Genomic DNA, 72089 nt, shown 5'->3' with positions numbered 1-72089 from the left:
ATGGGAAATTTTCAGGTAAGGTTGGTACAAGGTCCTCTAATCTAGATTTGTTCTAACTTTAACATGCATACAGACCACCTAGGGATCATGTTAAAGAGCAGAGTGCAATTTAGTACATCTGGAGTGGTACCCAAGAGTCTGTATTCCTAACAAGTTCTCAGATGATCTTCATGTTGATGGCCTGAGGGCATTTCTAGCCTGTGGGCAATGTGAGCGTGCATCACATCTCACACCCTAATGGGCCGGCTCATGGATGATGTCACACCTCTAAAAAATTCTTCTGTAATTGGTCTATGGCAAACGCCGGGCATTTAAACTTTTAAAACTACTTCATGGATAATGAACCTAATGGGTTGAGGAACAGTGCTGAAGAGTAAAGCAGTGATTTAGAACGTTTTATAAAACTTTTGATGACTAAAATTATAAAGTTCATCTATTTCAGGGCTCTGAAGCCCTGGATCCTATATACCTCTAATGGTTGCCATGCAAGCAAGAATAGTTCTAAAGCCCTAGTACAGTCTTGAAATAAAAGCACATTTTGGGCAAATAATACTTTTAATTGAGACAAACTGACCCTAGGAACAAGTTATTAATGCTCATTGTCCCTTCTCCATCATTAGCAGACATCAGTGGGTGGATCGGTATAAGAGGAGCAAATTAATACTTTGTGTGGTAATAACTGTACTGAATCTGAATTTTTCTTAAACCTATTTCCACAACTTTAATGTACCTGTGTTTTAGTCATCTCCTTGGAGTGCAGTTTTAAACTGTTGGCTCCCTTGGTTTGGAAACCTGTATGTGGTTTATAATCTGGTTAATTTAAATGGATTCTTTCCCTATGTACCCAATCAACAATTATGGTTTTCAGAGTCCAAAGGGAGAAGATGTGTGTTGGTTGTGGAGAATCAATGTCTTTAAGTATAAAAATACAAACACAAAGACAAAAACAAAATGAAAATAAAACCAACTTATCACTAGTCACCTCAGAAAACAGACTGTAGCACTGTTGGTTACATTATTCTAAGTTTTTGGTGTTATATAGCAAGTGCACCTCTGTTTACAAATGCTATACTTGACAATGTCAGTTGACAGTGAAATGTTTCATTCTGTCCTTAATAATAAAACACCTTCCTTTCCCTTTCCCTTCTCTTAGCTAAGTGATCTTTTTTATTTCCTCTCTCCATGAAAGTGAAAATTTATCATGCTTTATAATTTACTTGAAATAGAGTTTGTTTATTTAATTTGTATGCAGAGTACATCATGAGAAATGCTGGGCTGGATGAAGCACAAGCTGGAATCAAGATTCTGGGAGAAATATCAATAACCTCAGATATGCAGATGACACCACCCTTATGGCAGAAAGTGAAGAAGAACTAAAGGGTCTCTTGATGAAAGTGAAAGAGGAGAGTGAAAAAGTTAGCTTAAAGCTCAACATTCAGAAAACGAAGATCATGGTATCTGGTCCCATCACTTCATGGGAAATAGATGGGGAAACAGTGGAAACAGTGTCAGACTTTATTTTTTGGGGCTCCAGATTCACTGCAGATGGTGATTGCAGCCATGAAATGAAAAGACGGTTACTCCTTGGAAGGAAAGTTATGACCAACCTAGATAGCATATTCAAAAGCAGAGACATTACTTTCCAACAAAGGTCCATCTAGTCAAGGCTATGGTTTTTCCAGTGGTCATGTATGGATGTGAGATTTGGAAACTATAAAGAAAGCTGAGTGCCAAATAATTGATGCTTTTGAACTGTGGTGTTGGAGAAGACTCTTGAGAGTCCCTTGGACTGCAAGGAGATCCAACCAGTCCATCCTAAAGGAAATCCATCCTGAATATTCATTGGAAGGACTGATCCTGAAGCTGAAACTCCAATACTTTGGCCACCTGATGCAAAGAACTGACTCATTGGAAAAGACCTTAATGCTGGAAAAGATTGAAGGCAGGAGGAGAAGGGGATGATAGAGGATGAGATGTATGGCATCTCATACATGCCATTGTATGGCATCACCGAGTCAATGAACATGAGTTTGAGTAAACTCTGGGAATTGTTGCTGGACAGGGAGGCCCTGGCATGCTGCAGTCAATGGGGTCGCAAAGAGTCAGACACGACTGAGCAACTGAACTGAGGGTTTGTTACCTATTTCAAGCTAATTTTTAAACTTCTGCATATAAAATATTCCATTTAGAGATTGCTATACCTTCTCAAGGAGAAGGCAATGGCACCCCACTCCAGTACTCTTTGCCTGAAAAGTCCCATGGACGGAGGAGCCTGTTAGGCTGCAATCCATGGGGTCGCTAAGAGTCGGACATGACTGAGAGACTTCACTTTCATTTTTCACTTTCATGCATTGGAGAAGGAAATGGCAACCCACTCTACTGTTCTTGCCTGGAGAATCCCAGGGACGGGGGAGCCTGGTGGGCTGCCGTCTATGGGGTCACACAGAGTCGGACACGACTGAAGTGACTTAGCATAGCATACCTCCTCATGATAGAATCCAATACCTTTTGAATTCAAGCCAAACAAATTATTTTAAAGACTATAAACTAAGGCTTCACTAAGGGCATTGAGAAGTATCTAGTATAGAGTGAATTTTTAGCATTATTAATCTCATACTGAATCTGTACACTTTAGCTGGACTCAGCTGTGTTATTTGGGGGAAAAAATGTGCATACTACCATTCCAACTGAACCCTCCATTTCTCAGTCTCAGGTTTTGCTCTTTTTCCCAAAATAGAAATGTATAACTGAGCAGCCTCTGTCTCAGGGTAGGTGGAGCAGACTGTAGAAAATGAACAGTAAAAGAAATAGGGTAACAAGGTATATTGGTTTGTTGTGGCTGTTGTAACAAAGTACTACAGATTAGATGACTAAAACAGAAATTTTCTCCCAGTTCTGGAGGCTAGAAGTCCAAGACCAAACAGTTGGCAGGGATGAATTCTTTTGAAAGCTCTGAGGAAATGTCTGCTCCATGCCTCTCCTAGTTTTTCATAGTTTGCCAGCCCTCTTTGGTGTTCCTTGGTGTGTAGATGCATGTGCATGCGTCTCCAAATGTTTTCCTTTCATGAAGACAGCAGTCATTTTGGATTAGGGCCCACCCAGATGATCTCATTTTAACTTGATTATCTCTATAAAAACCCCATTTCCAACGATAGTCACATTCTGGGGTACTAGAGGGTAGGACTTCAAGATACAAATTTTGAGGGGACACATTTCAAGCCATGCATGAATAAGTGCTCAGTTGTGTCTGACTCTTTATGACACCACAGACTGTAGCCCACCTGGCTCCTCTGTCCATGAGATTCTCCAGGCAAGAATACTGGAGTGAGTTACCATGCCCTTCTCCAGGGATTCTTCGCAACCCAAAGACTTAACCCATGTCTCTTAAATCTCCTACATTGTGGGCAGATTCTTTATCACTGAGCCACCAGGAAAGCCCCATTTCAAGCCATAACACAAAGAGAAGTATTTAAGGTCTTCTGTTCCTAAGGATTAGCTGGTTGAAAATTCAGTTACGACAGCAAGAGGAGACCAAGAGTCCTTGGTTTTATGAGGGAAATTCTACATACCTGACTTCCACTAGCACCTTGGTTGAAAAGATTTACTATTAACACACAACAGATATGGGTACTGTATGGTTAGCATTCTTCTACGTACTTCATCGTCTTTTCCACACAATCACACTAGGAGCTCATTGTGAAGAGGAGGAAACAGATACAGAGAAGTTAAATAATTTGCTTAGGGTCACAGAGTAGGAGGCAGGGCCAAAGTTCAAATCCAGAGAATCTGATGCTAGAGGCTTCATTCTTATCCACAATGTCAGACTGTGGTGACCTGACTTGTATCCACTGAGAGGAGGAGACTCAGTGTTGATTGAGCAACGACTGGTTTCAAAGGTTTCCTACTAGAGCTCATGGTCTATTGCTTGTGTTATGTTTAAAAGGAATTATTTCCTACCGTTTGACAAGGACTATATATTAAACACTAATGACATCCTCTTTTAAGTTAAATATACATGACGTAGATTTTGTTTGACTTATTTTGGACCCTTAATTATGTCCATTCATTGAATTGAAAGAAAAATGTGAATAACTTGAAGAGTGCAGCAAAATTCAGTAAGTAAAAAAGTCCTTAAAAAAGCATCTTGTTGTTTTGAATTAAAAAATGCATTAAAGTCAAAAACAAAGATGTTTAGTCTCTTTACAGAATATAGGTAATTGTGAAATTAGTGAAAGGGTAATTTAAACTTTTTTTTTTTTTTTTTAATGCAATGAGGGCAGCAAACTCAAGGCAAGAGCACAATACCCAGAAGGATATTTACTGGTTATGAGAAAAATTATTCTCCTTGCTACACTGGCACTATTTTCTTCCTGAACATCTGTAATTCTCTTGGAATCAGTCATGTAAAAATCAGTGAAGGGGGTACTGCACATATGATAAAGAGAGATTTGAAGATGTTTCCTCAGAGGCAGGGAATTTGAAGACAGAATAACAGAAGAGTTTTTAACAAAAGGAGCTGAGAATTACCTAATTAGTGCTTTTCCACAGAGGTGGCAAATGTGACACTAGAGCCCTTTGGGAGTCTGGACTGCAAAGAAGGGAAAACACGCAGCTCTTTAAGCAGGCCTAGTAAGAAATATGAAAAACAAAATAGCACAAGTAGCAAAATAAGTGAATCCATAGAGTAATATTTCTTTATCTTGTCCCAAGAGATACAGTCTTTTCTCTGTCTCTTAAACAACATTCATCATATTTTTGTTAATTCTGGCATGGTGGTGGTGGTCATCTGTTTTTCACTTAGGCCAGAGAGCTTGTATTAGAACCTAGGTTCATGGAATCACTAGCATTGATGAGGAAAGGTCAGAAACACGGTGTGGAAAAGGAAAAAAAAAAAAAAGGATGAAGTATGGGGATCAGAAGAGGAAGACAGCTAAGTCTTAGGTAGACAAGTTGATATGAACTACAAAAAGAAAGGTTCAGGTTAGGCTGGAGGTCACAGATCAAATGCATTAAAACTATGTGTTTGAAAACCCTGCAAATAGAACAAATGACTTTGTCACATATTCAGGCAAAGAGAAACCTGAAGATCTGTCAGTAATAAAGGACCAAGGAAACCAGCAGTAGAAAACAGGGACTCACCATTAGCAAGCACAACCTTGCTAAGTGAGGCAAAGGCTTGCTCTAGCCCAATACTTGGGTTTGTTTCTGTGGATCAGGAGCTAATCTAAAGAATAGCTAGCATAAGGCTTGTAGGTGGAGAGAATTAAAAACATTTCATTAGCAAAACACTTGAAAAAAAGTAACTGTTTGCAAACTTAAAAAAGAAAAAAAGGATGAATGGATAAGAAAGCTGTGGTACATATACACAATGGAGTATTATTCAGCCATTAAAAAGAATACATTTGAATCAGTTCTAATGAGGTGGATGAAACTGGAGCCTATTATACAGAGTGAAGTAAGCCAGAAAGAAAAACACCAATACAGTATACTAACGCATATATATGGAATTTAGAAAGATGGTAACAATAACCCTGTGTACGAGACAGCAAAAGAGACACTGATGTATAGAACAGTCTTATGGACTCGGTGGGAGAGGGAGAAGGTGGGAAGATTTGGGAGAATGGCATTGAAACATGTAAAATATGTATGAAATGAGTTGCCAGTCCAGGTTCGATGCACGATACTGGATGCTTGGGGCTGGTGCACTGGGACGACCCAGAGGGATGGAATGGGGAGGGAGGAGGGAGGAGGGTTCAGGATGGGGAACACATGTATACCTGTGGCGGATTCATTTTGATATTTGGCAAATCTAATACAGTTATGTAAAGTTTAAAAATAAAATAAAATTTAAAAAAAAAAAAAAAAAAAAAGAACACATTCTTTCTCATGTATGTATTGCGGTCATTTGTGCCCCACTCTTTGGGACCCCATGGACTCTGTCCATGGGATTTCCCAGGCAAGAATACTGGAGTGGCTCCAGTTTCATCCACCTCATTAGAACTGATTTAAATGTATTCTTTTTAATGGCTGAGTAATACTCCATTGTGTTTATGTACCAAACTGGAGCCTATTATACAGAGTGAAGTAAGCCAGAAAGAAAAACACCAATACAGTATACTAATGCATATATGTGGAATTTAGAAAGATGGCAACAATAACCCTGTGTACGAGACAGCAAAAGAGACACTGATGTATAGAACAGTCTTATGGACTCTGTGGGAGAGGGAGAGGGTGGGAAGATTTGGGAGAATGGCATTGAAACATGTAAAATATCATGTATGAAACCAGTTGCCAGTCCAGGTTCGATGCACGATACTGGATGCTTAGGGCTGGTGCACTGGGACGACCCAGAGGGATGGTGTGGGGAGGGAGGAGGGAGGAGGGTTCAGGATGGGGAACACATGGATACCTGTGGTGGATTCATTTTGATATTTGGCAAAACTAATACAATTATGTAAAGTTTAAAAATAAAATAAAATTAAAAAAAAAAAAAAAAAAGAATACTGCAGTGGGTTGCCATTTCCTCCTCCAGGGAATCTTCCTGAGCCAGGGGTTGAACCCACATCTCTTGTGCCTCCTGCATTGGCATGTGGATTCTTTACCACTGTGACACCTGAGAAGCCCTCTCTCTCATATATTAGGCTCTTAAACTTTATCCAAAGATATGACTGAGTGTTGGTGGGGGGTGAGGGGGCAGTGAGAAGACTGCATAATTTCAGAAGGCAACATGTAGGCATTTGTTTTATAGGAAATATATTCTCAACCAAAAGAATTGAAATGTAAGATGAATAAGACTCTCTTCTTTTCATTTAGGCTATTTCTGCTAGTGGATCCTGGAAGCATCAAGTTACCTGTTGGTTAGCTCTTTTCAGTCTAAACCATCCTGTGGTACTCAGGTCAGGGTTCACTGGAGCTATGTAAATGTTTCTATCAGTTCTCTTCAGTCACCAAGATGTCCTACTAAAGGATGTGCATGCTGAATTGCTTCAGTCATGTCCAACTCTTTGCAACCCTATATACCTAGCCCACCAGGTTTCTCTGTCCATGGGATTTCCCAGACAAGAATACTGGAGTGGAGTGCCATTTCCACCTCCAGGAGATCTTCCCCTCCCAGGGATCGAACGAGCATCTCTTACATCTCCTGCTTTAGCGGGAAGGTTATTTTCCACTAGTGCCACCTACAAGAAGTACAGAAACCTGAGAGTAATTTTGTAAAACCAAAGTGTCTACAGATTCTGATTCTAATAATAGAATTGTAAGGCACTCTGAGAAAGGGAATATTAAGTTAATTTTTTTTTTCACAGCCTGGTATCAACATACCTCTCCAATCTAATCATTGGTTATTTATTTAATTAATTCAGCAATAGCCTCTGCTCTTGCAGAAACAAAACTCATGTCTTGTCCTGTTGCTATTAAGGTTGAGCATACACATCATATCCTACAGTTAGGAAGATAATGCACTTTTTTCCCTGAAATAACAAAATTCAAAGTCACTGTTACTCTCACTCCAAAAGAAGGGACACCTTGGCATCTGTGGGTTTCTAACAAAACACATATATCCCTGACTTTCCAGTTATTAGTATTTAAGACAGAGAATGATCTTTGTCAATATAATAATCATGGGAGAAAATTCTTGTGTTCACACATGAACTGGCAACCTATAGACTGAAATATTTATGATATTGTGGGTTTTTTGTCCTTTAAACAACTAATGCATTTAAAAGTTATTTGGCAAGTCAATTTCTTATTGCTCTTTTCTTTTATGAATGCTTTGTTTTTTGACTAATACTGAGATTTTCTTGAATACTCTTCTTTCTCCTGGATTCTCTGACACATACTTTCTTACTTCTGTGTTTGGTTTATACTGTTAACTTTCCCTGAATTTTTCTTTTTCTGCTTTTCAGTTAAGCAAACGCCTATCCATTCTTCATGGTCCAGATTAAATCTTGCCACTTCTGAGAAAATTTCAGATTTTTCCTCCTTCAACAATGTTCCACTACTGCTTTGTTAAACCTACATTGTCTTATGACTACTCAGTTATAAATTTTTATTGTTTCTTTTTTTGATTTGACATTTTGTTTATTATGAAATAATCACCATGATAAGTCCAGTGACTATCTGTCCCCATACAAAATTATTATTGTATTACTGACCATACTCTTTATAATGCATATCATATCCCCATGGCTTCTTTTATAACTGGAGGTTTGTACCTTTTAATCCCTTTCCCCTATTCTCTGCCCCACACACCAGTACACCAAATATTAATTTGTTCTCTGTATCTATGAATCAGTTTTCACTTTCCTTTTTGTTAGTTTGTTTTCTACGTTCCACATATCAGTAAGTTAGTCAGTCAATTCAGTCGCTCAGTTGTGTCTGACTCTTTGTGACCCCATGAATTGCAGCATGCCAGGCCTCCCTGTCCATCACCATCTCCCGGAGTTCACTCAAACTCAAGCCCATCGAGTTGGTGATGCCATCCAGCCATCTCATCCTCTGTCGTCCCCTTCTCCTCCTTCCCAGAATCAGAGTCTTTTCCAATGAGTCAACTCTTCTCATGAGGTGGCCAAAGTACTGGAGTTTCAACTTTAGCATCATTCCTTCCAAAGAACACCCAGGACTGATCTCCTTTAGGATGGTCTGGTTGGATCTCCTTGCAGTCCATGGGACTCTCAAGAATCTTCTCCAACACAACAGTTCAAAAGCATCAATTCTCCAGTGCTCAGCTTTCTTCACAGTCCAACTCTCACATCCACATGACCACTGGAAAAACCATAGCCTTGACTAGATGAACCTTTGTTGGCAAAGTAATGTCTCTGCTTTTGAATATGCTATCTGGGTTGGTCATAACTTTCCTTCCAAGGAGTAAGCATCTTTTAATTTCATGGCTGCAATCACCATCTGCAGTGATTTTGGAGCCCCCAAAAATAAAGTCCGACACTGTTCCCACTGTTTCCCCATCTATTTCCCATGAAGTGATGGGACCAGATGCCATGATCTAAGTGGCATCAAATGGTATTTATATTTCTGTCTGAGTTATGTCATTCAGAATAATACCCTCAAGAAACACCCATGTTTTTCAAATGACATGATTTTTTTTAATGCTGAGTGACATCCCATTGTATGTATATCCCACATTTTATCCCTTCATCTGTCAGTGGCACTTAGTTTACTTCCATATCTTGTCTATTGTAAACAATGCTAACATTGGATTACATATATCTTTTAAAATCAGTGCTTTTGTTTTCTTTGATCTAATACTCAGAAGTGAAATTGCTCAACCATACTGTAGTTTGCTTTTAATTTCGCGTCTAACCTTCATATAACTTTTCACAGTAGCTGCAACCATTTGCAGTTCTACCAATAATGTTATTGTTCTTGTTGTTCAGTTGCTGAGTCATGTCCTACTCTTTGTGACCCCATGGACTGCAGCACATCAGGCTTCCCTGTCCCTCACCATCTCCCAGAGTTTGCCCAAGTTCAGGTCCACTGAGTTGGTGATGCCATCCAACTACGTTATCCTCTTTCACCCCCTTCTCCTTTTACCCTCAGTCTTTCCTACCATCAGGGTCTTTTCCAATGAGTCAGCTTTCATATCAAGTGGCCAAAGTATTGGAGCTTTAGCTTCAGCATCAGTCCTTCCAATGAATATTCAAGGTTGATTTCCTTTAGGATTGACTGGTTTGATCTCCTTGCTGTCCAAGGGACTCTCAAAAGTCTTCACCAGCACCAAAGTTCAAATGCATCAATTCTTCAGCATTCAGCCTTCGTTATGGGCCAACTCTCACATCATCTGTACATGACTACTGGAAAAACTATATTTATCTGTGTCAGTCTGGTCTGTCTCAAATCTATATAATTGACAAAGATTATCCTTAAATTATAATCAGTGTTAGTTGTTCAGTTGTGTCCAACTCTTTGTGACCCATGGACTGTAGCCTACCAGGCTCCTCTGTCCATGGGATTCTCCAGGCAAGAATACTGGAGTGGGTAGGCATTCCCTTCTCCAGGGAATCTTCCTGACCCAGGGATTAAAACTGGTCTTCTGTATTGTAGGCAGATCCTTTGCCAGCTGAGCCACTTAAGATATAATATAGAGGGCTACAATAAATATGTTTAGGGGCTTCCCTGGTGGCTCAGAGGATAAAGCGTATGCCTGCAATGCAGGAGACCTGGGTTCGATCCCTGGGTTGGGAAGATCCCCTGGAGAAGGAAATGGCAACCCACTCCAGTATTCTTATCTGGAGAATCCCATGGACAGAGAAGCCTGGTGGGCTACAGTCCATGGGGTCACAAAGAGTCAGACAATAAATATGTTTAACATATTAATATTTTCTTTGCTTAGCCTAAAATATCAACTTTTAAAAATATTATAATATCCTAAATATGTTATCTTCTCTTCCTTAGACAGATTCCTGCTTTTTAGTTATAAGCCTCACTAGTAGTACAATTAAATTGGATATAATCACTTTCTGCTTCATTGTACTTGAGTGTGTAAGAGGGAGTGGGACCATTGTAAAGACCACTAAGGACCTTGAGGATAAATTTATTTTTAATGAGAGACAAATTTGGGATGCATGGTTAATATTCATATAAAATATAAACGTCCATTCATATAAAATAAACAACTAACACACATTCCATAATTTGCTTGGTGGTAAACACTGTGTTTCTATTTTTTACAGATAAAGAAATAATGCTATCCAAGTCAGAATATAAATTCAGCAATTAGGTAATACTTTACGTTGGCTCAAGGAAGTGCTAAGTGGTTAAGTATGTGAGTGCTAGTGTTAGACTGTTTGCTTCCCAATTCCAACTTTATTTCTTCCAAGTTACATGACCTTAGTCAGTGATTTTACAAAGAACTTAGAGAAGTATATGACAAAAAGAAAGCCCTAAGTGTTAGCTATTTTTATTTCAAGCTATTATTATTTCAATCACAGAATGTTTAAAACAGAATGTCCCCAGAGAAATTCTCTGATTTGTTGGTTATGGCATTATTTGTACATTCTCCACATTTTGAATCCAAAGCCAATTCATGAATCTTCAGAATTGGTAGAATTCCAGGAAAGATATTCCTATCTATCTATCTAACTATTTTATTTTAGTATAATGGTTTCCCAAAGCTTCCCTTTAGCCATTGATTGTTGAAATAGTCATAACATTCCAGTTTTGCTATATTTGGTATTTTTGTTATAGTTTTAATTTAGAATTTTCTATAACATTAATAGGTAATTGAATTTGTTTCAATTTGTGTTTGAGTTTCACTGAGCAAATAGTCCAGACAACATTACAGATTGCATCTGTAATTCTGTGTAGAAAAGTTTAGATTCAGTCTCCAGATGAATTGATGTATGTGCTTTATTTTAATCTTGCTATAGAAAATGCATCTGATATCGGTTCACAAGAAGCTAATAAGTATGACCATTTACGATTTTCAAAGTTTATCATTTAGAAAATAAAACATATTGAAACACACTAACTTCAGTTGTATCTATCACAAAATAGCACATAATCAACTAGAAAGTCAATATCAATGCTTCATGCTACCCACTTTCTCTCTCTCACACTCTTTTTTTTTTTTTATCCTTTATCAGGAGTTGGAAAGAAACAAATTTGGGGAGAAAAGCACAAACAAAAATTAACACTAGTGAAACCGGTAGGAGGTTAGCACAGCAAAGTGAAGGTCATTCATTGTATGGACTGCTACTGCTGCTGCTAAGTCACTTCAGTCGTGTCCGACTCTGTGACCCCATAGATGGCAGCCCACCAGGCTCCCCCGTCCCTGGGATTCTCCAGGCAAGATCACTGGAGTGGGTTGCCACTTCCTTCTCCAATGCATGAAAGACATGCCATAAAAGCTGACAATGGGCAGCCTCTGCGTCTACCCTCTAGGCCCATCTAGTTAGAAACACAACTTTGGTCATATGACTTATTGATATAATTTTGAATTGCCTGGGGCACTATTTGTTGCCATAATGTTTCAACTACAAAAACAATTGACCACGAAAGCATGAGTATACCTACTAGTGTACATATGTGTGTGTGTGCACACACACAAACACTCCCTCTCTCTGCCTGTCTGTCTCCATAAGCAATTTCCATGGCTTTAGTTATTCTTCACACACGATACTGGCCAAGTTGTTGAGCTTTTCATGTCCTTTGCTGGATTATGATGTCTGTTTACAAGGAAAGTCACTTTTTCTAGTTTCAGTTTAATGAAGTACTACTCATATTAACGTTGTTGGGATATGTCATCTTGGAATTTCAGCGAATCCAACTAATTTGATTTATTAAACTTAGCCTGAGGTTATGGTGATCCCAGTCATGCCAAAAAAGGATTGCCTATAACAATGTAAATGTTGTTTTCAAATTTGAGGTTACTTTACAAGTGATTTAGAAGCTATCAGAAAATTTGTCTCTACACTAAAGAAAGTGAAGTCGCTCAGTCGTGTCCGACTCTTAGCGACCCCATGGACTGTAGCCTACTACACTCCTCCGTCCATGGGATTTTCCAGGCAAGAGTACTGGAGTGGGGTGCTATTTCCTTCTCCAGGGGATCTTCCTGACCAAGAGATCGAACTCGAGTCTCCAGCATTGTAGGTAGACGCTTTACCATCTGAGCCACCAGGGAAGTCCTACACTGGGACCCAGAAAAACAAAAGGACTCTAAAAAATACTTAAGAAGTTGGCCAGAGATACAAAGCATCAAAGAACAATAATTTTAAGTGAAAATGAGGTAGAAGCTACATCCAAATTAGTGCTTTGGCATACAGAATGGACTAGAACATTCACTGGAATATAAAATGGTCTATGCAGACAATGTATTAAACTCTGGAAAAATAATGGTGACTGTAAAGCATCTACTAAGGAAGCAAAATTACAAAAAATGTAGATTTTAAAACTCCAACTTCCATATAATTTAAGAAAGTATTTATTCTGAGACAGGAATATATTTCAGAATTCAGTGAATCTTGCATTTTAATTTATTTTTAGAGGAGAAAAACCTATTTTTTTTTTCTGAGAGTTTTTCTTGTTTAATTTATCCCCAAATGAGCCTATTCTTGAAGTCATGTCTACAAACAAGGTTGACTTAATGCAAATCTAGACTGTAGTCTAAAATTTGGTTTTAAAAATGCAAAACATATGCTTCAAGCTGAACTATAACCCCACCCCATTCCAGATCCCCAATCTAGTCATAATATTTTTTAGAAAAGATATAATTTGAATAAAATACTTATATTTGATTCAGTATCATGATACTGGAGTTTTAATAATTTACCTATTAGGGTGATGAGAATATAGAATAGAAAATGTAGAAAAGGCAAGGAAACAAACAATATCAGTGTAGGATATATACAGAAAATTATGCTCTCCAAATATAGCAAACTGTAATGCAACACAATTGTTAGCAATTGGTAGAATATTAAAGAGGAAGATAGTATCAGAATTAAGATATGAGAACCATGGAGAAACAAATGAAGCCAATTGTAGCAGTAATTTTCAGAAGCCTTGTTTTGTGAAATTAGCATCATGTATGTATATACTGTTTATATCAAAATAAGTGCATATTAAAAAATTTGTACAATGTGGCAAAAAAATTAAATCACTTAAAATTTCACATCTTAATGATTATCAGCCACATATTACTTATTTCATATATCTCACTATGTTTGTGTACATTTTATAAACATACACACACTATCATACACACAAATGACTACATACACCCCTCTGCAAATGGAACAGAGAATCTATGTTGTTTCTTACTGTGGGCATTTTTTATCAATCCTTTCGTATCCTCCCACATTTTCTGCTCTCACTCCTTGATCTCCAACAGGTATTCTATATTGTACATTTGTTATGGATCTCTTTCCTTTGTCTTCAACAATAATGTGATTATATATAAATTATACATTTTTTAAAATTATTTGTTTTATAAACATAGGATCAGTATCATATATATCGTTCTCTTTTATCATGCTTTGTCATGCTTTTTTGGTGGGGAGGACTTGAAAATTAATTATAGAAATCACTCCTTTCAACTGGCATAAATTTCTTTTATTTTGTGGCTGCACAATAATTTATTAAGTTTATTACTTATCACTTCAAGTGATCTTTATAGGAAAGTATTTTTATTTAATCTTCCCTTTCTTATGTGAATGTTTCTGTAAGGTATTTACCCAATAGGAAGATTTTCCATTTAATTTCAATACGTATTGCTAGATTAACTTTCAAAAAATTATTTTCAAAAAGCTATTTTTCCAAGCAATGTAATCAGAATATCACTTTCCCTGAATATCATCTAACAATGGCTGTTATCCTTTTATTTATTTATTTATTTATTTTTGTAAGAAACGATACCACATCTTTACCTTGTGTGAAATTAAGCATCTTTTACTATGCTTTGAACTGTTGGGTTACTGTTTCTTTAAATTGCCTACTAATAGGATTTTTCACTTTTGCTAATAAGTTCTTTGTCTTTTAATCTTTGAAGGAGATTTTTAAATATTACAGATATTATTTTGATCTGTTCTTTGTGCTGAAAATATTTTTTCTTAACCTGTCATTTATTTTTGCCTTTGCTTATTTTTTCACTATTATTTAAGAGTATGTATCTTTGCCCCTATAGTTTTGGGTTTCCTTATTTGCATTAAAACTCTCCAGACATCTAAAATATATATTTATTGTTCTTCTAAAGTATGTTCCTGTATATGTTTTATTGTATACATGTTTATAAATTGCTATAGGTATCCACATTATATTGGTTATACATTCTTCTAAAATACAAGGTACTATTTTATTATTTGATTATTAAATGTATATAAATTAAGGTTCAACTTTATAATATTTTAGCAAAAAATGACCATTATTGTCATAAATTAACTATCTATATAAATAGTAAGATATATTGTTAGATTCTGTTTTAACCTATGTATCTACTTGTCTATTCCCAAACTAATACCATGTACAACCACAAACATACACACTTTTTCCTGGCATGGCATATAATTAAGGAAGCTGGCATAGGGTTAAAATCCTGGCTGGGTAAGTTATGACATATATGACATTTGATAAATCATGTAACCAACTGTGCTTCAAATTCCTTTTAATGTCTAATATTAACATATAGCTTTAAACATGCATATATGCATGCGTGTTAAATTGCTTCAGTCATACCCCACTCTTTGCAACTCTGTGGACTGTAGCCCACCAGGCTTCTCTGTCCATGGGGATTCTCCAGGCAAGAATACTGGAGTGGGTTGCCATGCCCTCCTCCAGGGGAGCTTCCCAACCTAGGGATGGAACCGTGTCTCTTATGTCTCCTTCATTGGCAGGCAGGTTCTTTACCACTAGTGCCACCTGCGAAGCTCAGCTTTAAACATACAATTTATTATAATGACATAACAATACTTAAGCCTATATGGTGATCACCTGAGCTAATTTATTTACTTATACATTTACACACTGCATACACTCTATACATTATATACATTGTCAAAGCTTCTGTTCATCTGCAGTTTTGACTTTTTGCCTATGTCACGTGTTTCTCTCCTGACTCTTTTGGTCTCTAGGTAGTATAGTGGATGCTGTTTCACCCTGATGTCCTTTCTGGTTATAGCAGCTCTCATTTCCCCAAATATTGGAGATGTTGGCAGTCAGTGTCTTTCAGCTAAGTACCTCACAAGTACTTTCTCACCTGAAGCATTTCCTCATTCAAGGCCATGCTTCCTCCAAGTGAAGGAGTATTAAGAAGGGTGTTCATTAAGCAGAGTCATGCAGAAGGAGATGTGATGTAGTCATAAACAGAAAGGTTCTGGTCTGCCTCACAATGGGCTCTGGTGCTTGGATATCCCCGTAGTGTTGTGCTAAGCTGGCATGTGGGAATCAGACTTTCACACCCATTTGTCGATTATTCATTAGCTATGGACTGCTCCTGGAAAGAGAAGTGACATTAGGCTAGGCAGACATCTCCAGTTACAGCAATTTCTGAAGAGGGCTGACAGCTGAGAGCAATATTCTGGAAAAACTTCCAACACCTGAGGCAATGTCTTTCTGAAGGAGAATCTGACTGACACATCACCACAGTCCATGCTTTGTGTGGTTCAGAACCACTGCCTTACATAGGTTATTCAGGCAGCAACTTCAGGCTTCTGGTGAGCGTCATTTCCAGGGTGAAACTTTTTAAAGAATAAGCTTAGTGGGTTCAACAACAGCCCTTACCACTAAAGCTGGTCTCAGGGATGCAAGTAAAGCTCTCTCCCCTTCTAGCCTTTCTAAGCTTCCCTCACCCTCAGCTAGTACTCTGCCCATCTTAGTGTCATCCAGGGCCCTAATCCATATCCTCTTTCCTCAAATTTCTGAACCACACCAGGCTCTAATCAGGTCTAGGCTGCTGCCATTGTCCATATACAGTGAAAATTGGAAAAAGGAGAACCGGTGTATTGTACAGATCAACAGGGTGCTAAACAGATTCCTCCGTACCCTCATCTGTAATAACAATCTTACCTCCTACTAATGATAGGGGCAGTTATTCCTACCAGGATGGTTCTTCTCTTCCTGCCTTCTGGTCTTTTGGCATGAGATCTCTAAAGCACTCAGGTGTCTTCCAGTTTAATAGTACTTGTGTTAGTTCTCCTAGTAAAAGTGTTTCTGCTGTAGGAGCCAGTCTCTCTCACCACAGAGCCCAGAGTTGCAAGAACAGAAACACTAATTTTCCAAGTAGGTCACTGGTTGTGTTGGTAAGCAGACTCACTCTTGTTCTCACTATTTGATTCCTATTGGGAATCAAATTCCTATTTTCTACCTATTGCTGCTGCTGCTAAGTCACTTCAGTCGTGTCCGACTCTGTGCGACCCCAGAGACGGCAGCCTACCAGACTCCCCCATCCCTGGGATTCTCCAGGCAAGAACACTGGAGTGGGTTGCCATGTCCTTCTCCAATGCATGCAAGTGAAAAGTGAAAGTGAAGTCGCTCAGCTGTGTCCGACCCTCAGCAACCCCATGGACTGCAGCCTTCCAGGCTCCTCCATCCATGGGATTTTCCAGGCAAGAGTACTGGAATGGGGTGCCATTGCCTTCTACCTACTGGGGACATACAAATATAGAAAATTCTTTAAGAGGTGTACTTCTGTGTCCTAGAGGATGGTTTTCCCTTCAACAGTCTGATCCATAACTTTATAAAGCCACTTATGGTGTCATATGTGATTTGAAAGTAGGTCTCATGTCTTATTCAATGTTATATGGATCTCTATGTTAAACACTCTATGGTGGATGCCCTCTGGTTGGTATTAACATGTGACTCAAAGATTTTCATACTCTGTACTAATTCCCCATGGCTACTTACATATAATTACCTCAGATTTTCTTATTTCTATTCTTGCAACCTTTTTTTCCAGCTTTCTGACCAAACCAACAGTTCTGGTCCACGATTGTGTATATGGTCTAACCACTTCTCGTTCCATTCAAGGTAGATCACCTCATTAAATGTTTCAAGCTCTGTTCATTAGAAGTTTTCTTCACTATTCTTTTTCAAAGTCAGCCTGAGTAGGGATATAGGGCTGTTATTATCAATTTTGGGCTTGCATTCACAAACAGAGTCAGCCTCTTTGTGAATGAGGCTGAGAGTTTCCATCTCTCATCTGGTCATATGTGTTCTTCCACCTGTGTCTATGGCTGTGAACCTCCATGAGAGTGAGGTTCTGGTGCAAAGATGGTAGAGGACATGGGATCTGGGTTGCAAGCTTTTGGGAATTGCTTTCTCTCTCTTAGCCTTGATCTATACAAACAATGAAAAGTCTGTAAAAAAAAAAGGTATTATTTACTCAAAATTGGAACCAATTGACTGAAAAAGAGCTTCAATCCTCAGGTGGAAGGACTCTGTTTACCCACATATGTTAGCTTGGTAAAATTAGGTTGTATTAAATGCATAAAAAATAAAATGAAAACATGATGGCAATATGGAATAGAAAATGAAGACTAGCTGGGTCTCAAACCTGGAACTAAGATGTATATAGTAAGAAAGAAAATACTCAAATTGTTTCTCTTGGGGGCCATGTGGTCATTTGTGTATCTTATTGGAAATCTTGTCTCCTCTCATGTGTCTCCTGTTCACTTAAATCATTTTTTTCTTTCAAATCTCCTGTCAACCCTAGATGGTATGTGAGACAAGTAGACTTTTTTTTTATATTTTCAAACACCTAGGTCCTTTCAAGTGCTAGAAAGAGCATGAACAAACCAGTTACATGACACTTTGCTTTTCTTAGACCACTAAAGACAGATAAACAGAGTTTATATCAATTGTATTATTGTTCTGACCTGAAAAAGAATCAGAAAAGGCAGAAGAGTATTACTATGGAATATTCATCTTTGTTCTTTTAAAATTCTTTAGAGACTAAATACAACTTTCTTTTCTTACCAAAGAAAAGCAGTGGGATAATGTAACATCACTTTCAGATGATAGAAATTGGCAAATTTTACAAGATTTTATCATGAGTATTAAATGCATTGGTGAAAAGGCAATACTTTTTTATGATTTAAGAGGTTTTAAGACTGGGGTAGGGGGTGGTGAAGAAGTTGGGTGTGATTGGAAGGTAAAAGTATTGCAATTTGGTGGGAAAACTAATACAAATGATTCCTCAATTTCTAACTGGGGATGGGACATGTTATATCAAATGTGAAAAACAAATGAAATATTCAGTAAGGATTTTTTCTTATAATACTCACTTAGAAAATACTTAATATTCTTCAAGCTGTGAGCTACTGTTTTATCAATAGTAATAGTCATTTCAAATAGTTAACATATTGTATAGATATAAATATTTTGCCTTTATGGGTAGTTACAATGGAGTGGGGCATTTTTAAGTGTGCATGTACCACAGTTTATCTCAGAAGTGCTTACTAGTCAGACAAAGTTCAAATAATCCTACCATACAAAGATACCGGAGCGCTTTGTACTCACCAAGAGACATGCAAAGTATTTTTAGAATTATCTGTGTCTTGCAGATGCTCTTAAGCCACAGAGAAAATTATTTAATGGGGAATTTATATCCCATAAAGGATTGTGCAGCTGAAACTGGACTGCATGACTGACCACTGATTTAGGTAAAATCCAAGCGAAACCACATCTACATGAGATCATCTGCCGGTTCTCAGGGAACAAGTGCATGTCACTCAATACCCCCTTGCTGTTGACTGTGTGTTTCGTCTGACAGACATATGTAGGGGCCTGATCCTAGGGCCCTGGCTGGAGGGAAAGATAAAGACAAATGAATATTTAAGTTGGGAGCATTCTTGATGAATCAGATCTCTGGCATATTGGATTAAATGGCTTAACGATTGATAGAACAAAGCATTTCTTAGAGAAGCAGCCCTTACATATTTTTCAGGGGTCGCTCAAGAAACGAAAACAAGGTAACTACTTCCATCAGAGTACACAGAAAGAGAACAGAAAATATTTCGTAAAACTGTACCAGATCAATGTTTTCTCAACTATGGTCTATAGTTATAATTAGAGTCTACAGAGGTTTTTCCAAATAATAAAATAATTGCTTTCTTTAAAATATGTACAAATATATTTGAAGAATTGAAAACATAAAATAACAACAAAAATCATTGGTGTATTTAGGTTAAGATAATCTTGGGAACATTATTCATATATTTAAAATATATAAAATTCAAATGCTAGGAATTACAGTGATTTATTTTGTGGTGCTAGAAAGCAAAAGCCATGAGATGAGGAGGAGAAATAATAAAATAACACTGAGTGCATTTACTGTAACATAATTAAGTACTTGACAAGTTATAGTGCATGAACCATCACTTATTCATTAATTTTCAGTATAGTCATTTTTATGATTTTATGTAATTATCTAAAAAATGTTTTACCAGCCTTAAAAAGAACTCAAGCATAGATAAAAATAAGCTACACAGCATATTTAAGATCTCTTATCGCTTGGTGTCAGTAACTTGTGGAAGAAAGGTTGGAAGGTGAGGGAATGACAGCATATGGCACATATATGATACAAATTGGACATTAAATCTTATTCTAATAAACCAATTAAGCAAGGCAATCTATTGAAGAGAGAAGCTGATGATTTCCTTTGTAAAGGGTGATCACATGTTTCTGATTCACACATTCCTTCTTATACAGATTTTGTTTCCTTATACTCTTAGATCCAGAGAAAGCGATGGCACCCCACTCCAGCACTCTTGCCTGACAAATCCCATAGACAGAGAAGCCTGGTAGGCTGCAGTCGGTGGGGTCGTGAAGAGTCGGACACGACTGAGCAACTTCCCTTTCACTTTTCACTTTCATGCATTGGAGAAGGAAATGGCAACCCACTCCAATGTTTTTGCCTGGAGAATCCCAGGGACGGGGGAGCCTGGTGGGCTGCCGTCTATGGGGTCACACAGAGTCGGACACAACTGAAGTGACTTAGCAGCAGCAGACTCTTAGATCCTTTGTCAGCACAATCTTATCTCAAACAAGATTTTTTTATTTTAACTTGTTTTTCCATTTTATTTCAATTAACTTTGTTAGCTTATTTTCACTTTCTTAGTGGTACAAAATTAAATAACACTCTGTCAACATTTCTGCTACTGTTAAACACATTATTATTGCCACATAATTATGTAATATTTTTCCTAGTCTTCCCAGGAAGACTGATACATGTATCAGCCAAGGTCCCAAAATAAAACAGTTCACTAAGAATCAGTAGATGAGAATTATTAGATGATTCTTTAATAACAAAGGATCATTTTCAGAGGTCATTCTGTTGAGGACAAAGTCAGCTCATGGTGACACCACAGAAAAGGAACAGGATAAATGCCCTGACTTTAGTGTCTCTTTAGTATTTCTTCATTCTTTCAATCATCTTCCTGATCTTTCTCTTAGCTTCTTGGGAAAAAAACCCAAAACTTAGAAATAAAGCAAGAGGAAGAATGCAGGTCTTTTCAGTATCAAATTGGGATATTATTTAACAAAGCTTATAAAGAGTTATTTATTTCTCTAAGAACATACAGCAGTGTTTGAGCTTAATTCTTTATCATACATTTGAGGCTGATACTGTGAACCTGAAAGTTAGGTTCAAGATTTTTTTTGTCTGGTATAGAATAAATTATTTCAGTCTGTTGGAAAATATAATCTATATTGCATCCTCCTGTAAGACATTCATATTGATTTTCACTTTAATTGAGGAATTGAAAAATATCATGGACACCTTTCATTCTTCTTTGTGTGAGGCTAATTTTTAACTGAACCTGGTTAGAAATCAGAGGACACTGGAGCCCTGTTCACATAATCCGTACAGGTTGGCCTTGGGGCAGAGAATAAAGTAGAGAAGGAGAGATCATAAATCTAAAAGAACAAATGAAACATGTAAAATATCATGTATGAAACGAGTTGCCAGTCCAGGTTCGATGCACGATACTGGATGCTTGGGGCTGGTGCACTGGGACGACCCAGAGGGATGGTGTGGGGAGGGAGGTGGGAGGAGGGTTCAGGATGGGGAACACATGTATACCTGTGGCGGATTCATTTTGATGTTTGGCAAAACTAATACAATTATGTAAAGTTTAAAAATAAAATAAAATTAAAATAAAATAAAAGAACAAATGGAAGATATTCACCCCAATTACAATCTTTAACCTTATATGCTATCTTATTTCTTTCCCAATATGAATAGTCAAATCATGACCACGTTTTAAATTACTGTGAGTATACCTGCAGTATTTTTTACCAATAAGGATTCTTTTGTGCAAAGAAGTCACATCCAAGCCACAAAAAACATCCAAAACAGATATAAATAGGGTATACTAGGTGAAAACCATATAAATTAGATAGTAGAATCTCTAGAATAGTGATTATATCATGTAATAATTAATATAATACATATAATTAGAGATATTTAATGTAATAAATAACCCTCTTAACTTCAATTATCTCTCTGCTCATGCTGGATATGGATAAATACATGCAACATGGCCAATATTTCAAAAGAGAGGAACCCTCACCCTATGTATTCTATACATGTTTCACAGAAGGAGGTGAGTAGAAAACATCTTTGTGACTATGCAGCTATAGAGGTTCCTTGATTGGAAAGGTGACCTCATTAGAAGGAGAAGTTTCCAGAGTCTCATGGCTGTTATCAGCTGGTCCTGATGAACTAACTATGACCTACTGAGCTCTATTTTTGTTTAGCTACTGAAATAAGGAGTGGTGATGGTAGTGAATGAACTTCTAGAGGCAGCCACATTTCTCTTTCACTAAACAGAAGAGTCTCCATCATCTCTGATTAATTACACATCTTGAAATGGAGCATCATTAAGATTTCTTTCTACTGGGTCAGTTGGAAAGACACATGTCCAAATGTGAGGAATTTGCATTATGAGCCTCTTTCCAGGACAGCTGAAGAGTCCCCTTGCATGATCTCTCCATAACACAGTGGTGAGTGATGAGTTCCACAAGGACCCTAGAGTGTTAGTTACTCAGTCGTGTCTGACTCTTTGTGACCCCATGGACTGTAGCCTGCCAGGCTCCTCTGTCAATGGGATTTTCCAGGCAAGAATACTGGAGTGGGTTGCCATGCCAATCTCCAGGGAACCTTCCTAACCCAGAGATGGAACTCAGGTCTCCTGCATTGCAGGCAGATTCTTTGTCATTCGAGGTATCTGGGAAACCCCCATAAGGACCCTAGGACCACCATTTTCTAATTAAAACTAACATCTCTGGAAGGAAAGGGTAGATCATCAGTATCTAATTTCACTTCTCTCAGTGTGTCCTCTTCTGAATGACATGTTCATCCATCTGCTGAGGTCCTATGAACTGTTCATGAGCCAACTGTAGTCAAAGCAGGCATTAAATGAACTGTTCATTCATGATACCTAGGCAGACAAGAAATACAGTAGACAAATATACAGTTACTCTTTGCAAAAAAAGGGAGCAGGAAAAGGTTTCTTAAATTTTTCCAACTCTGTGACCTTAGGTAAGTGTTATCTAGAACCTCAACCTAGGCAGAGGTGGGTATGGCCAGGTAATTCTTTTTATTTTTGAATTTTGTTTTTTACGTTAACTTTCAATAGATTCCAGAGTTTCCATTAGAGTTAATCAGTCAGATTTTGCCAATGCTAATGTTGTCTAGGTGGTAAGACAGCTTTCTGATGCTTTCTATATTGCTGTCTACTCAGAATCCTCTCCATGTCATAAGATTTTGTGTTAAAAAAAGGCTCCATTTTAGAATAAGGATGTCAGGTTGAAGGTCACAAATTCTTTTTTAGTGAAACAATCTTTTTTAGGATCTAGCAGTAGTTAGCATCAACTTCCAGCAGAAGCCTTCAAGTCCCCATCTAAAGACAAATGGAATCCTGTTAAGTCTTTATCCCGTATTCTTGATCACCTGTGGGTTTTACCATATACATCTGTAATTTCTTGTGATTTGAAGGAGAGAAGGTACTGTAGTATTTGGACTTCTCTTAACTCTTCTTGCTCTCATGTCAATGATGGCTCTCTCCAAAGTCATTGATTATAGTGGCTGTTGCAGAATTCCCAAGTACTGGATATTCTCCCTAAAATAACCAAAAGGCCAATAAAATGTTGTGACTCTTTTTGTGAGTCATTTTCTCACAAGTAAATAGGACCAGCTGTTTATTTGTGAAATCTAATGGTACATAGTTAATTTGTGATAAAATTATTACTTGGATGTCACAGAATATGTCTTTTTTGTTTCTCTATCATTCAAGGCTAATCTAGTCTCAGATATGCTTGGTGGCATGCAATACAGCAATACCAATTATCAAAAAGTCATCACTGTATATCTATCTGCCACTGTGATAATATTGGTCCAGCTGATTGATAATATATTGATAATATGGGTAGCTAGGTGAAGGCAAACCAATTTTATATTTCTTCTCAGAGTTAATATAAAATCTAAAATGTTAGTAATACAAAACTTTGTAAACTAAATCCAACTATTGACAGCACTTTTATTCATTGTTACAAAGTTGTGAACTCAGAGAAAAGGCAGTTATCACCTTTTTCCTGAACCTTTATCATCCACTGTATGTTTCCAAGTAGCAGTACATTTTGCTGGGCAAACAGGCTGTTAAACTTGTTCTAATTCTTCTGAGAGAAACTGTAATACTTTTTTAATTTTCTTAGTGGAAAAATTGTGTCATTTACACAATTGAAATAAGCTTTGGTGGCTCTGATAGTAAAGAATCCGCCGGAAGTGCGGGAGACCTGGGCTCAATCCCTGGGTTGAAAAGATCCCCTGAATGAAGGCATGGCAACCCACTCCAGTATTCTTGTCTGGAGAATCCCCATAGACAGAGGAGCCAGGTGGGCTAGAGTCCATGGGGACGCAAAAAGTTGGACACGACTAAGCACAGCACAGGTTGCTTATAAAACATCATACATTATGCTGACCTTGCTCCAAAGCACAGAGAGTGGGCACAATGGTTGCATTCAATAAAAATACAATAAGACTTAGATAAGCCTTGTCCTTCATTATCTGATGCCAATCTTTTTCTGAAGCCCAGTCTCAGTTTTGTCATTAGCTTTTTCATCATTTTTATTATGTCTTTAAGCAATTACTAGAGGCCACAACTTGGTCAAATTTCTCTCTTCAGTTTTATCAGTTCATTAATTTTGTGTACTTTGAATGTGTCCCCAAGAACTTGGGCTCCTTTAATTTTGTATGAGCAATCTCATCTTTGAGGGTTCTTACACTGTAGTCAATCTAATCTTCTCTCTAATTGTTTGCTTTAGCAATTTAGCAGCTGGCAGATTTCCTGTTTTTGAATGACCATTATTTTTCATTCTGATGGCTGATAGACTCCTATGCTGTCTACCCCTCCACACTCTGGGGCTTGAAGAAAAAAATTCTGAGGATCTGTTAGAATCTGTCCTCTTGGTCTTCATAATTCTTCCTCAAATACATGGGCTTGAAAGAAACACTCAAGAACCCCTCTGTTAGAAACTGAGCTAGCAGTCACTAAAACCACATTGCTACTTTTTGTGTTAATGTCTTTGTCATTTTGTCTCTGACTTACTCGTGCCCTGCTTCTGCCCTTACTAGTGAGGTTTATTACTCCCACAATAGACAAATTAAACATTGTCACTACAGTGAAAAATAGAAAACAAGATAGGATTGAAGTGAGTGAAGTAATTACATTTATTGAAACTAATTGTCATGTAATGAGTTAGTGCCATGTGGAGAAGTATAAAGTAGGAATTATTAAGAAAACCTATAAACAAAAAAGTAGTAAAGCTCACTCAACCCTTCAGAATTTCATAAGCCCACAAGAAATGCTGGGCATGTTATGTGTGTTCAATGGCCAAAATTCCAATAAATAGAAATCTCATCTGTAATCATTTAGATTATTCTAACATTGGCCATAGATACTTCACTCCTGGCTAAAATAAGATTTATAGCCATGTTTTTGTTACATAGAAGTTTTTAAAGTCACCATTTGCACTGTAATTAGCTTGAGTAATATAGATGTACTCCTAACTTGTTTCAAATAATTAGCCAATATTAAGTCAAAATAGCATTGACAGTATGTTTAAAGTTTGCTTATTTCCATAATGGTTGCAAACATATATGAATTACTAAAGTACATTTTAATTTTTGGAGAACTTTATAAGCAAAATGATAAAATGAGTGAAAATTCTAAAAAGGAAGAACACTCCATTTAAAAAAATATTTTAGATACTCAGTGAAAATCAAAGCAAGATAGATAAAATAAAAACCACACCTAGTCAATGATAGTCAAAATACTGAAATCCAAACACAAAGAAAAAAGCAGCAGCTTCAGAAGCACACACATAAGATGGATGGCTGAATTTACAATAGACTATGGAAGACAGATGCAAATTACATGACATTTTAAAACTATGGGAAAATCATTTTGAAGCTCTACTAAACATAATATTCCCCACTCAGAAATCACCTTCAACAATGAAGGTGAAATAAAGATTTCAGAAATGCAGAAGCTCAGAGAATTAGTTGCCAATAAACAGGAACCACAAGGAATACTAGATATGATTTTTTCAGCCTGAATGAGAATGATTCCAGATAGAAACGCTGGAATGAGTAGTATGTCAGTTCAGTTCAGTTCAGTTCAGTCGCTTAGTTGTGTCCGACTCTTTGCGACCCCATGAATCGCAGCATGCCAGTAACCTAAAACTACTGGTGTTTAATGTAAAAGCATTAAAAATGTATTGAGGGATTTTATTTTATTTTTTAATATAAATTTATTTATTTTAATTGGAGGCTAATTACTTTAAAATATTGTATTGGTTTTGCCATACATCAACATGAACCCACCATGGGTGTACACATGCTCCCCATCCTGAACCCCCCTCCCTCTTCCCTCCCCATACCATCCCTCTGGGTCATCCCAGTGCACCAGCCCTAAGCATCCTGTATCATGCATTGAACCTGGACTGGCGATTCGTTTCATATATGATATTATACATGTTTCAATGCCATTCTCCCAAATCATCCCACCCTCTCTCTCTCCTGCAGAGTCCAAAAGACTGTTCTATACATCTGTGTCTCTTTTGCTGTCTCGCATACAGGGTTATCGTTACCATCTTTCTAAATTCCATATATATGCGTTAGTATACTGTATTGGTGTTTTTCTTTCTGGCTTACTTCACTCTGTATAATAGGCTCCAGTTTCATCCACCTCATTAGAACTGATTCAAATGTATTCTTTTTAATGGCTGAGTAATACTCCATTGTGTATATGCACCACAGGTTTCTTATCCATTCATCTGCTGATGGACATCTAGGTTGCTTCCATGTCTTGGTCATTATAAACAGTGCTGCAATGAACATTGGGGTACATGTGTCTCTTTCAATTCTGGTTTCCTTGGTGTGTATGCCCAGTAGTGGGATTGCTGGGTCATAAGGCAGGAATTTTATATCTACATAGATGCACCATTTTTTTCTCATTTCCCATCCCCTGTTCCCTTTCCTATCATGTATCAATTATCTGAATATTCTGTAGCATTCAGTTTTAATTCATCTATTTGCCTTTTAGGTATATCTCTGTGCATTATCTTTAAATGCTTGCTTTAAAATTTCTATATACATCCTCAGAATTACTTTGTACTATTTCATATAAAAAGGGCTTCCTGGGTTGCTCATTAGTAAAGAATCCACCTGCGATGCAGAAGATGCAGAAAATGCTACGGCTTAAATCCCTGCATTGGGAAGATCACTTGGAGGAGGACATGTCAACCTCTCCAGTATTCTTGCCTTGGAGAATCCCAGGGACAGAGGAGCCTGGAGGGCTACAGTCTGTAGGGTTGCACAGAGTCGGATGCAACTGAAGTGACTGAGCATGCATGCACATTTCATTTAAAATATAGAATCTTATTGTTAACTGATCCCTTTTATATTATGGTTATCATACACCATTTTCGCTCTTAATAGTCATGTACATTTCAAAGAAATTTGCTCAGTGGTACGGAGAAGGCAATGGTACCCCACTCCAGTACTCTTGCCTGGAAAATCCCATGGATGGAGGAACCTGGAAGGCTGTAGTCCATGGGGTCGCTGAGAGTCGACACGACTGAGCGACTTTACTTTCACTTTTCACTTTCATGCATTGGAGAAGGAAATGGCAACCCACTCCAGTGTTCTTGCCTGGAGAATCCCAGGGACGGGGGAGCCTGGTGGGCTGCCATCTATGGGGTCGCACAGAGTCGGACACGACTGAAGTGACTTAGCAGCAGCAGCTCAGTGGTAAAGAATACACCTGCCAAAGTGGTAGATGTGTGTTGGACCTCTGGGTAAGAAAGATCTCCTGAAGTAGGAATGGCTACCCACACCAGTATTCTTGCTTGGAAAAGTCCATGGACAGAGGAGCCTGGTGGGCTACAGTCCATGGGGTTGTAAAGAGTCAGACATGACTGAGTGACGGAGCACACATGCATACATAAGAAAAATAGTACAGTTGTTAAACTTCACCTAGGTATTTATCATTTCTGAAGTTCTTCATTTCTCTGAATATCATTTTGGATCTGTTATTTCAGATTATATAAATTAATATTGTATGTTTATATTATTTACCTCTTCTTCAAACCAGTCATGTCCAACCCTTTGCAACTTCATGAAATGTAGCATGCCAGGCTCCTCTGTCCATGGGATTCTCCAGGAAAGAATCCTGGAACAGGTTGCCATTTCCTCCTCCAGAGGATCTTCCCAACCCAGGGATTGAACCCAGGTCTCCCAATTGCAGGTCTGAGGTACCAGGGAAGCCCATATATATTACTTAACTCATCTTCAAATTAGTATAAATCTACTTTTAGTTGACTGATTCTTTTCTCTGTCATTTATATTCTGCTATTAACACATCCAATAATTTTATTGAAGACATTTTATTTTTGATTTTCTACTTCTCTGCTAAAATTCCTTAAATAATCTTTACCCATTTTGATAATGTCTTTCCTTACTTCCTTAGAAATAATTACGACAATAATTTATTCCCACCTGATAATCCAACATCTAGATTATGTTGATCTTTGTTGAAGGTCAGGTTTTATTCTTTGAGTGTTGTGTTATTTAAATTTCAAGTGTTCTAAATATTATTAATAGTATGTTGGGGAAACAAAACTGAATTCTTTTTTAAAATTAGTTTATTTTAATTTAAGGATAATTACTTTACAATATTGTGATGGTTTTGCCATACATCAACAGGAACCAGCCATAGGTATATATGTGTCCCCCCGATCTTGAACCCCCCCTCCCACCTCCCTCCCCACCCTATCCCTCTATGTTGTCCCAGAGTACTGGCTTTGGGTGCCCTGCTTCATGCCATCCAACTCACACTGATCATCTGTTTTACATATGGTAATGTGTATGTTTCAATGCTATTCTCTCAAATCATCCCACTCTCTCCTTGTGCTACTGAGTCCAAAAGATTATTCTTTACATCTGTTTTTCCTTTGCTGTCCTGCATGTAGGATCATCAGTACCACCATTTTAAATTCCATATGTATGCATTAATAGACAGTATTTGTCTTTCTCTTTCTGACTTATTTCACTCTGTATAATAGGCTCTAGTTTCATCCACCTCATTAAAACCGAGTCAAATGCATTCCTTTTTATACCTGAGTAATATTCCATTGTGTATATGTACCATAATTTCCTTATCCATTCCCCTGCCAATGGACATCTAGGTTGCTTCAATAGCCTAGCTATTGTAAATACTGCTGCAATGAACATTGGGGTACATGCCTCTCTTTCAGTTCTGATTTCTTCACGGTATATGCCCAGCAGTGGGATTACTGGGTAGTATGGCAGGTATATTCCTAGTTTTTAAAGGAATCTCCACCCTGTTCTCCATAGTTGCTGTACCAGTTTACCTTCCTACCAACAGTATGAGCATTCTATTTTCTCCACACTATCTCCAGCATTTATTGTTTGTAGCCTTTTTGATGATGGCCATTCCAACTGATATGAGATGATACCTCATTGTGGTTTTGATTTGCATTTCTCTAATAATGATGTTGAGCATCTTTTTATGTGTTTATTAGTCATATGTATGTCTTTTTTAGAGAAATGTCTGCTTAGGTCTATTGTCTACTTTTTGATTGGGTTGTTCATTTTTCTGGTATAGAGTTGAATGAGCTGCTTGTATGTTTTGGAGATTAATTCTTCATCAGTTGTTTCATTTACTATTATTTCCTCCAATTCTGAGGGCTGTCTTTTCACCTTGCTTATAGTTTCCTTTGTTTTACAAAAGCTTTTAAGTTTAATTAGATCCCATTTGTTCATTTTTTTTTTTTTAATTTCCATCACTGTGGGAAGTGTGTCACAGAGGATTTTGCTGTGATTTATGTCAGTGAGTGTTCTACCTATGGTTTACTCTAAGAATTGTATAGTTTCTGGTCTTACATTTAGATCTTTAAGCTGTTTCAAGTTTATTTTTGTGTATGATGTTAGAAAGTGTTCTAGTTTCATTCTTTTATACATAGTTGACTGGTTTCCCCAGCACTACTTGTTGAAAGAGACTGTCTTTTCTCCAATGTATATTTTTGCCTCCTTTGTCAGAGATAAGGTGTCCATAGGTGTGTGGATTTATCTCTGAACTTTCTATTTTTTTCCACTAAATAGTTCTGTCTTTGTGCCAGGACCATACTGTCTTGATGACTGTCGCTCTGTAGTATAGGCTGAAGTTAAGAAGTTTGATTCCTCCAGTTCCATTCTTTCTCAAGATTGCTTTGGTTATTTGGGGTCTTTTGTATTTCCATAAAAATTGTGGGATTATTTGTTCTAGTTCTGTGAAAAATACCATTGATAGTTTGATAGGGATTGCATTGAATCTACAGATTGCTTTGGGTAGTATACTCATTTTTCACTATATTGAGTCAGGAAACTGAATTAACAGAAATACTGCTTAAAAGTGTGTATTCTACAAAATTGCCTTTTAAAAACAGTTTATTTTTAATTCCATTTTGATAGCCTATACTACTTGCTGATGCAGGTACCATGTTGAATCTGTTATGCTTTCCAGATTCAGGGTACAATTAAGCTGATAAATATGCCTTTTACTCTGGATGGATACAAATGTCTCAAACTTCAGAATGATGCTAAGTTGCTTCAGTCGTGTCCGACTCTGTGCAACCCCAGAGACGATAGCCCACCACACTCCATCCCTGAGATTCTCCAGGCAAGAACACTGGAATGGGTTGCCATTTCCTTCTCCAAATCTTCAGAATAGCATTCATTAAAAATTTTTGTTTTAATCTTTGTGTATGGAGAGGCATTTATTCATTTTGCATAAATAATTAAATGTGATAATATAAATAATATATTTGAATAAAACTTACCTAATAGGGCTAGGTATTTATAAATTATGTAAAAAATAATTATAGATTCAAGTTCAGTTCTTTCTTTTTCATACCAGACTAGATCTATTCGAAACCACTTCAAAGTTTTTCAGTAGTCTTTATTTTATCATAATAAAGATATGAATTTGTGTTGACTTAAATATGAAATCAATCATTGTCTATGGTGTCTTGTTAACTCTTTTTAAGGCAAAACAGTTAGAAACCAATATGTGAGCTTTAGACTTACATAATGAAATATACTATTAATCTTTTCCAATGAACACACACTTGAAATTTAATAGATTTTAAAATGCAATTTGACCTACTTTATGCATTTTTCTGAAGTATTTTGCCTAAGTTGTAGTATATTATCAATATCTAGGAAAAGTACTGAAAAAATAAAGGAAACTGAAACTGTCATATTTCACATATAAACATTCTACTTCTAGTGTCCTATCATGTCATTTGAACAATTTAATAATGAAGTAAGAAGTATAATGCCTATCTGCATTTTGCACAGTATGATTTCTATTCACTGCAAACATATTCTGAAAGTTACATTTTTTAAATCTCTATTTTTACATTTTTATTAGAGTATATTAGACTTACAAGTTTGTGTTACTTTCAGGTGTAAAGTAAAATGAATCAGCTGTATATGTGTGTGTGTGCATGTCCATTCTTTTCAGATAAGAGTTGTTACATTTTGCAGTTTTCTTTGTATCCAAAAATCAATTCCCTGAAAATGCTTAATTTACAAAACTCATTTTTCTTGATATGCCTAATCTTCCTTACCAAGATTTTTATGATAGAGATATTAAGAAAAATATAATTAGGATTTTTATATAAAAAATGTAATGTATATGCACATAAAATATTTTGATGTACTTGGAAGTAATTGAATGGAGGTACACATAGTTTTATAGGTGGATATTTGAGTATGATGATGTTTTATAATAGTATTAAAAGCCATGAAAATCTGAAAATCTAACAGAATATATAAAGAGCTCTAAAGATTAACCAAATAAAAAAAATTACTGAAACAAATAGGTATATACCATATTCAAAGATTGAAAATAATAATAAAAATATTAATTAATGCTAATGTTAAAGAAGGAAAGAATTCCAAAGAATGTTCATAACAAAGTGAAAATAGCCCAATGTCTATAAATGTTAGACTGGGCAAATGTATTCAGTATAGCCATAAAATTTTGTATGTGTGCAATTTTTTTGGTAAATATACATATATACATTTATGGTATAAATGAATAATCTTATATAATATTATGTATGTGCATATATGTTACAATGAAAATGAATACCTGTTACTCAATGGACATGAGTTTGAGCAAGCTCTGAGAGCTGATGATGGACAGGGAAGCCTGGCATGCTGCAGTTCATAGGGTTTGCAAGGAGTTGGACATTACTGAGTGACTGAACTGAACTGATTACTATATCTCACAAAATAAGTATTAGGTTGGCTGAAAAGTTCTTCCAGTTTTATTCATGTTACTCATTTTGCCCAACCCAATAGATACCACAAACAAAATTTTTAGTGAAAGTTTATACACAGATGAATATTTATTGTAAAAATCCCCAAAACAAGAATACATGCAGTTGTTATAGAAATGTTAACATTTGGGGAAGGGCTCATAATTAGGAAATTTGAAGTTGGTTTCTGGAGAGTTGCAATACCCTCTTTCTTCATCCTCATGCTGGTTATACAGTAAGTTTATTTTGACAAATTTCATCAAGTTTTCCACTTATGTTCCATCTATGTTGTATGTACTTTTATAAAGGTATAAGTTCAGTTCAGTCGCTCAGTTGTGTCAGACTCTGTGACCCCATGGACTGCTGCATGCCAGGCTTCCCTGTCCATCACCAACACCCAGAACTTGCTCGAACTCATATGCATCGAGTTGGTGATGCCATCCAACCATCTCATCCTCTGTCGTCCCCTTCTCCTACTGCCTTCAATCTTTCCCAGCATCAGGGTCTTTTCCAGTGAGTCAGTTCTTCACATAAGGTGGCAAAAGTAGTGGAGTTTCATTTTCAGCATCAGTCCTTCCAATGAATATTCAGGATTTATTTCCTTTAGGATTGACTGGTTTGATTTCCTTGCAGTCCAAAGGACTCTAAAGAGTCTTCTCCAATACCACGTTCAAAAGTTTCAATTCTTTGGCTCTCGGCTTTCTTTATGATCCAGCTCTCACATCCTTACATGAATACTGGAAAAACTGTAGCTTTGACTAGATGGAACTTTGTTGACAGCTTTTTAATATGCTGTCTAGGTTGGTTATAAAGGTATACTGCACTTAAATTAAAAAAAAAAAGTTTATGTAAAAGCAATGGTTTGAAAATTAGAACTCCTGTGCAGTCCTTTTGGAAATATAAAATGATGCAGCTTCTGTGAAAAAAATGTATAGTTGGTTCTTAAAAAAGGTACACAAAGAATTACCATATTATTCAGAAATTCTACTTGTGGTTATAAACCCAAAAGGCTGTGGATATAGGAACTTGAACAGATATCTCTATACTCAAGTTCACAGAAGCATTATTCACAATAGGCAAAAGATGTAACCAACTCAAGTGCCCATGGACAGATGAATGGATAAACAAAATGTGGTATATACACACAATGGAATATTATTCAGCCTTTAAAATAATGTTCTGACATATTCTATAACGTGGATTAACATTGAGCACATTAAATTAACTATATCAATCATAAAAGGACAAATATTGTATGATTCTACTTATGAAAAGTTAAGAGTAGTCAAATTCACAGAGATGTAAAGTGGAACAGTGGTTGTCAGGGCCTGGAGGGTGGTGGGGTTGGGGAAATAGTATTTAACAGGAACAGAATTTCAGTGTGGGAAGATGAAAAAGTTTTGGAGATGGATACTGGTGATGGCTATACAATGTGAATGTACCTAATGCCACAGATCTGTATACTTAAAAATAGTTATGGATTTTTTCCATAATAAAAATCTTGGGATAAAACTAAAAGTATGATTAGGGATAAAAGTAAGAAACATAAGGAGGTATGTACTACAATGTACTTTTAAAATTATATGCATGAGAACATATCCCCAAATTTGTAAGAACACATGAAAAATGGATTTGTGAATATGAATATCTTTCTATGGAAAGGGTAAAGAGAAACGAGGCTGGGTATGGGGTTAAAGGGGAAAATATGATAACTGTAATTCAAACAAGAGAAGACAATGTTGTGAATGATAATAATGGGACATGAACTGAAGAGGCTGATTAAACCCTCTATGCTTGAAGACAAAAGGAGCAATGATTATGTTAGTAGCAGTTTTGTCAAGTTTAAAGGGATCTTGGAATAAACAATATAGTATACAAATATTAGTCATGATAATCTTCACTAGCACACCCCTGCTATTTGGTAAGGATTGGATTAGAGAGACATTATATTGTTTCTGCCTTAGAGAACCTCTGAAACATTAGTATCAAAGTAAATAGAACAGAGAAATAGTTGAGCTTTATTTAATAAGTTAATTTAAATTAGTTGAGTAATTTAGTGTTTCCCTAAGAATGTAAGGGCTTCCCGGGTAGCTCAAATGGCAAGGAATCTGCCTGCAATGTGAGAGACATGGGTTCCATCCCTGGGTTAAGATCCCCTGGAGAAGGGAATGGCAACCCACTACAGTATTCTTGCCTGGAGAATTTCAAAGGCTCACTGCTTCAGCACTGATGATCTCAGTTTAGCTATTTACAATGTAGTTCTAGAAAAAGCTTAATGTGAATAAAGAATATATAGGCAATTATCAAAATAAAACTTCCAAAGCTTTTATTTACTCAGTTTTCAGCCTACATTTACTGAACTTTGATTATAAGAACTAGGTTTTATCTCTTATTAATTTTATTGGCATATAGTTGCTTTAAAATGTTATGTTAGTTTCTATGGTATAGCAAAGAGCATCAGCTATATGAAAACATCTATCTCCTCTTTTTGGATTTTGTTCCTATTTAGGTCACCACACAGCACTGAGTTGAGTTCTCTGTACTAATACAGCAGGTTCTCATTGGTTATCTATTTTTACATAGTAGTGTGTATATGTCAGTCCCAATCTTCCCATTCATCCCACCCTCTCTTCCTCAATTAGTATGCATATGCTTGTTCTCTACATCTGTTTCTCTATGTCTGGTTTGTATATAAGTTAATTGGTTCTATTTTTCTAAATTCCACATATAAGCAATATCATAAAATATTTATTTTTCTCCTTCTGACTTACTTCATTCTGCATAACAGTCCCTAGGTCCATCCATATCTCTGCAAATGGCACATTTTTTGTCTCTTTTAAAGAAGAGTACAAATTTTAAAATTTAAGTTAAAATAAATTTTAAAATATATGGTTAGCATATTGTGTATTACCAGAAGTTTTACTTGCATGTTGAATTATAAAATCATTTAAAGCAAGTTTTTATTATAAAAGTTATATATATATATATATATGTATATATATACATATATATATGTGTATATATATATATAAAAGTTATATATATATATATACATATATATATGTGTATATATATATATAAAAGTTATATATATATATATATATATATATAAGGTTATAGGTTAGTGGCAAAATTAGGGAGATCATAATAAGAGGGATTAGACAAATATAAACTTTTGCTTCATTGTCAGCTGGCAGTTTCTTTCCTTTATTTATTGCTTTCTTTTTTCTTTCAATCATAGAAATGTGATGATATAAAAATGAATTTAGTGGTATCACTTCATTTTCATCTGGTGACTGTACGTGGTGTGACATTTCTTTCTTTTTCAGTTTTTTTTATAAACATTCAGAATTTTGCCTTTAGTAAGTAGTAAACAAGCCAAACTGAACAACAACAAACAAACCAAAGCCAACTTATGTTGAGAAGGTACATTGTATAGATACCTAGCACATTGTGAATACTTGGCACGTAACTGGAACATACTTGTCAGAGCGATTTAGGTTAGAAGGAGAAAAAGAAAGTAAAGTGTAGGAAATAAAAAACATCAAATCTTGAGAAAAGTTATGTGGTTTGACTCTATACAGAAACATAAATGTGTGTGTGTTGGGGAGGTGGGTGTTAAACTTTAATGCTGTGTCATTCCAAAAATAAAATTTCAGGGATCTTATTTCTTTTAGCCTTATCAAATTAAATAGATATTCATGATTTTCTTTGAAAGGCCCATTATATGTATCATATACATATATTTGTATAATATATAATTATAAATATATGATTACATATCTATATACATGTAATTATATATCTACTAAATGATCAGTAAAGAACAAAAAATAATAGTTGGATTCTGTCCCTTTAAATAGTACTCCACGATCAAATATGTTCCTACCTAATCAACAGTAAAATTAGTTTCCACCCAGAAGGTATTAAGCAAAGATGAAGCAAGCTGGTTGCCTGAGATTAAAACTCTGGTGAGCCAAATCCAGGAAATCTGAATGTAAAGAACTCAGCCCCGCTTGTTAGTCTTTAAGACTCTATCTGGTTGTTTGCCATGGATTTAAGACTTTCTCAGTTGCTCATAGTCCAGAGTCCAGATACTCCTACTCATAGCAATTCCATATTGGTTTTTTTTTCTTTGATTCTTTGTTTAATTATTGGTGCAGGTGGGGCTTACAAAATATACACTATACAATGTGATTCAGAATTAAAGTCAATAATTACCCCATATATTCTACAAAGCTTTCAAGCAAGTACCACATTTTCATACATTGCTTGATACAATAAACTGGTATCTAATTTAAGGTGGGAGCTGGAGAGTGGCATAACTTGGTTTGTGTTTCATTTTCTAAGGGTACAGATGTTTAAAAACTGACTGGAACTTCTGATTTTGGGTTTGCTAGTTGTTTAAAATCAATAGCAAGTCCACTTTCACCTTTTTCAAATGCTCTCATGATAAAAGCTCAAGTGGCAAAGAGCTGTGACTTTTAAACTGTTTCAAGCAAGATGTCAAAGGAAGTACAATATGTTGCATTAAGGCTGATTGCCTTTCTAAAATCTCCCTCTATTTTTTTACAAATTCTTGTCTTTTTCCTATTTCTTACCATTCTTCTGTATTTGTCTGGGACTGTTTTGAAATATTTTATCCTTAGCAAATTATTGCTTTATACTAAATACTAGGAAACAATTACTCACCCAACAGTGCTGATGAGCAGCGAAGTTACAACCCTTGCTCTTCTGTGGTATTTACTATATTCTGTTTGTTTCAACAGGCTTGAGCACATTTCTAATTATGTGTCTTGCTCTCAGCCCAAGATGATCATATTCCAAAATTAGACTAATGTACTTCCTGCCCAACTGTTTTATTCTTTAGTTATCCCTACATAATTAATTTTGCACACTTCTTCCTTCTTGATTATTAAATATTAGATATCTTGGCATCATTTTCTTTCTTTCCTTTCATTATTTTCAGGTAATAATCTTAGAGAAAATTGAAATAATGTTTTCCCTTTGAGCATCCTTGGAATTGTACCTTATTTGCCTATTTTCTCTTTACCATCTTAGTTCTCATTTTTATAACTACATCCAGTGGTTTTTCTACAAGCTCTCTGATAGAATTTTCTTAGACCAATTTATCTGAAACCACTAGTAAGATATTTTTTTTTTCTAAACAAGATTTAACCTATCACTTTTTGTATGAAGATGTATGAGCTTTCTTGCCTGAGTCTGAAAATATTATTAATTTATTATTTGGTATTTACTCACTTTTGGTATTTATTATTGGTATTTATTCACTTTTATTCTATATTGTACCAAAACTGCCCTAATTGGAAAGATTACTCGGCAAAACAACACTGTTTCTAGATATACATTCTTCATTTTCACAGATTATCTACATATTTAAGACTAAGTATTTTCTTACTATATTTTCTATGTTTCAGATTAATATCTAAATCCCTTATGTACTACCTCTTGCAGTCACTGTTCTGTTGCATTTTTGTAACCCTCATTGCCGTTATAATCAGTACCAAATTGTATTACTTTGTTGTTCCTAGTTTTACAATATTTCATCAGATTGTTGACTATATCAAAATAGAGTAACATAACTTTTTTATTTTGGTTCCCCTATAGCATATATCATGAATTGTATAGAGAGACTCTTGATGTTTTAGCAGATTAATAATCTATCTATTTAGAACTCATTTATATACACCAGCTATTCACAACCTATAGTGGCATCTTGGAAATTTGAATCTAGAGGACAGTCACTGGTTATCTCAAACAGAAAATATATCTTTGATAGTTTACAAGTGACATTCTTGTTTATATAATACACTGTCAGAAGAAAAATTATGGTGACTGTGAAAGATCAAAATGAAGATCAATGTTCACATTTCTCTTCATCTCCTTTCAACATAATGCATCTTTAAGTTATTGTAGCATTTCTGGTAAGGTCAGGGCTTCAACAAGCAACTGAGTATGTCTAATAGTAGCCCTCTAGTGGCCATTGGATTCTAGAAGGTAAAAGATAGTTTTCAGAGGATATTGTTACTGCTACTGCTGCTGCTAAGTCGCTTCAGTCGTGTCCAACTCTGTGCAACCCCATAGACGGCAGCCCACCAGGCTCCCCCGTCCCTGGGATTCTCCAGGCAAGAACACTGGAGTGGGTTGCCATTTCCTTCTCCAATGCATGAAAGGGAAAAGTGAAAGTGAAGTCGCTCAGTCGTGTCCAACTCTTACCGACCCCATGGACTGCAGCCCACCAGGCTCCTCGGTCCATGGGATTTTCCAGGCAAGAGTATTGGAGTGGGGTGCCATTGCCTTCTCCGTCAGAGAATATTAAGAATAGTCTATTATTGTTGTAGAGGTGAAAAATGTAATGTAAATTTTCCCCAAATTTTTAGTTAACTGAAGTGGAAGGCAACCAGATAATGGGAAATAAAAAGGGAGATTTCTACCTTAACCTTCCAGGAACAAACATTATTTGGGGCTTAAAAAATATTCATGCTCAATATCATTCTTTTCTCAGATAATTTCTATACATTAGTGCCTGAGTACTAGCAAGGCTTATGTCACTAAAGTGGATATTTCCAGGCTAAGAGACATATTGAACAAAGCTGAATATGAGTAAAATTCTCAGTTTGAGTATTTGGTGCCTGCCAGAATTGATACAGTCACAACATTAGAATTGATGATCATTGTGGTAAGTTTTTTCTTAAGTCTCCCTAAGTGCTTAGTAGTAAATCTATCATTTCACAGACACTACCAAGAAGATATTTTGAGAAGGAAATAGTTGTCTATTCCATCTTCCAATCCTGGAGATAAGGATTTTTTTATATAAATTCTAAAGAATACTTATTATTATAAAGGTGAAATTGAAATTCTAACAGCTCAAGCAAAACTGGGACAAAGGTCTTTTCAGGTAAGTGATTCCATAACATCACTGCAATCCTCCCTGCACACTCTAGGACCCTCACAAGGCCCTGAACACTGTTGGGCTTAAGAGGTGTAGCTCTGTCTGTGTAAGGTTAGCACAGTCCACAAAAGTACTCAAGAACCGCATAGCTTCTCTTACCTTCGTTACTTCAGGGCTGTGCATTTGGCACATGAGTATGTATGAACAAAACTATTGAATAATGAAAATATATACATACTTTTCCTGCCTTTTTATTTGCAAATCATTGGGGAACAGGAATACATCAGCTGGAAGAAATGATAAAATCCAATATTTATGAACCCAGGATTTGGACATTCTGTTTTTAGAAAACCATATTATATTTTATGGAAATGAATCTGTCACCAGAAGCCAACATTCTGCTTGTACAGCAGCATATGTAAGCAGAGCCACCTATGTTTGGAAGTATTCTTGAACATAAAGTGAAAAATTTGATGGCCACTTATGCCCTAAGTCATGTTCTCACAGTTTATTTTTCTTTTTAAAGAGAGTTTATATTTTATTACATAAAATATCATGAATATAATCACATCTTGACAAGAGCTAAGTTTTATTACAGGTACATACAAAGGGCTGTTCTTGTTGCTTATTTATTTAGCCTATTTGCCATCACCACATTGATTTTAGTCTAAAGAGCTAGAGTCTCAGGAACATATCAAATTTGATTCAAACTATCAAATTATGCAAATGTCAGATCTTTATGGAGAATTAGAAACTAGACAGTTGTCAAAATCAGCCTCTGGATTCATCTTCTTTTTTTTTTTCTTAGATTTTAGTGGTTCGGCTACACAGGCTAGTTGCTGGTAGTCGCAGAAGATATGTTAACTTCACCAGAGCTCTCCAAGCCATGAGGAAAAGCTAGTAACCTCACAGTTTACTTCTTACTCTAGAAAACCAGCTGTATTCTGAGATTATTTGTATAAAGATCCTCAGAGTTTCCCTAGTGGGAATGAGGCTAGTCCTCTTAACATAGTGGTCATTTGAAACTTATGTTTGAGTAGGCTTTTTCTTCTTTCCTGTCTCAGTCTTGCCACTCAGTCACTACTGTTTCTCAAAATCACCTCCCAAAATAGCATAGCTGAATCTGGCCCTTGCCTCAGGCTGAGTTTTTAGAGGGAAATGAGGGCACACATTACCAATAAAATGGCCCCACTGAGAAACTACAAATGGATTTAAAATTTACTTTTAGGGAAATAAGAAAAATCCCTGACTCTTCCTGGGTGTTACCTTGTATGATGGATTATGGGAAACACTTTTTAAAAAATGATCAAAAATCATCCCCTAAGCAGCTATCACTGGAGAAGAAATAAATGTATAGAATAAATTACTAATTTTCAAAAGTAGGTTGACAATTTTGAAATATGAAAACCCCAATGGCATTCTTACCCTCCTGTAATGATGTGTTTTCATGATACAAACAATGACTGAGCTATCATTCTTGTTCCAAATTGACAGCTCATTTAGAACATAAACTGCAAGTTACTAAATTTGATCTCCTGGGCTCCAGCTCAGGAAACAGCATGTAGGAAACACTTGTTGAATCAATCAGTTACTATAAATAAACTTTAGATTATAAATCAATTCTAGTTATGTTAGCCATAACAATAGCAGCAGGGCCAGCTCCTTTGATCATCCATCTGTTGAGCCTGTTTCTTGGGTATTCACAAGGAAAGCACCAGAACTAACTTTTTTTTTTCCTCCTAGAAGTAAGTTTGCCGTGCATTTACAAGGATTCTCAAGGGTCTTGGTGGATCTCCAGGAATTCATTTATCTGTTTTAAATATATGACTGGTATTTGGACTTTTCAGCTAGCAACTTTAAAAGATGAAAGTTAAAATTTAGTACAAATACAATAACTTATTTCCAGAATGCAAAATAACCCTAAAAGAGTGCTATTTCACTCTAAGCAGCATAAGTTTATCTAGAAAAGTTATTTTTGCCATATTTTAAGAACTTATGTTGCAGATCACACATATGCTTATGAAAGCAATTCACCCCTATGTTTTTTTTTTTTTTTTGAGTTGCTTTTTATTTTTATTTATTTATTTATTTTTTGCCTTGTCATACTCCTTTCCCAATATTGTTTTTTTTTAATTTATTTATTTATTTTTTTTTAGTTTTATTTTATTTTTTAAACTTTACATAATTGTATTAGTTTTGCCAAATATCAAAATGAATCCGCCACAGGTATACATGTGTTCCCCATCCTGAACCCTCCTCCCTCCTCCCTCCCCACACCATCCCTCTGGGTCGTCCCAGTGCACCAGCCCCAAGCATCCAGTATCGTGCATCGAACCTGGACTGGCAACTCGTTTCATACATGATATTTTACATGTTTCAATGCCATTCTCCCAAATCTTCCCACCCTCTCCCTCTCTCTCAGAGTCCATAAGACTGTTCTATACATCAGTGTCTCTTTTGCTGTCTCGTACACAGGGTTATTGTTTTTTTTTTAAAGTAATGTCCTCCATTTATTCAACAATGTTTTTTAGTGCCTAATTGTATAATGTCACTGTACCAGAAACCTGTGACACAGAATTTAATAAAATATAGTACTTGTCTTCTAGAGGCTTAGAAAGGAATCTAGAGAGGAATACTGTAAACATAATTATAATAAAAATAATGAATCTTGTATTAGTTATATAAAGTGAGCTGTGGGAGAATAGGAGAGTGACATTTTACAAATAATTCTTATCTATTTTCTTCATTAATGTTTATATTTAATTGAAATTTATTTCACTGTTGTTTTTTGGAATAGACCTAGAATGTATCCTATGAAACATGAAATAACAAAACAAAACCAAGATATATTATTAGTTTACTAAATTTGTTTGCCCTGCTCTTTACATTAATGTCTATTTTCAGAAGTATTATTATATTATTTGTAGAATCTAATATTTTTGCTCCATATGGTAAATACACTGGGTTTTGTAAACCCCTAAATGTAAGCATAGTACAAAGAAGCTCAATTTTAGGAAAAGTAGTGTAACTAACACTCAGGTCAGAATCTGTCTAGGTATAAATTTCCTCTCACTTAAAAAAAAAAAAAAGATGTCAATGGGTTTGTCAGGATTAAGGTACAGTGGGTATAGAGAATTTTTAAAAATTAATTTATTAAAGCACAGTGGTTATAGAGAATTTTGACATAGCTTAGAAGGCAGAATTTTGGCCAATACTGTCACAATGTTGATAGAAATGTAAAGAATTTTAGATTTCGTGTAAACATTCATCTTTGTCAAAAATAGCTTATGAGTTACACATATTTTATCTATTATATAATAGATTTCAAACACTCATTGGTTTAGTTGGAACTCTAATTCAAGCTTTATTATAGCTTCTATTTTCATCCTTAATATTCTTTCTGATTCTGCCACTTGTCTTATTTTCATTTTGTCCTCTTGTATCAGAGCCTCTAAATATCTAAACAAAATATGTTGGTAAGAAATAAGCTATGATATTATTTTCAACTGAAATGTTTAAATAATTTTGCTTAATAGAATGAGCTAACATCCTTGAAGTGAGAATAAAAAGAGCAAGAAAGTGGTTATATTTAATTTCTGTTCACTTTTGTCCAGAATATTAGCTAGCATTATTCTTCTTTTCTTTTGTTATATGTCACAAATAAGATAAAATAAGAATTAACTTTATAATGAGAATTTTAATGACCTTTCAAAATTAATAAAAACTTGTATCATTTTTCACATACTAAATACTATATGATATCATATCCTCTTAAATAGTAAAGAAATCTGACAGTTTTAGCCATAATTTGAATTCATACTACATGGACAAGTTTGATAAAGAAAGTGAAAGTGAAAGTGTTAGTCACTCAGCCATGTCCAACTCTTTGTGACCTCATAGACAGTAGCCTACCAGGCTCCTCTGGCCATGGAATTCTCCAGGCAAGAATTCTGGAGTGGGTAGCTATTCCTTTCTCCAGGGGACCTTCCACATCCAGGGATCGAAGCTGGGTCTCCTGCATTTCAGATTCTTTACTAACTGAGCCACCATGGAAGCACCAAGTGTGATAAATGTGTCCTTTAAGATGTATAATAGGCCTGTTTGGCAAACAAAGGGCCATTTAAATAAAAACATACCTTGTATATCTGTAATTATTTGTAATAGTACTCACATTTGGAATCAGTTATTATATTTTCTTGACAGAAACATAATTTATAAGGTGGTTGCTGCTGCTGCTGCTGCTGCTGCTAAGTCGCTTCAGTGTGTCTGACTCTGTGCGACCCCATAGACGGCAGCCCACCAGGCTCCCCCATCCCTGGGATTCTCCAGGCAAGAACACTGGAGTGGGTTGCCATTTCCTCCTCCAATGCATAAAAGTGAAAAGTCAAAGTGAAGTCACTCAGTCGTGTCTGACTCTTCGTGACCCCATGAACTGCAGCCTATCAGGCTCCTCCATCCATGGGATTTTCCAGGCCAGAGTACTGGAGTGGGGTGCCATTTCCTTCTCCAATGCATAAAAGTGAAAAATGAAAGTGAAGTCACTCAGTCGTGTCCGACTCTTCATGACCCCATGAACTGCAGTCTATCAGGCTCCTCCGTCCATGGGATTTTCCAGGCAAGAGTACTGGAGTTACAGTTACTTAAAACACAATATTAGATTTAGAGAACAGGAATAATAACCAATTAAAGAAAAAGATAAACATATAAATGATAATATATTCAATGGAATTTGTATAATATTTTCTTCTCTATGAAATATACACATATACACAGAGTGGAGAAATAATATTTATTTTTTTACATTTAGGAAAGCTAGATAATACCATGCTCTGAGGCTTAGAGTAGGCAGAATAAACTAGAAAATAGTGGAAGAGGCAAGCATGGATATCTCCCAAATGCTTTACAAATATGGAGTGATTTTTCTGTTTCATTCGTAAAAAATTCCAAGTGCCTGGAACGGTGTCTGACACAGAGGAGTGAATGAATGAAGGCAGAAGTTAGAGGGCTGCTGGGTAGACTTAGGGTGATTTCACATTAGGCTAACTGACTTTTTTGACCAATTCATTTATATTGATACATGACAGACATGCCAAGTTCAGTTCTTCAGCAAAATTATGACAGAATTCATAATGTAATTTTAGCATCATTTTCAGATGGGCTGGAATGAAGATTTGGCATCTTGTACTTGGATGTTTCCTGAAGTAACTTCAGGTGGGGCAGTGCTCGTATCACCTTCAGTGGTAGATTTGGGGCTAACATTTTCTCTGACTATGTTAGTGAGATTTAACATGTCTGAGATATTGGTACTGAATAAAGGTACCACCTTTACATGCAGTACTCTTGCCTGGAAAATCCCATGGATGGGGGAGCCTGGAAGGCTGCAGTCCATGGGGTCACTGAGGGTCGGACACGACTGAGTGACTTCGCTTTCACTTTTCACTTTCATGCATTGGAGAAGGAAATGGCAACCCACTCCAGTGTTCTTGCCTTGAGAATCCCAGGGATGGCGGAGCCTGGTGGGCTGCTGTCTATGGGGTCGCACAGAGTCGGACACGACTGAAGCAGCTTAGCAGCAGCAGCAATGCTTAGATTTGGGGGCAAGTATTGGAAATTATGATCATGGCTCACCATCAAACCCAGAACTACCAAAACCGCTGTTTTGTTTTTCTAAATCTGACACCCTGCATTTAGTTTCAAAATCAAAGATTTAGATAATTATCATTATTGAAGGAAAAGCAGAATGTAAATTAGCTTAATGAGATGGAAATGAGAGACAGGCTTTCAATTAAAGAATTAACACTGCTTTTTTAACCTAATAGATGGATTTACATGGTATATTGACTCACAGAGTATGTTCATTTACACCTTACTTGAAAGTTAGAAAAAAAAAATTCTATACGGTAGATGCAAATACATTAGTTATTTCAGAATTATATGGACAGAAATCCCTATAAGATAGTACCAAAAAAAGCCTAATTTATGAATAAATATTTTTCAAAGGAAAGGGTCCAATGTGATTTTAGCAAACAATGAATAAAGACATCCATTCATTTACTGGAAAAGCTGTACAATGTAAACTACTAGAATTCTGTTAGCAGATGTTTAAGTGGTTTAAAGATAATTCTGGAATGTTTACTTCACTGTTGTGAGTATAACTAGTCATGGTGTTTTTCAGGATGAGACATTATTATACAAATATGTGGAAACCATCTATTTTCCAAGCCAATGGAATCACTTCCCTACTGGTTTCTTTTCTAAGAGCTGTTGAGAATTACTTTCCATTCCTGTATCTACTATAATTTTTGATTTTTTAAACTAGAATTAGTTTCTTTAGAAATGTTAAGACATTCTTTCTAAAAATATAAAATGCTTTCCAAAATTAAAAATAAAGAGTGGTATAAAACAAAAAAGTAATAGTAGGACCTCATAGGATTTTGGCTACTTTAAATAAGATAGATATGAAAAGTATATAGTAGTAAGTAGTCAACAAATATGCAGATATCTCAGATATGCAGATGACACCACCCTTATGGCAGAAAATGAAGAAGAACTAAAGAGCCTCTTGATGAAGGTGAAAGAGGAGAGTTAAACAGTTGGCTTAAAGCTCAACATTCAGAAAACTAAGATCATGGCATCTGGTCCCATCACTTCATGGCAAATAGGTGGGGAAACAGTGGAAACAGTGGCTGACTTTATTTTTCTGGGCTGCAAAATCACTGCAGATGGTGACTGCAGCCATGAAATTAAAAGATGCTTACTCGTTGGAAAGAAAGCTATGACCAACCTAGATAGCATATTAAAAAGCAGAGACATTAGTTTGCCAACAAAGGTCCGTCTAGTCAAGGCTATGGTTTTTCCTGTGGTCATGTATGGATGTGAGAGTTGGACTATAAAGAAAGCTGAGCACTGAAGAGCTGATGCTTTTGAACTGTGGTGTTGGAGAAGACTCTTGAGAGTCCCTTGGACTGCAAGGAGATCCAACCAGTCCATCCTAAAGGAAATCAGTCCTGGGAAATCAGTCCTGTCCATTTAAAGATAATTCTGGAATGTTTACCTCACTGTTGTGAGTATAACTAGTCATGTTGTTTTTCAGGATGAGACACTATTATACAAATATGTGGAAACCATCTATTTTCCCAGCCAATGGAATCACTTTAAAGGACTGATGCTGAAGCTGAAACTCCAGGACTTTGGCCACCTCATGCGAAGAGCTGACTCATTTGAAAAGACCCTGATGCTGGGAGGGATTGGGGCCAGGAGGAGAAGGGGCCGACAGAGGATGAGATGGTTGGATGGCATCACCGACTGGATGGATATGAGTTTGGGTGGATTCCAGGAGTTGGTGATGGACAGGGAGGCCTGGTGTCCTGTGGTTTATTGGGCTGCAAAGAGTCAGACACGACTGAGCAATTGAACTGAACTGAACTGAACCAACAAATAATAGTTAAAATAATGCTGAAGTAATTTAAACTACCAGAGATCTTAGAACTGGAGGGAAAAAAGTTCTAAGATATTGTGAGATCCGTGTGTGTAATACATTTATTGTTTTTATGTGTATACTTCTTCCCCATTACATTGCTATTACATTGTAAAAAAAATGGTGAAAATCTAATTTGCACATCCTTCAACCTTAATTACCCAAATAGTTTATTCATCATAACACAAAAAGTAATCTTTAACACAGGCTAGATCAATCTGATTCCTTCTTGTGCATAAATTTGCTCTTTGTAATCCTTTGAGATACATAAGTTTATTCTAAAGTTCTTTCTGTATATCTTCTTAAAACAAGAATCTAACAATAGATTCAGGTTTTATTTACTTGTCTAATTCCTCATTTTCAAGTTTTTGTATATTTCAGGAGAGATAATAACATTTTGAATATACAAGCATCTTCTTTCATTTTACTTATTCAAAATGCATTTAATATTTATATTGTATCTCTCTGAACCCCAAAATGTATGTTTGTGGTTTTCTTGGTATGATTTCATATTTACTGAATACATTTTTTACTTCCTTTTTATAGCAGTAATAGAAACTTGGCTCAGCCAATCTTTTTGAAAAAAACTAAAAATAATACATGATGTAAGTTTAAATGATGATTTTTATGCTATTTCCAGTATACAGATAATTTAATGTGACATCAACTTTGTCACTTTTTTAATGAGAACTAATATTTCATTGGCTGAAACAAAAGTCTACTTCTTACTATGCTTATTATTTTCTTTGATTTCTCTTTCTCTCAAAGAATTATAGATAAAAATATAATACATTTTAATGTAAAATTATAATACTAAATAGAAGTTAGGCACTCAGTCTAATAGTCCTAGAATAAAATACTATATATATTACTCATTAGCTCTTTGAAATTGCCATGTGTTTAACATTTTTCTAATAACAAATTTCCTCATCTTTAAAATGAAAATTATATTCATATTGAAATTTGTATTATAAGAAAAAATGCACATATCTGTACAGAATTATTCACTTAAAATAAGAACACATTAATTTCATGCATATATAATATATAAGGACTTAAAATTATCTTTCAGGTATATAACATTATAATTCAACATCTGTGTACACTACAAGTGATCACCACCAAATCTTGTTACCATCCATCACCATGCAGTTGACCTCCTCATCTATTTTGCATACTCAACAACTCCTTTTCCTCTGGTAACCACTAATCTGATCTGTATATCTATGCATTTGTTTTTATTTGTTTTGTTTGTTTCTCTGTTTTATTTTATTATATTCTGCATATAAGTGAAATCATATGGTACTTGTCTTTCTCCATCTGACTTATTTCCCTTAGTGTATAATAATATCTTCAGGGTCACCCTTGTTATTACAAATGGTAGAATTTCATTCTTTTTTATGACTAATATTCCATTCTGTATTTATGCCACATCTTCTTTATCTATTCACCCACTGATGGGCATTTAGGTTGCTTCCAAATCTCAGGTATTGTAAATAATGCTTCAGTGAGCATAGGGGTGCATGTATCTTTAAAAATTAGTGTTTTTATAGTCTTTGGATAAATATCCAAAGTAGAAGAGCTGAATCATTTAGCTTTTTTTTTTTATTAAGTTTTTAGGAAATCTTCATACTCTTTTCCATAGTGGCTACACCAATTTACATTCTCACCAACAGTGTGCAAGGGTTCCTTTTTCCCACTGTCTCTAACATTTGCTATTTCTTATCTTATTGATGCTAGCCCTTCTAACAGGTGTGATATCTCATTGTGGCTTTGATTTGCATGTCTGAGATAGTTAGTGATGTTGAACATCTTTTTATGTATTTGTTGGCCATGTCATTGTCTTCTTTGGAAAAATGTTTATTCAGATCCTCTGCCTATTTTTTTCAATTTTTCAACTGTGTTGTTTTTGTCACTGGGTTGTACAAGTTGTTCATATATTTTGGACACATATTTTCTTCAATCCAGAAGGTTTCCTTTTATCTTTGATGATGGTTTCCTGTTCTGTGCAGAAGCTTTTTAGTTTGTTGTAGTCCCGTTTGTTTACTTTTGTTTTTGTTTTCATTGCTTTGGAGTCAGATCCACAAAAACATTGCTAAGACTGCTGTCAATGAGGTTATGGGCTATTTTTTTTTCTAGCAATTGTATAGTTTCAGGTCTTACATTCAAGGCTTAAGCAGTTTTTAGTTAATTTTACTGTATAGTATAAGACAGGGTCTCTTTTTTTTCTTTGCATGTGGCTGTCCAATTTTTCCAATACTCTTCCTCAAAGAGAGAGACAACCCTTTCTTCATCATATACATTTATCATACATTAATTGTCCTTATATGTATAGGTTTATTTCTAGGTTCTCAATTCTGTTTCACTGATCTGTCTTTGTGCCAGTAGTTTACTATATCATTATAGTATAGTTTGAAATCAGGGCATGATATCTCCGGCTTTATTCTTCTTTCTCAAGATGTTTTGGCTATTTGGGATCTCTTGCAGCTGGAATACAGAATTTAGAGTGATTTGTTCTAATTCTATGAAATATGCCATTGGAGTTTTGGTAGGCATTGTATTAAATTTGTAGATTGCTTTGGTAGTAATGAGTTTAAAATATTCATTCTTCAAATCCATGAACACTGGATATCTTTCCATTTACTGGTGGTGTCTTCAGTTTCTTCGTTATCAGGGCAGAGATCTTTCATCTCCTTGTTTAAATTTATTCTTAAGTATTTTATTCTTTTTGATACAATTATAAATGGGATTGCTTTCTTCATTTCTCTCTGTGATAGTTCATTATTAGTATTTACAAACACCACTGACATCCATGTATTAATTTTGAATCCTGAGATTTTACTGAATTTGTCTTATTAGTTCTAACAGTTTTTTGGTGGAGTCTTTAGGATTTTCTATATACAGTATCAGGTCTTCTGCAGATAGTGACAATTTTCCTTCTTTTTTCCATCCTTTGTATATTTTTATTAATTTATTTTTCTTGCCTAATTGCTGTGGTTAGGATTTCCAAAACTAGGTTGAACAAAAGTTATTAGATTGAGCATCCTTGTCTTATTCTCGATCTTAGAGGAAAAGCTTCTAGTTTTTCATTGTTAAGTATGCTATCTGTGGGTTTGTTAAATATGGCTTTTATTATGTTGACGTACATCCCTCTATACCCACTTTGTTGACATTTTTTTCATAAATGGATATTGAATTTTATCAAATGCTTTTCCTTTTTGGAACTCAAAACCTGGAGTTCAATTTTGTAGTACTATAACTACTTAGAAATGTCAAATCTAAGATGTGTTATACCCTGACCTCCAGGGAGGAAGTGTAAAAGTGAGGCTCCAACTTGTTACATTTTTTGTGAATTAAGTTTGACATATTGCCATACATTCTGACCAGTTGCACATGATTCCTTTGAGCTATCCAGCATACTCCTACACCATGTTGCTGATATATCTAAAAATGGACCTCTAACATTTTTCTTGCGCTTACTCATGAAATGACTTGCCTGAACCTCTTTTAGACTGTTAATCCTGATTTGTTCCTCACATTCTGAGCTTCTGTCTTCTTGATTTATTGTTTAATGTCAGTTTTGCCAAGCTCACAGTCTTGACTTTTAAGTTTATTTTACCACACATGACTTACTTTCCTAATGATTTGCAATTTAGAATTTTCTTCCAGTTCCCTGTATTTCTACCACCCTGGAGATATTTCTCTAGTCCATGGGTTGATAAATTGTATTTTACCCCATTACAGGTGATACTTCCACTGATTTTCCCTCAGAATTATGAGCAGAATTTAGATATATTCCACTTACTTATATTTTACAAAAATGGCATTTGCAAATCTAAAAATTAGTTTGGCTTCTAAGTGGAATTCAGTAAACAAGTTTGTGAAATGAAGTGAAAATGTTAGTCACTCAGTTGTGTTCAACTCTTTGCAACCTCATGGACTATAGCTCGTCAGGATCCTGTCCATGGAATTGTCCAGGCAAGAATACTGGAGTGGGTTGCTGTTTCCTTCTCCAGAGGATCTTCCTGACCCATGGATCAAACCCAGGTCTTCTGCATTCTAGGAAGATTCTTTACCATCTGAGCCACCGGGGAGCCTAGCAAATAATGTACTAGCAAACCCAACTTTCATTCTATACTACTCTTCCTGGAAAGCTTGCCCATTTGTCCATAATCATTTTTACTCATACTCTAACCACAATTCTGGAATCCTTGAAGAGATTATAATGCTCTCTTGCTTCAAGAAACACTGACCCATTTTCGAAAATAGTTCTTGCTACTGCTCCCTATGCTAGATATCTGGATCGGTGGCGTGAATTTCTCATTACTCGTTCCCTCCTTTTTTTGGTTTCTTAATTCATATTGTTCATTCTCTGTATGTAGATTTTTTAAGAGGAACATGCTGTAATTACATAAAAACTGTACTTCATGAACATTTAATGCATTTCTATAGAATCTTAGAGTAAAAGGAAGAATATTGAATTATCAAACCTCATAATCAAAGCCCTCTGTTCTTAGATACTTGCTTCTTTCTGTTGCTAAATATAAGCTTAAAACTATATTTTCATGTAATCTTTTCAATCCTGACTTTGCACTTCCACCTAGTATGCTTTCATGGTTGCCTGACCTTTCAAGCTTATCCTGCTTTCCTAGATGCTTATTTGATCTGAGTACTTAGAATGGTCTGCTTGTGTGACTTTATCCAACTCTACTAATCCTTGATTTTGAACAATCTTTTGATTTGGATTTGTGTCATTCCAGCACATTTATCTGATAAGATATCAAACATTATCTGTATCATCAATAATCTATAGGCTTGCTTGTTTCATCAGATTATCCGGCTTGATTCTTTCCATAGCACCTGACTCTGTCTACATTTATTACCTATAAATGATTTATAATTTTAAATAGTAATTTGTAATACATAAAACTGGGTTGAAATATTTACCACTAGCATTTTCCCTCTTAATTAAAAAGAGTACAGTTCTATATATATACAATTATAGATATTAAGAAAAATTCTATTTCAAAATCTATTAAATTAGTGATGTTGATAGATCATTTTATAGTTTATGATCAATTTAGTATCACTTCTTTGGCACTGAAGCTAAGCAGAATTTTGCTTTTTGCTACATAATTATTATTAATATTAAATAAGCTTAGGCACGGGATGATAGAATTGGTATTGTTTTACAAAGTGTGAAAATTACTGAAGGACTTTTTACTGTCTTCCTCACCTACCCATCAACAGAAAAAAATGTCATCTTTATTCATTATTAAGTATACATTAAAATTGAGAATCAATAAATTTTATTTTTTTAATTTTATGTTATTTTTTAAACTTTACATAATTGTATTAGTTTTGCCAAATATCAAAATGAATCCGCCACAGGTATACATGTGTTCCCCATCCTGCACCCTCCTCCCTCCTCCCTCCCCATACCATCCCTCTGGGTTATCCCAGGGCACCAGCCCCAAGCATCCAGTATCGTGCATCGAACCTGGACTGGCAACTCGTTTCATACATGATATTACACATGTTTCAATGCCATTCTCCCAAATCTTCCCACCCTCTCCCTCTCCCACAGAGTCCATAAGACTGTTCTATACATCAGTGTCTCTTTTGCTGTCTCGTACACAGGGTTATTGTTACCATCTTTCTAAATTCCATATATATGTGTTAATCTATCTTATTTGAATGTTTTTTTGACTTTTTAGTTGAAAGGTAGCAGATATTTTCCTATTGCAACTTGCTAAACTTTCAAATTGTATTTACACATTTTTCTGTAGTAGTCAAAGGCATTTTCTGCTGCAGCCTATAATCAAAGCTTAGCATACTTAGAGAAAGAGCTATAACCACATTATTTCTGTTAAAGCAGGCTTGACTATTGTAAAGAAAAATCTGGTCTAGAGAATTTAAATGGAGAGAGTTTGCATTTGATTGCACATTGGTAAAAATAATGAAATCATCCTCCTAATACCACTAACTTCAAGAAAGAAAGAAAAAAAAAGATAAAATGCCTGGTAAATTCTATACACCAAAGCCTTTGACTGTATGGATCATGATAAACTGTGGAAAATTCTGAAAGAGTTGGGAATACCAGACCACCTGACCAGCCTCCGAAAAAACTGTATGCAGGTCAAGAAGCAGAAGTTAGAACTGGAGATGGAACAACAGACTGGTTCCAAATCAGGAAAGGAGTACGTCAAGGCTGTATATTGACATTCTGCTTATTTAACTTATATGCAGAGTACATCATGAGAAATGCCGGGCTGGATGAAGCACAAGAATCAAGCTGGAATCAAGATTACCAGGAGAATAATCAATAACCTCAGATATGCAGATGACACCACCCTTATGACAGAAAGTAAAGAAGAACTAAAGAGATTCTTGATGAAAGTGAAAGAGGAGAGTGAAAAAGTTGGCTTAAAGCTCAACATTCAGAAACTAAGATCATGGCATCTGGTCCCATCACTTCATGGGAAATAGATGGGGAAACAGTGAGAGACTTTATTTTTGGGGGCTCCAAAATCACTGCAGATGGTGACTGCAGCCATGAAATTAAAAGACGCTTGCTCCTTGGAAGAAAAGTTATGACCAACCTAGACAACATATTAAAAAGCAGAGACATTACTTTCCCAACAAAGGTCCATCTAGTCAAGGCTATGGTTTTTCCAGTAGTCATGTACGGATGTGAGAGTTGGACTATGAAGAAAGCTGAGTATCAAAGAATTGATGCTTTTGAACTGTGGTGTTGGAGAAGACTCTTGAGAGTCTCTTGGATAGCAAGGTGATCAAACCAGTCCATCATAAAGGAAATCAGTCCTGAATATTCTTTGGAAGGACTGATGCTGAAGCTGAAACTCCAGTATTTTGGCTACCTGATTCAAAGTACTGACTCATTTGAAAAAACTCTGACACTGGGAAAGATTGAAGTTGGGAGGAGAAAGGGACAACAGAGAATGAGATGGTTGGATGGCATCACCGACTCAATGGACATGAATTTGAGTAAACTCTGGGAGTTGGTGATGGACAGGTAGGCCTGGTGTGCTTCAGTACATAGGATAGCAAGGAGTTGAACATGACTGAGTGACTGGCCTGACCTGAACTGAAATTCTATATAATATGACAACTAAAAACAAATTAAGACTTGCTAATTCAAAGTATATAATATTGAATCATGTAGTTCTTCACTGCTGGCTTTTATAGCTTTTTCTTATTGCCAGATATGAAGTAAAGGAAAGCCAGAATCCTGCAGATACATTCTCCTTAAATTCTGTAGATAATTATTTTATACAAATGAAACAAAGCAAGCTCTCCATGGACAAATAATTTTTCCTTAGTAGTTTATTCAATGATTTTTAAAGTTCTGTAATTGTTTAATATTAGTTTAATGGGAAAAAATCTTTCAAGTAATTCATTTGTATATTTATTTTATATGATGCTGCAATTGCTTCTTGACATTGTTTTAGCAATCCATCCTCTTTTTCATGTTTTTTAGTTTGTGGTTAATGTGCATTTTCATGTAACACACTGAAGATTATTCAGAGAAATTCATTGTTTTTGGCACTATTGAAAGCCATTAAAAATATGATTGTTACTTCCAGAACTCTCTCTCTCTTTCTCCTTCTCTCTCTCTCTCTCTCTCCTTCATGCATGCGCACAGGTAAGTTTATTACCTCCCGTACGAAGGAAGAGGACTAACTTAATAAAGTCTTACTAATGTCTCAATAAAAGAAGGCTGAGAATTTTATGGAGCCTTGGGATCTGGATTTCAGTGGCTTACAGTGAGTCTTTCACTGTTGGAAATCTGAACTCAATTGGGCAAATTGTATAAATTTTGGACTGGAAGATCTTGAAGCAAATTTAGTTAAATAAAGAGTTGTTTAATGAGAAAATGCTTTGTTCATTTGAAGGAAATAGTGCCCTGAGAAATAGGCTAATATGAGCAGTCTATTTTGAAAAAATCAATTTGGGGAAATTATTGACACATATAATGAAATTATTCACTGGATTACATAGGTATCTGAGGAAAAAAAAATTCTGGAGCAAACAGTTGTCATGTTGATGTATGTGGCTTTGATTTTTAGTCCTGATTGTTAAACTGAAAGTTTAATGTATTTTTAATTTGGGAAATTTTATTTCACATTCACCCTTTGTAGCCATTATTCAGGCTGAACTGGAAATTACACCATTATATCAGGAAACTGTCAAGAACCATGAAAGATCTGTGATTTTACCACATGTCAGTCTAACAAGTTAGCCCATTACAAACTTGGTGTTAGAAGACACAAGGTTCTGGATTAGAGGTGAAGGACTTTATTATTCGTGGGAAAAAAGCAGTAACTAGAGTGGTTTCCTGTGCTTTCCAAAGCTTGAAAGTGAAAATAGTCACTCAGTCTTTTCTGACTCTTTGTGAAACCATGGACTGGAGCCAGTCCAAGGAATTCTCCAGGCAAGAATACTGAAGTGGCCATTCCCTTCTCCAGGGGATCTTCCTGACCCAGGGACTGAACCCTGCGTCTCCTGCATTGCAGATGGATTCTTCACCGTCTGACCAGGGAACCTTTCCAAAGCCTATAGACAGCTAATAGTGATCAGACTGACACTGATCGGCTAAAAAGAAAGCTTGCCCATTCAGTAAATTGCATTGCAAGAAAGGAACACTGAGCTTGAGGAATTTCACTTGTATAGCAAGTGGAAGAAAGCTTGCTCCTGGTCTAATAACCCATCAATCAGCCTGATATGCTTTTGGACAAACTCAAATTTTCAGATGGGTATGTAACTTTGTTGACCATTCTGATTAATACTGCTGGCAAAAGTTTACTCTTGCTTTTTACTTTACCTCATAAAATATTTCATTGTAGACAACATCAATGAATTATAAGCAGCATCCTGAGGCAGCATTGACCTTAGCATACCCCAGAGTCCTAGACTCAATCAACTGTGAATAAGTTGAAGGAGATAGTTCAGTTCAGTTCAGTCGCTCAGTCATGTCCGACTCTTTGTGACCCCATGAACCACAGCATGCCAGGCCTCCCTGTCTAGCACCAACTCCTGGAGTCCACCCAAACCCATGTCCATTGAGTTGGTGATCCATTCAACCATCTCATCCTCTGTCGTCCCTTTCTCCTCCTGCCATCAATCTTTCCCAGCATCAGGGTCTTTTCAAATAAGTCAGCTCTTTGCATCAGGTGGCCAAAGTATTGGAGTTTCAGCTTTAGCAGCAGTCCTACCAATGAACAGGACTGATTTCCTTTAGGATGGACTGGTTGGATCTCCTTGCAGTCCAAGGGACTCTCAAGAGTCTTCTCAAACAACACAGTTCAAAAGCATCAATTCTTCTGCACTCAGCTTTCTTTATAGTCTAACTCTCTCATCCATGCATGACAACTGGAAAAACCATAGCCTTGACTAGATGGACTTTGTTGGGAAAATAATGTCTCTGCTTTTTAATATGCTATCTAGGTTGGTCATAACTTTCCTTCCAAGGAGTAAACATCTTTTAATTTCATGACTGCAATAACCATCTGCAGTGATTTTGGAGCCCCAAAAAATAAAGTCTCTCACTCTTTCCCCTTCTATTTGTCATGAAGTGATGGGACCGGATGCCATGATCTTAGTTTCTGAATGTTGAGCTTTAAGCCAACTTTTTCACTCTCATCGAGGTTCTTTAGTTCTTCTTCACTTTCTGCCATAAGGGTGGTGTCATCTGCATATCTGAGGTTATTGATATTTTTCCCAGCAATCTTGATTCCAGCTTGTGCTTCCTACAGCCCAGCGTTTCTCATGATGTACTCTGCATAGAAGTTCAATAAGCATGGTGACAATATACAGCCTTGACGTACTCCTTTTCCTATTTGGAACCAGTATGTTGTTCCATGTCCAGTTTTAACTGTTGCTTCCTGACCTGTATACAAGTTTCTCAAGAGGCAGGTCAGATGGTCTGGTATGCCCATCTCTTTCAGAAGGAGATAGTAGTAGGTGTCATTTCAGAAAACCAACATGAAGTGAAAGTGAAGCTATCGTCCATTACAACTGTTTTCAATCTTCTTCAGTCCAATGGACTAAGAAAAGATCAGTCAGGTTTTTTCACCCATTGTAAGTATAACTTCATTTTCAGTTCATATAAGCGTCTTATATGTTTTATGAAATACTGTAAAAAACAGAAAAAATATTCAGTATACTTTGTAAGGTATATTAATAACATGTCAAGTTTAGAAATATGCATGATGTAATTCATTTATTCATTTTAGAGGTTATGGAAACAAAATAATGCTACTTACCATTTATAATAAATACAACAAGTAGATAGATCTGTTATTTTCAAAATTAGGTGTATGATAGAGGGCAGAGTACTTTTTGATAAAGTTGTGTATATGTACCTGGGTCTGCTATTTGATTTTTATTGATAATTGACTAATTAGAAATATAAAAATCATTGGAAATTAATTTCTTATTTGACATCATGACTAAATATATTCTGGGCTTCCTTGATGGTCAGACAAGAAAGAATCTGCCTGCAAACCAAGAGACCTGGGTTTGATCTCTGAATTCAGGAAGATCTCCTGGAGAAGGCAATAGCTACCCACTCCAGTATCCTTGCTTGGAGAATTCCAGGTACAGAGGAGCCTGGTGGGCTATAGTACATGGGGTCATGAAGAGTCAGACAGGACTGAGCAACTAACACTTTCACTTTCAGGCTTTGGAAAGCTAAAGTAAGTAAAGTAAATTCTTATTAATTTAATGAAAATGCTATATAATAATACAAATTAATTGATCTGGAATTAATATCTGATTAAACATTTTAAAAAATGAACTTATAATTGGCTATTTAGGAATAACTTTTTATAATATAATTGGATTAACTATATTTATCTGCTGGTTTTATTCAGTATGTTTTAAAATATATGATATATTAAAAATACTCTAGTTCCTTTTTAAAATTATCTGTTAGCCAATACTGTCTTAGGAAATAAAAATAAAAGTCAGTTTTAGGATTAATTCTCTCTGTATTCCTTTAAAATAACAATCTTTCATAAACATACATTATTTGACCAGGAAAAGTATGGAGGAGCAAAGAAACCAACTTCCGCTTCTCACCACATGATCTGAAATCAGAGTATTCAAGCATACACCATACTAGATCATGCCATTTCATCCTTCCTCTCTAACAGAAATAGTTATTAGATGGAAAAATATAAGGCCCATGCTGTTTTATGGAATTTTGTATAATCCTTTAATAATCCAATAAACCTAATACATAGTTTTGCTAATGATAAATATATCATGTTGGTAGTGTCCTTTTCATTCAATTCTTTCTTCTGATAGTCTGAAAACAGTTGAAAGACTCAGATGTACAATAAGATGGCTAAATATCATTATGCTAAATGTGCTGGGTGGGAAAAGAAGTAGATTGTTGAAAATTGGTCTTTGATATGAAGATTTCTCAAAAGAACTTTTTATGTTGTAAGTTATGAATGACTCACACAGTAACTCAAGAGTCTAGTCCAACACTAACAGTTTTGAATGCTTCAAAACTTTTGTCAAATGATTAATTCTAAATTATGTTATATAAAATTATCATTTTCTTTCTTGGTCATAGCTCAATTCAATATGCTAATATTAATGCATTTTCAGATGGTAAAAATTGTAAAGTGGCCATTTTCATACTCTTTCTCTTATATTTGGCTTTAACTTACAGACTACACTTTGTGGATTTAAAATATAATATCAGAATAATTATCCAAATAAGATAGAATTAATATAATTTCCATATGCCCTCCCACATTTCTTTATTACAGTTCCTGTGTTTCTCTTCATTAGCAAAACTTCTAATTTCTGTAAAATATTCTCTCTGTAATTGCTGCTTTTGAGCTTAACATATTTTCTGATAAATAAACTAATCATGAAATTCATGTAATCATTTACTTCAAGAAGAAATGTTCTTTTAGACTGGTAGCATAGACAAATGAAAATATAACAAAAGTTCATTTTCTTGCAATTCTAGTAACCCAGGAGATAAATTTATAACTTATCAGGAAGCTGAAAACAGACAATACAACTTTTGTTCCAATATGAGATCCCTAATTGTATTACCAAGTTTGAGTCAGAGGGATACTTCTTGTTTTATTTTGTTTTACATAGCACAGTATGCATTTTGTATAGATCTTTTTGTTTCATGTACTATAAGAATTGATACTGCTTCCGGTTCTGATTGCTTTTTCACACTTGAGTTATAAAATGCTTAGTAGTAGGTAGGAGATATGTTGCTTCTCATGTAAAAGGAAGAACAGTGTGATAACCTTCATTCATTCTATGCTAAACTATTTGTTCATTCAGCTGCAGATCAGCACCACTAGTGGGAGAGCTCCCGAAACACACTCACTTAAATTGCCCTCATTATCTTGGAAGACATCATTACCTCTCAGTTCTATACCTGCACCGCTGGTTGTTTCCTCAGTATCCTTTTGTAAACCTTACAGAACTCTTTGTCTGCTGTTTTTTAGTATATATCAATGTTATGAACAAAGGCATCATTGCTCTATTTGCGAACACTCCATTTTTATTATTGTTTGTTTTGTTTTGTTTCAGTAGGATAGCTTCTGATTTCTTTATAAAACTTTTAAGAAACTCACTTGGCAACATTTCACTACTGAGCTCCTCTTCATTACTTTGTAAGAAGAATCACAGTTCTAAATACTTTTATGTGAAGATGTTCAATACATGCTTATTTTTATTACTCTTTTATAAAGCATTTTTAAGGTGGTTCATTTAATTGGTTTAATTACTGTTGTTTTGCATCAGGAATTGACAATTGTTTCTTCTATATATCCTTAGGTCCTCAAATGACTCTTCTTATTTACTTTTTCATTCATTTATTCAGTAGTTTTTTTTTTAATTTTTATTATTTTATCAATTTACTTCTTGTGTCATTCATTGGTAATAGAAACTAATAGATAAAAAAGAAATCTAAGAATATACCAAACATAACAAGAGTGGAAAAAAGGTGATAAAATGACATTTCTAATTTCAAATTAGTTTTTTATGATGAAAATCAGAGACGAAAATAAGAAAGCTGTGGAATATGTAAAAGTTTCAGAAAGCTGGACGGGTGAGAGAAGGAATTAGTTTGATTAGAAAATATAAATAAATGCACAATTCTTTAGAATTTCCTCAACAGCATAGTGAATATTTCCTAAAGTAATTTGTACTTTTAAAAACTCACCAAGTGATACCATGGAAGATGGTATAGTAAGAAAGTTCCATGGATCAATTACTCCACTGAACTGGCAAGAACTCCTAGCTTTAGTTATTTTAGAAGTCTAAAGTCTAGTTTAGCACTTGCAGTGTCCAGTATAGGCTTGATTTAAAAACAAACAAACAAACAAAAAACCAGGTAAATTTCACTGAATTTTGACATTTAACATAACATCTACAATTCCCTGCTCCTGGCTCTATGCTAGGTAGATATAGAAAATGTGGTCCACGTTCCTAATACAGCTTGCTGATGCCAGGATGAGCAATAAGAACCCAGTCTTTCAAAACCTGAGTTGTGTGTTTTGATCTGACAGTTTGCTGAGAGATCAGCAAAAAGGCTAGCTATTTCAACCTGATGAGGTTGAAATAGCTTCCTGTGAAGATCCTGTTGAAAGAATTTAAAGCAACAGAATGTTTTTCTTCTCTTATTGGATCCAGGCATTTAAAGAAATATTTGCCAGGTCACTCACTAACTGAATGCAGACACAATGATGCATATGTCAAGGGATAAAGTCCTTGCTATGGGCTTCCCAGGTGGCACAGTGGTAAAGAATCTGGCTGTCAGTGCAGGAGACACAAAAGATGTGGGTTCCATTCCTGGGTCAAGAAGAGACCCTGGAATAACAAAAGACTACCCACTGCAGTATTCTTGCCTGGAAAATTCCATGGACAGAGGAGCCTAGAGGGCTACAGTCTTTGAGGTGGCAAAGACTCAGCCACAACTGAGTGACTGAGCACACAGTTCTTGCTAAATAATTCAAAAAATCACTAAACAAGTGAATGACTACAGCCCTCAATAAGCAATAATAATATTCTCTAGGAAGAAGTGAAAATGTTATTTCAAGTGTTACCATATTACAATATCAGAAATAGTTTTTGTAAAAAATTATAAAGCAGTCAGAAAAACAGAAAAGTGTGGCCCATTCATGAAAAGAAAAATAATAACATCTCTGAAGAACCCCAGAAATTGGACTTCCTAGAAAAAGAGTTTCAATTACCTGCCTTAAGTATGCTCAAATCACTGAAGGACAAAGAACTAAAGACAATCAGGAGAACCGTGTTGAACACATAGGGATACCAATAAAGAGATTTAAAAATTGTAATTTTTTGTTGAAATGGACATATTTTTATGGGACACAAACTACCGAAGTTGTCTGAAAAGGAAATATGTCACCTAAATAGCCCGAAACTTATTAAAGAAAATTAATTTGTGTTACAGTTTTTCCCATTAAAATTACCTCAGGCAAAAATGTTTTTCCTAACGAATTCTATCAAAAACTTTAGGAGCGAATAATAGGAATTATATAATATTCTTCCATAAAGAAAATGAGGACAGGAGAGGAGCTCACAGACAGAAAATGAGACCAATGTTACGAAAACCAAAGACATAATAAAAATATAAAAGTGGAGAATAATGCAGTCATGACATAAACTTAAAATTTCTTAACACAATGTCAGAAAAAGATAATCCTGTAGTAGATATACAGTAGAAATACATAATGACCAAGTGATTTTAGTCAATGGAGGTAAGGTTGGTAAATATTAGCAGATTAATCACTGTACTTAAAGCTCAACATTCAGAAAACGAAGATCATGGCATCTGGTCCCATCACTTCATAGGAAATAGATGGGGAAACAGTGGAAACAGTGTCAGACTTTGTTTTTTGGGCTCCAAAATCACTGGAGATGGTGATTGCAACCATGAAATTAACTGACGCTTACTCCTTGGAAGGAAAGTTATGACCAACCTAGATAGCATATTCAAAAGCAGAGACATTACTTTGCCAACAAAGGTCCGTCTAGTCAAGGCTATGGTTTTTCCTGTGGTCATGTATGGATGTGAGAGTTGGCCTGTGAAGAAAGCTGAGTGCCAGAGAATTGATGCTTTTGAACTGTGGTGTTGGAGAAGACTCTTGAGAGTCCTTGGACTGAAAGGAAATCCAACCAGTTCATTCTGAAGGAGATCAGTCCTGGGTGTTCTGTGGAAGGACTGATGCTGAAGCTGAAACTCCAATACTTTGGCCACTTCATGCAAAGAGTTGACTCATTGGAAAAGACTGTGATCCTGGGAGGGATTGGGGGCAGGAGGAGAAGGGAATGACAGAGGATGAGATGGCTGGATGGCATCACCGACTCGATGGACATGAGTTTGTGTGAACTCCAGGAGTTGGTGATGAACAGGGAGGCCTGGCGTGCTGCAGTTCATGGGGTCACAAAGAGTTGGACAAGACTAAGCTACTGAACTGAACTGAACTGAACTGAATCACTTTAAAGCATCATATTTCTATTTTGAAAGAGTAACACTTATCTCAATAGATGCAGATAAAATATTTTCCACAATTCAACAGCCATTTATAGTAAAAACAGCATTTGAATAGTGGTAGAGAAATTCATTGATCTGATAAAAGGCACTTGCAAGACCCTATAGTTAAATTATATTTATATAGTGAAAGACTGACTTATTTTCACCTAAAATAGAACTGAACAGAAAATAGTTAAAAAAAAAAAAAAAAAAAGGAAGGGGGAGGGAACTATGCTCTTTTACTCCTACTTGAGAGAATAATTCAGTGTTTTGGTATCTTGGGATATATTTTATCTAGAAGTTTGGAAAAAGTTTCAGGTTGATGTTATTAGATGTGTTCATTCACATTTATCATCTGTTGAGTTTAATTTCGTGGTTACCACGTGTTTTGATTTTATCCGTTTGAGCCATAGCAATACTGAGAGGGAAATGGCAACTCCCTCTTGTACTCTTGTTGGGAAACTCCCATGAACAGAGGGGCCTGGCAGGTTACAGTTCATAGGGTCTGTAAAGAGTCGGACGTGACCAAGCGACTGAACACACATATAGCAATACCCTATCATTCTGCAGAAGTTATTTGTATTTGAGAACTTCATAACCCAGTTCTCAGCTTCCAGCTACTAAGACATTCTTCATTTTCTCTTTTGGCAATGATAAGAATATGTAAATATCCTCATAGTGTCTTTATTATATATTAATAGCTGAAATTACATTCCTAATTTAACAACAAACTGTCAATTTTTATTTATAACACTCAGACAATATTCTTTAGTAGTAATTCACTGAAAACAGCACAGATTGTTAACAATTTTCTGTTCTGCTTCTTGGGTAAAATAATGAAGATTGCATTTAAAATAATGGTTATAAAGTATAACATGTGGCCAGGACCATACTTGATGTGCAGCATTTAGTAGTTCATTCTTGGGTTCCACAATAGATATAAATGGTACTTTCCTATGCATCAGATGGCATATTCTGAAATCACCATGCTGCCTTGCAAATGGTCAACAAAAATCACATATTTGTTAGTCTATGTTTTGCTTTAAATTCATAAATCCATAATCTTTTTATGAAAATGATGAGGTTTGAATTACTCTTTTTTAATAAGATGCAAATTTTGGAATATTGAGTTTTATCAAGAATGTAATAAAGCATGAAGTCCATGTTCCTTGTTATCAAAAATTATGTATGTATATCTAGCAATTATACTCAGGAGGACACAATTTTTTATATTTAAAATGTATCAAAATTTGAATCCCATATACCTAAACTTTAAGATAATTTTAGACAATTGAAATACCATATAATATTTTAAACAAGGAGTAATTTGGTTAATGTGTAATCTGAAATATAAGAACAATTATAATAGTAATAATTGTAATAATAATAACCTAATATGACAGTGGTGGATGATGAATTAGTCATGGCCAGGATATTACAGGAAGATTACCCGGAGGCTATTTCATTGTGTCAGGAAAAAAGATGCAGAGAATTTAACAAAGCACAAGTTAAGGCATAAAGAAGAGAAAAAATAGTTTGAGAAATATGTAGGCAATAGAAGAGAAAGAACTTTGCCAAAAAAATGAATAGATTGAATCCTGAGGACATAATGCTAAGTGAGACAATTCAGTCATGAAAAGACAAATACTGATTCCATATATATATTACCTTCCTTAAAAGGTAATGTCCAATTCATTGACACAGAAAGTAGAATGAGAGTGGTCAGGGGTGAAGGAGAGGGAAAAATGGGAGATGGGTTTTTAAAAGTATAGAGTTTCAGTTTTATAATCTAAAAAGATTTCTAGAAATGGAATAGGGTGATGGTTGCAATAACAATATTAAGTGCATTTAATATCAATGAAGTGTACATTTAAAAATGGTGCAAAATAATGCTATGTATATTTTGCCAAAGCAAAAATGTTTTATTAAACAAGATATGTGGTAGAATAGAATGGAATAGAAATATATGGTATGAGACAGTATGCTATAAAAAATCAGCAAAATCCCTTTATCCAACCAACAAATATTTATTGAATACCAAATAGTTTAGTTTCACAGGACAGAAGTGCATTTTTCCTTAAGACTATACATAAAACTGGGAAGACAGATACAAAGATAATGAGAGGGAGATATAAATGGTACCTCCTGTGAAAAGCCTGGTGTCTTTGAAGTACAAGGTGAAATTATTCTTTCACTTAGAACAGGAAAGAAGTAGGTTTCAAATTGTTAATAATTATATACAACCATGAAAAATGAATTTAAGTATAGAAAAGCTTATAGATTAAATGTGACCACTTAATATGCTGTCGCTTCTGTCATGTCTGACTCTGTGCAACCCTATGGACCCTATGGACTGTAGCCTGTCAGTCTCTTCTGTCCATGGGATTCTCCAGGCATGAATACCAGAGTGGGTTGCCATGCCTTCCTCCAGGAGATCTCCCTGACCCAGGGATCAGAACCACATTTCTTGGATTGACAGGTGAGTTCTTTATTGCTTGAGCCACCTGGGAAGGCCTCCACTTACTACAGTAAGTGATAATACATTTTATAAATGAAATAGAGGAGTAAACCAGAAAGTTAAGGTTATCAGTAAGCAAATTGTATTATATCTCTTTGGGGAGGAAAAGCACATTTAAAAGGAGAGACTCTAGGGCTTTGCTTGAAGTGAAGTGAAAGTCACTCAGTCATGTCTGACTCTTTGCAACCCCATGGACTATACAGTCCATGGAATTCTCCAGGCCAGAAAACTGGAGAGGGTTGCCTTTGCTTCTCCAGGGGATCTTCCCAACCCAGGGATCGAACCCAGGTCTCCCACACTGCAGGCAATTCTTTATCAGTTGAGCCATCAGGTAAGACCATCAAGGGCTTTGCTTAGAAGAGACTTATAAAAAGATGTAGATTTAAAAAGTTCATGATACATACATTTTCATACTTTGTGAGAAACAAAAAGAAAGTAAAGAACAATAGTTACAGAAAAGTGAGAGATAAAGAGATTCCTAAAATGTTAGTGGAACACAAAATTACTCAAGTGACCCTACAGATATCTCAGAGTCTATAACTGAAGATGACTATAAACCAGGAAAACAGGATCAGTCTCTCTCTCTCCCAGTGTCACTTCCTGATAGTAACATAATAAGGAAACCCATATCAGCTGTGCACAGCTTTTTGACACAGAGCTTAACAAGCTCTGCCAAGATATTTGTGATTTCTGCCACTCAAGTATCAGGAAAAATAAGCTTGATAACTGTAATTTTAAAAGGGATAAAATGTGGTAAAAGCTAACCAGGGCTGGATGTTTGGGGGAAGATGATGTTAAATGTAATGCATTACCTTGGCTGGGCCATGCCACCCAGTCTCCTGGTACACATCAGTCTAAGTGTTACTATGCATATTTTTTATCTATATTTATCACATATATATTATATGTTATATATATCTAAATATCTATATATCTTTTTGGCCACATGGCATGTAGTTCCCCAAACAGGGGTCTGCAGTGGAAATGGTCTTAACCACAAGATCACCAGGGAAGTTCCTATAGAATTTTTTAAGATGTAATTAACATTTTAATCAATTGACTTGAAATATAGAAGATTACCTTTTTAATGTGGGTGAGCTGTATCCAATCAGTTGAGAGCCTTAACTTCCAGATAGCCTTCAAAATACAGAATGCAACATTAACCTTTTCCTGAGTCTCTAGCCTAGGGCCCCATCCTGCATACTTTGAACTTGTCAGCTCCCAGAGTCTTGTGAATCAATTCCTTAAAATAAATCTCTGTCTTTCCTCTGTCATACCTCTGTGTATGTATATTTGTGTACACACATCCTATTCTATTTCTCTGGAGAACCCTAATACAAGGACCCAGAACAATAACTCAAATAGTGACATGAAATTCTAACACAAAAATGAAGAGATTAAACACTACTGAATTAGTGAAATGTCTTCACGTACTTTAATTATATGTGGTAATATTTGTCAATAGTATTCCCATGATACATTCAAGTGAATAAACTAAAGACAATAAAAATGCAAAAAGAAAAACATAGTTTCAGGGTCTAGTAAATTGGAAAATACAGCACTGATTGCCCTCAGTACAGATTCTTTTTACATATTAGATTACTATGTGCTGTACTCATTGCTTCAGTCACAATGACTCTTTGTGACACCATGGACTGTAGCCTGCCAGGCTTCTATGTCCATGGGATTTTCCAGGCAAGAATCCTGCAGTGGGTTGCAATGCCCCCCTCCAGGGGATCTTCCCAACCAGGGGATCTAACCCTCATCTCCTGCTTTGCAGGTGGATTTTTTTACCCACTGAGCCACCTGGGAAGCCTATTAGACCACTGTAGGTATAGGAAATCTTGCAGTAAAGAGAGCTGACTTAAACTAAGGTTTCTGGGCTTCCCAGGTGGCTCAATGGTAACAATCCAGCTGCCATTTCAGGAGACGCAGGAGACACGGGTTCAATTACTGGGCCAAGAAGATCCCCTGAAAGGGGAAATGGCCACCCACTCTAGTATTCTTGCCTGGAAAATTCCATGGACAGAGAAGCCTGATGGGCTATAGTCCATGGGGTCACAAAGAGTCAGATATTACTGAGTGCATACACATACATCTTTTTTTTTTCTTTTTTCACATAAATAAATTGACATGGTGTAACACTGTGACAATCCTTGAAAAATATGAAATGCCTGTTTAATTGTCAATAAGTACAATATGTCTCAAGGAAATTAAATGCTTGCTTATATATCATAGTGTGATCTTTTAAGGGCTCAATATATAAGGTATCAAAGTGGGAAGTTTCTGAAATGTATCACTTTTTCTAGTGCTTATTTATCATTTCCTGTATTTATGGAGAATGGATTTTTTAAAACTTTTCTTCATTTCATGGAGTAATGTGACATTTTGTTTAAGAGTATTAACTTATTTTTAAGTGTATTTTTTCTCTTCTTTCAATCCTTCCAGGACTTTAGTGATTACTGAAGCATGCAATAGTTTTCCCAATTAACCAGGGAGGTAGTTTGAGTTATAGGATGGCTTGCACCCTTATGAAAAATTCTATAAGATATCCCTAAACTAGGTTAAATTTAAACCTAAAGCAAACATAGCAAACTGAGAGTCCATGAGTCCACCCTGCCTTCAGACAGTTTTGCATTGCCAGGTCAATTCAGTTTTCTAGAAACTGAATGTAAAGGACTTACACAATAAATTCTCCATTATACCCTAATCACCAATAGGCTAATTTGTGTGACACAACAGATTGAAAGATACAAACAATTGCATTCACTTTCTGATTCCTGAAATAATTAGAGCAGTGGTTTTTCTAAAGTGATTCCAGGACCAGCATTTTCAGAATAGCCTGGGAACTCTTTAGAGAAGCAAATTTTAAAAATACCTCTTATAGCTTAAAGACTGTATCTTTTTATCAGTTTTTCCTTGCTTCCCCCTCCCTTTTAGCTCCAGGCAACCACTTTTTAACTCTTTGTTGCTTTGAGGTTCACTATCCTTTTTATTTAATCTTCTACACGGTAAGTGATACCATGCAGTTTTCATCTTTCTCTGTCTGGTTTATTTCTCTTAAAGATGTAAATTCTTGTGCCACCTTACCAGTTTTACTGAATTAGAAACTCTGTGAATGAGGTCCAGAGATGTGTGTCTTTATAAGCTATTTAGGTAATTCTAATGCATACTAAATATTCCATAAATGATTGTGACTTATCTTCTTATCCAGGTTTTGGTTAAAATCATTTCAAATAGTAAAAGTAGAAGATCTCTATGAAATAGACTCTTTTCTTTCCTCTTATTTTCCTTTTTTTCCCTAATGGAGTATTTCTCAAAATGTGCTCCTTTAGAGCAAGCAATTATGTGAACACATGAATAAATATGCATCAATGCCCTGAGGTACTATTAAAGGAATGTTTGTGTAAACCACTATGTCTTAAAATGCTTGACATTGAATCATTTTTCCCCTACTAGAAATATCTACTAATTTTCTAAGGGTCAAATGTTTCCTCTGGGGAATTATCTCTTTCTTTGTATACAACTTTCCTGAGCAGTCAGTGAAGAATTTGATGTGAAACAAACTAAAATAATCAGACTGTCTCCTTAGCAATTTGCATGTTGGGACAAGAATGGGATTAGCTACAACTGGTTCATTCCTTTATTCATTTGTGTTTCAAGATGACCACAACATATTACCTTGAAAGGAAGATCTTTTACTTATTTTGAACTATCAGCTGAGAGAGGAGAGTGAAAAAGTTGACTTAAAGCTCAACATTCAGAAAACTAAGATCATGGCATCTGGTCCCAACACTTCATGAGAAATAGATGGGGAAACAGTGGAAACAGTGGCTGACTTTATTTTGGGGAGCTCCAAGATCACTGCAGATGTTGACTGCAGCCATGAAATCAAAGACACTTACTCCTTGGAAGGAAGGTTATGACCAACCTAGACAGCATATTAAAAAGCAGAGACATTACTTTGCCAACAAAGGTCCGTCTAGTCAAGGCTATGGTTTTTCCAGTGGTCATGTATGAATGTGAGAGTTGGACTATAAAGAAAGCTGAGCACTGAAGAATTGATGCTTTTGAACTGTGGTGTTGGAGAAGACTATTGAGAGTCCCTTCAACTGCAAGGAGATCCAACCAGTCCATCCTAAAGGAGGTCAGTCTTGGGTGTTCATTGGAAGGTATGATGTTGAAGCTGAAACTCCAGTACTTTGGCCACCTGATGCGAAGAACTGACTCATTTGAAAAGACCCTGATGCTGAGAAAGATTGAGGGCAGGAGGAGAAGGGGATGACAGAGAATGAGATGGTTGATGGTGGGCTCCAAGAGTTGGTGATGGACAGGGAGGCCTGGCATGCTGCAGCTCATGGAGTTGCAAAGAGTCGGACATGACTGAGCAACTGAACTGAATTATCAGCTAAGAAACCATTCTATTGAATAAACTCTACATTATAAACTGTTATCTAATGATCCTCAGTGTTTTATATAGAACTTTTCATTGTCCTAGGATGAATACAAAGTTAAAGTATTATTTTTCTATTTCTTTTATGGTGAAATACTATCAATACAGAGTACAGAAGAAAATCTCATAGTTGAAGTTTTTTCATGTGGTCATATGACATTGATAATGGAGCTTAAGATGGTAGAATGGCTCCTGACCCAGAACATTTAAATTGATTATCTGAAAGGGAAAATCCAAGTTTTTTATTATTTTTTAACCATGCTTTAAAAATCTATGATTCGCAAACCACATGTCTGTAAAGTATAAGTATCTAAAATATATAAGGAACTCCTAGAACTCAATAGCAAAAAACCCCAAATAAACAAATTAAAAAATGGTCAAATGACTTAGACATTCTCCAAAGAAGATATACAAATGGCCAGTAGGTATAGGATAAGATATACAACAGCACTAATCATCATGGAAATGTGTATCAAAACCACGATGAGGTGTCACCTCACACTTGTTAGGATGGTCGTTAAACAAAACAGAAAATTATAATTATCATACAGGATGTGGAAAAACTGGAGCAATGTTTACTACTCATGGGAATACAAAATAGTAAAGTCTTTATGGAAAACAGTATGAAGTTTCCCCCAAAAATTAAAAATAGAATTACCATGTGATCCAGAAACTACACTCATGTGTATTTATCCAAAATAATTGAAATCAGGGTATCAAAACAATATCCTCACTTCCATGTTCATTGCTATTCACAATAGCCACGAGGTGGCAAATGTTTAATATTCCTCAGGAGATGAATGGATAAAGAAAATGTCACACACGCACACACACACACATACACACAATGGAGTATTATTCAGCCATAAATCAGAAGGAGAAGCTGTCATATCCTACAACATGGATGAACTTTCAAGACTTTATGTTGAGTGAAATAAACCAGTCACAGAAGGATAATTACTGAATGATTCCACTTATAAGATGTGTCTAAATTCAGTCCTAAAAATAGAGTAGAATGGTGGTTGCTGTGGGGAAGAGAATATTTGAAGCTGATATTCAGAGAGTATAGTTTCAGACATGAAAGATGAAAAACTTCTAGAAATTTGCTGTACATCATTATGCTTAAATAACAGAATATAAGCTTAAAATTTTAAGGGTAGACCTCATGATAGTTTATTTATTTATTTTTTTTTACAATTAAGAAACCTCAAATTCCAGTTGAGCTGTTTCAAATCCTGAAAGATGATGCTGTGAAAGTGCTGCACTCAATATGCCAGCAAATTTGGAAAACTCAGCAGTGGCCACAGGACTGGAAAAGGTCAGTTTTCATTCCAATCCCAAAGAAAGGCAATGCCAAGAATGCTCAAACTACTGCACCATTGCACTCATCTCACACGCTAGTAAAGTAATGCTCAAAAGCTTTTCAGACAAGCAAAAGCTGAGAGAATTCTGCACCACCAAACCAGCTCTCCAACAAATACTAAAGGATATTCTCTAGACAGGAAACACAAAAACGGTGTATAAATTCAAACCCAAAACAATAAAGTAAATGGCAATGGGATCATACCTATCAGTAATTACCTTAAATGTAAATGGGTTGAATGCCCCAAACAAAAGACAAAGACTAGCTGAATGGATACAAAAACAAGACCCCTACATATGTTGTCTACAAGAGACCCACCTCAAAACAGGGGACACATACAGATGGAAAGTGAAGGGCTGGAAAAAGATTTTCCATGCAAATAGGGACCAAAAGAAAGCAGGAGTAGCAATACTCATATCAGATAAAATAGACTTTAAAACGAAGGCTGTGAAAAGAGACAAAGATGGTCACTACATAATGATCAAAGGATCAATCAAAGAAGAAGATATAGCAATTATAAATATATATGCACCTAACATGGGAGCACCACAATATGTAAGACAAATGCTAACAACTATAAAAGGAGAAATTAACAATAACACAATAATAGTGGGAGACTTTAATACCCCACTCACACCTATGGATAGGTCAACTAAACAGAAAATTAACAAGGAAACACAAACTTTAAATGATACAATAGACCAGTTAGACCTAATTGATATCTATAGGACATTTCATCCCAAAACAATGAATTTCACCTTTTTCTCAAGCGCACATGGAACCTTCTCCAGGATAGATCACATCCTGGGCCATAAAGCTAGCCTTGGTAAATTCAAAAAAATAGAAATCATTCCAAGCATCTTTTCTGACCACAATGCAGTAAGATTAGATCTCAATTACAAGAGAAAAACTATTAAAAATTCCAACATATGGAGGCTGAACAACACGCTGCTGAATAACCAACAAATCACAGAAGATATCAAAAAAGAAATAAAAATTTGCATAGAAACGAATGAAAATGAAAACACAACAACCCAAAACCTGTGGGACACTGCAAAAGCAGTCCTAAGGGCAAAGTTCATAGCAATACAGTCATACTTCAAGAAACAAGAAAAAAGTCAAATAAATAACCTGACTTTACACCTAAAGCAACTAGAAAAGGAAGAAATGAAGAACCCCAGGGTTAGTAGAAGGAAAGAAATCTTAAAAATTAGGGCAGAAATAAATGCAAAAGAAACAAAAGAGACCATAGCAAAAATCAACAAAGCCAAAAGCTGGTTCTTTGAAAGGATAAATAAAACTGACAAACCATTAGCCAGACTCATCAAGAAACAAAGGGAGAAAAATCAAATCAACAAAATTAGAAATGAAAATGGAGAGATCACAACAGACAACACACAAATACAAAGGATCATAAGAGACTACTATCAACAATTATATGACAACAAGATGGACAATGTGGAAGAAATGGA

The sequence above is a fragment of the Bubalus kerabau genome, chromosome 3, assembly GCF_029407905.1.
Source record: "Bubalus kerabau isolate K-KA32 ecotype Philippines breed swamp buffalo chromosome 3, PCC_UOA_SB_1v2, whole genome shotgun sequence".
In the NCBI taxonomy this organism is placed as follows: domain Eukaryota; kingdom Metazoa; phylum Chordata; class Mammalia; order Artiodactyla; family Bovidae; genus Bubalus; species Bubalus kerabau.
This window is presented reverse-complemented; position numbering follows the sequence as displayed.